Source organism: Indicator indicator, chromosome 2 (genome assembly GCF_027791375.1).
Source record: "Indicator indicator isolate 239-I01 chromosome 2, UM_Iind_1.1, whole genome shotgun sequence".
Classification (NCBI taxonomy): Eukaryota; Metazoa; Chordata; class Aves; order Piciformes; family Indicatoridae; genus Indicator; species Indicator indicator.
Window position 1 is genome coordinate 21105056 of NC_072011.1, and position 71676 is coordinate 21176731.

Here is a 71676-nt window from a genome sequence, read left to right on the forward strand (position 1 = left end):
TTAAAGTAGCAAGTCTATAGTTAAACTTCAGTCAGCACACACAAAAAAATGATGCACTGTTTACATCCTGCTTAAAGTTTCAGAGTATTTAATGGGATGTGTGCTATTGTGCTTCTTCTATTGATAAATGCCTTACAGGATGGCTTAAAATAGCCTTGAATCAATTCAGGATTGATGTACAGACTGAGAATAAGCTCACAAAATGAACACAATGCTGCAGAACACACACGATAGCACGATCAGCCTTGAAAACTGGTACACTAAGGAGCAGAGTACAGCTCCCTGCAGTGCAAATTGTGGTCCCAGGACCAGCACACTGTCTTCCCTGCTTGACTATTTATAAAGCTGCTGTTATATAATGCACGGATCTGATACTACTTTCATTGCCACCTAAAGAGGAGATCCTGCACTTACATGCACCTGTGTACTCCCAGTTGTGTATTCCTATTTTTCTGCTTCACTGGTTCCATTTTACTGCATGGCAAATCAGTTCAGTTCACTAATCTGGCAGAAAGCAAAATGAGCAATAATAAAAAAAATCGATTTCCAACAGATTAGTAACTTGAATTAACTCACTGTGTGATGGGCACCAAAGCATGATCTAGAAAGAGGTGACATGGAAGCTCTTTGCACAGAGGAGCAGAATCCCTCGTTTGAAGGCAAGGAACCTTAGCATTATTTCAGCTGTAACACATAAGCCCAACATAGTATTGCATCTACCGGAAAAGAATACATTCTGTTTACTTGGTGTCACACACAGTACTACATGTTTTGTTGTGACAGTTAATACTAAAAAATATTTGAACTCTTAATTACTTTATAACCCTCTAACTAATAACTACGTAGAATAAGCACACGCATCTCTCCGTAAGCATCATGCTCAAAAGCTGCGTGATCAGCCTCAGGAGGAGTTCTTTGTCAGAGGAGCTTGGTCCCGGGGGTGTGTTACCGAAAACTGTAACCAGGAAAATTCTCCAAACTTTTTTTCAGAAAGTCAGCATTGCTTTATTACAAAGTTGCGCAAGTTTGCGCGCAAGGGGCAATCCCCACAAAGCACGCACAGCAGTTGAACGTCGCGGCCGATATGTACACAGTTCAATCTACCAGCTAAGCCTTATGTCAACACCTACCGATTATCCATTGGTCAGTCTCTTACTCGCTTCCCGTTAAAGGTCCAGAGTCTCTTAAATTCACTACGCATGGTTGTAGGGTGTGGGGTTTAGCATTATAATGAGGCCAGATTAATCTAGGACGCTATTTTCGAGCCAAAAGTTGACTACGTTATTTAGTAGGACTTTTTACATATTTGTCTAGGATGCTTCAACTCTCGAGGACGTCCCGATTAAAAGTCCCTCTCTTCGTTGTTGCAGTATGTTGTCTAAAAGAACAGTTTAATCCTGAACATGCACGCTGCTTTGGTAACAGGGTGGCCGATCCTCCAGTTTTCCCTCATTTCCCCCCACCCCCTTCAGGAAGAAGCCTGTCCCGCTGCCTCCCGCCTTGTCCCCGCTGGCATGGAGAGATGTGTTGCTGCAGCCGCGCCCTATTTTCCAGTAGCCTGAGGGCTGGTGGGGAAAGGGGAAGCGGGAGCCCTTGCTGTGCTCGGTGTGCTTCACGCCGGCAAGAGTGCAGCATGGAGCGGGGCAGCTTTCGAGGGCTGGCTCGGCCGACTGGCCAGGCCGAAGCCCTTACGGGAGCACGCAACCCGAGAAAAGGCGGTGTTTGGAGCGGGAATGTCTCCCTGCACCTCCAGGGCGCGGACAAGAGTCCCTGAACAACCCTCTCTCCCTCCCCACAGCTCGCTGCCTGCCAGCGGCCGGTAGGGCCGAGCTGCCTCGGCGCCAGCTCCTCCTCCACGCCGGCAGAGGGCGGTGCAGCGACGTCAGGCCGCGCCGCCGTGCGGAGGAGGCTGTCCGCCATGGCCGTGCTGCTGGAGACTACGCTGGGCGACCTGGTGATCGACCTGTACACGGAGGAGCGGCCCCGCGGTAATTGCTGACGCGGGCGCGGCCGGTGGCAGGCGCGGTTTTGCCCCTGGCGCGGGCAGGTGGAAGCCCTGAATAAAGCAGCGGGTGGGCTGGTGGCTCTCGGGTGGCCGGATGGCGCCAGAGCGGTCGGAAAGTGCCGGTTTTGAGCCGCCCGGCCCTGCTCGTGGATGCTGCTGGGGCGCTAGGGGAGGAAACCTACGTCGCTTCCCTGCGGCTCTGGAAGCTGCGAAACTTTCCGAGGTTTTTCTGCCATTCGGGGTGGAAGTTGGGCTCTTCCTTGGCGCTTCCGCTGCCGCAGGCTTTCCTCAGAGCTGCCTGGCGGCACCCCGCCTGCGACCCTTGCAGCGAGCGGGAGCCTTTGCGGGGGCTGTCGCAGCTTAAGGTGTAGATTCCGTCACGGCCTTCTGAGGCAACGGGCTTCAAATGGTGGCTTCGGTCAACAGCTGCCTGCTCCCACCTTCTGCCTCCGTGCGTCACGTCGGGCCTCAGTTCCTGCCGCTAGATCCAGATGAGTGCCAGTCAGCCGACTCCCTGGGATCAGAATCATCGATTTTTGTTGAGAAGCTTTTTTTTTTTTTTTTAATGTGCTTGTATTATAAATGTAACAATTCATTTTAGAAACTGAGCAAATTAATATATTCCAAACGGGAAAGTAACCGGTATTCTTAGATATTTGGAAATTAACTGGTGAGGGGAAAAAAAGTGTATTTCTGTACAAATAGCTGTATTTAGGGCTCTTTGAATCACTAGAGGTGAGCTTTAGGAAGGGAGGGAGGCAATGTTGCCTTTCCTTATAGGTTGTACACTTGTAAGCTTGAGCAGAGTGTGCTACAAAACTGCTCTTCTTCATAGGAAGCTGCCTCCTCCCTGTTACGTCAATACTTACTATATCTGGGATTTTCTTTAGTAAATATTGATATCGTTTATTACAGCTTGTCTGAATTTTCTGAAGCTCTGCAAAGTCAAGTACTACAACTATTGTCTTATTTATAATGTACAGGTGAGTATTCTCAATTCCTTGGTTTCATTTGTTTGTTTTTTGTTTTTCTTTACAAATGTGAAAGCAATGTCTTTTGTGTTTTGGTTTGTGACAGAGAGATTTTATTATACAAACTGGTGACCCCATGGGAACTGGCCGTGGAGGGGAATCCATATTTTGGTGAGTGTTTGTGTTACTTAATTGAGAGAGTAATTGTACAGGATAATAGGGGTTCCAGTTAGATTGTCTTCATCTCTTTTGGGCAGAATTACTGATGGTAAGTAAAAATGTTGATGCATAATCTTCTTTGGCATACCTAAATACTTTTTTAACACCTATACTGCCTTTGGCCATTCTTGTTTGGTTTTGTTTTTGTTTTGTTTTGTTTTTTTCCTGTGGACAGTTTGAATAATGTTGCTAGACCACTGTTGACTTCTGAAAGTCTGCTTTGTATTTAAGCCTCTGAAATACAAAATGTTGAACACATGGTTCTAAGGATCATGCCTTTGCTGATCCTGGAAGCAGTATAGTTGTGCTGAGCAGATGAAGTCTTGCCAGACCCAAGATGTTTCTGCGTATGGGTAGATAATTGGTTTTTGAGGGTCATTGGTATGGCAGATAGTGTGATGGGGAGGGACTTTTCACAAGGGCTTGTGGTGGTAGGACAAGAGGGAATGGATTTAAGATGGATGAGGGTAGATTTAGACTGGATATTAGAAAGAAATTCTTTACAGTAAGGGTGGTGAGACACTGGGACTGGTTGCCTAGGGAAATTGTGGAAGTCTTCTCCCTGAAGGTATTCAAGGCCAGGTTGGAAAGGGTCTTGAGCAACATGGTCCAGTGGAAGGTGTCCCTGGTATGGTGGGGGTGGTGGAACTAAATGATCTTTAGGGTCCCTTCCAACCCAAACCATTCTATGAGAGAGTGGCAGATTCTGTTCTGCTACTAGCATAGGGAATGGCAGATTGGGTTTTTAACCTGTTTATTGCTGCTGAAGTCCATGAAATTGGAGTTTCCATTGTTTCAGGGAAAATACTGAGTTTTTACAGTGTGGGTTGACACTTTTTTGTCAAACATACTTAATAAAATTGTTATTCTCTTCCTTAGAAAAGTGTTATAGACTGCATTTAAAAACGTATGAATACACCTCACCCAAAAAAACCTCTCTGAAATGCCTCAGATTAAAATCTATTGTTCCCTGTAAAAGCAAGTCAGTTAGTTCTTTAAGAATACATGCATGGATGCAGCAGATACCCTGTTTTTATTTGAATGCCAATGTAAATTTTTTTTAACCATTTTAGAGCACTTTTAAGTTGTGATATATTTGTTACATGTATTTTCAGTCAGCTGTATGGCGATCAAGCTAGGTTTTTTGAGGCAGAAAAAGTACCAAGAATTAAGCACAAGAAGAAAGGAACTGTGTCAATGGTGAACAATGGGAATGATCAGCATGGATCACAGGTCAGCATACAATGTTGGAAAGCCTTGGTACATGTCTAAGTGATGAAAGTGGTTATGTACAAGTGTGCTTTAGTAATACAGTATAAATTTACAGGTTTTTTTCCCAGTGCTTTTACAAAACAATTTTTGAAAGTGGTGGTGTTGTGTTTACTGTTCCCTGTTCATGTTTTTGCTGTAGATATATTTAAAGTTCTAATCTCATAGAATTATTTCTAAATTATTATTTCAAATGCACTGTCACTTTTAAATATTAAAATGCCTCACTTGTAATATCAATATGCTTTAATTGTATATAAGTGGTGTTTTTAATAATCAAAACAATTTAAAGAAAGCTATGGTTTTATTCCAGCTAGAGCTTGTAATATGTGGAGTCAGTTTTGATGTTTCCCTGCATTGTATGTGTGAAATTGTATTTTTGAAATTGCCAAAATTTTGAAAATGCAGTTGCTGAATGCAGTTTGATGAGCAGGTGATTTGGCCTTAGCTCACAGCTCAGTGCTGCCCAGCCTTGTTGTTTCTGTCCTTTCCCCTTTATCAGTTGTGACATCTCCCACAACCTTTGCTGATCTTGCCTAAGAAACCTACCTAGCAGTTGACTGCCTGCTCGTCCTCTGCCAGTCTCCTTTTCTGCCAGATTGCTGAGTCAGACCAAGCTCAGGCAGAGGGGCAGTTGTGTGAGAAGCCTCTCTTCATGGCTGTGAGCTATAGGCTGGCTCACCATGTTCTGAGAGCTGATGGAAGAACACTAATGTTCTCCTGCAGAAGTCAAGAAGAGGCTCTTTTTTTTTTTTTTTTTTTTCCCCACTGATTCCAGTGAGAGTTTTATCTCTCCTATGGTAGAACTCAAGCCCTGGATTTTTTTTTTTGTTTACTGTTACTTGTTTTGTATCTTCTTCCATAGTTTCTTATTACTACTGGGGAAAACTTGGATTACCTTGATGGTGTGCATACAGTATTTGGAGAAGTGACAGAAGGCATGGATGTATTGAAGACAATTAATGAAGCCTTTGTAGATAAGGATTTTATCCCGTATCAAGATATCAGGTGTGACTTTTTAACTTCCCTTTTTAAGAAATCCATCATAATTAAACAAATTAATATTTTTTGGAAACTAGATTTAATATGGATATGTGAGGTGACCTGTGCATAGTATCTTAAACACTCTTTTATTCCAATATTGTTGTTAAAATAAGCAGGGAAAAAAAATCAACTGTGTAAGAAAATGTGCAACTACGCTGCCTTTGCAAAAGCATCCATACTAGTGTTTACATGCATACAGTATGTGGGGTTGCAGCTGAGAATCAGGACTGGTTTCTTGTTATGTGGGTAAAGAGAGTTTTATTTGCATGTGGCTTATGTTGGTTTTCATTTTGTTTTCTATAAGGATAAATCATACAGTAATTTTAGATGATCCCTTTGAAGATCCGCCTGGCTTGTCTGTCCCTGATCGCTCACCAGAGCCAACTAAGGAGCAGCTAGATGTGAGTGTTTGTGACAGCTTCTTGGGGAATCTTAAAGTGGGAAGAAGAGAACGAAAGCCCAGTTCTGTACAGATACAGTGCTTAAGCATTTTTCACATCGTGAGGGGAGAGGTCATCCAAGTTGTATTTGGAAAATGAAAAAGACTTTTTGACAATGGCTTGGTGATAAATAGCTTTTTTCTTCGTTTTTCAGAGTGGCAGAATAGGAGCAGATGAAGAAATTGATGACTTGAAAGGACGGTCTGCAGATGAAATAGAAGAAGTTCAGGCAGAAAAAGAAGCAAAAACTCGTGCCATTCTTCTGGAAATGGTGAACATCTCTTTGTATTTACATATTATATTCAGTCTAGGAGAATGAGCACTATTGATCTTGGAGCTGATTATCTGATGGTCTTGTCATGTCTCAGAATCTGTGCTATTGAATGTCTATGGTACAATGAAAGGATGGAGCATGAGCACTGGAGGCAATTTTCTGATGAAACTGGTGATTATTTAATTTTCAAAGTCAGGATTAAAAATGGACCAGTGGAGGCTTTATAAAAACTTACCAGAAATGCAATCAATTAAAAAGCATAACACACATAACATGCTGCTGCGTATCTGTAATCCTGGAAAAGGTGTAGCCTGTGTGGGAAAGAGCTGAGCTGATTTGTGATAACCTTTTCCCAAAAGTCAGGGTTAGCTAAAAAAGGCAAGTGGGGCATTGTGAGTCAGTGCAGTGAGTATTACTGGATAGTATGCAATAGAGACCTATGTTGTGTAAACTGAAGAGATGAAAATAAGTGTGCTTCTAATTTCACTGATGTGAGAAACTCCAGCTATTAGTTCCACTGTTGTTTTGTCAAAACAGTAAACTTCTCTGAGACTATCCTGCTTAAACTCTGTGTTCTCTTTTGTGGAATCTTCTTCTTTCTTTTGTTATTTTGCTTCTTTCTGCAGACAAACTAACGTCTGTTGCCTTTTTGTTAGCATAGTATTTAAAAAGATTAAGTCTTTTGTTCGGGTTTAAAAACAAGTGCTACAATTCAACAGGAGGCAGTGCTGGGGATTTTTGTGTTTTCCTCTGTAATTTAATTTGCTATCAAGTTATCTTAAATGTAAGCTTATGCTAGCTGTTGATAGATCTCAAGGAAAGGTGAGTTTATCTGGGATGCAGAGAAAGAGTGAGGATTGGATCCAGTCCTTTTTTCATTTTCATGAGGGTGTCTCTGAAAGTACACTTTTTGCATTTTAGACTTGTATATTTATGTTAGGTACATGGAAAGCAAGGTAGAAAGTGTTGTTTTGTTTTTTTTTTTCTTTAGTGAAGGCCCAGTGGTGAAATTGAGTAGGAAAATAGTCTATTAATTTTTGATTTTGTTATACGAATGCATCCAAAATTATTCATAAGCTGTGTTCTCAGTTTGCTTGTGGCAATAAAATGTAGAGAGCTTTAGGCAGAACTGATGAAAGTCTTTTACTGTATGCCACAGGTGGGGGACTTACCGGATGCAGAGATCAAGCCACCAGAAAATGTGCTGTTTGTTTGCAAACTGAATCCTGTGACCACAGATGAAGATCTAGAGATAATATTTTCACGATTTGGTCCCATTAAAAGGTAATTACTGTAAAATACAAAACAAAACCGTTGTTAATACTGAACTTGATTCTTGGTCTCTTTGAATTCAGCTGTTAATTAGTGCTCTAGCATCTCTGGAGATTTATGCTGTGCCTGCATGTGTTTGGATAGAGACCACAACAGTGGTCATAAAAAGTCAGATCTAGCTAGATGATTATCCTGTCCTAGCAGTGCTTTTAAGTGAAAGCCTAGGAACATGTGGGAAGAAGGAAAGCGTATAATACTCTCCCCAGCACCCATCCTGTCCCTTCTTTGAGTAGTTTTTATCTCAGGTGCTACATGAGCTAGGTACAGTCTCTGGGGTTTTTCTTTTCCATGGGAGTATGCATGGTTTGAGATAAAGGTGACAAACATTTCTGGTATCCAGTATAGTCCTTGCTAACAGGTGTTCTTCGTGACTGCTGTCTTTTTCGGGTTTGAACATGGCTTCTAGTCTTTTCAGTTAATTCCTCCTCCTACTGGTGTGCAAGGCATGATGGGCAGTAAAGCCTGCTTTTCTGTACCTCTCCGTCCTATATTCCAAAGTCATCCTTTTCTTGTTAAGAGTGCTAGCCCACATACTCAAGCTTTGTAGAGGAAAATTTCCCTACCTTGTTTCCATTTTCTCAGCCTTTTATTTTATTTTCATCTCAGTATAACAGAACAGGCTGCCTGGGAGGGGGGTTGTGGCATCTCCCTCTCTGGAGATACTCAAAACCTGTCTGGATGTGTTCCTGTGTGATCTGCTCTAGGTGATCCTTCTCTGGCAGGGGAGTTGGACTAGATGATCTTTCGAGGTCCCTTCCAACCCCTAACATTCTGTGATTTTGTGTGATTCTGTGATAACCAGAACTGCACATGGTATTAAAGAAATTACAGATCTGCAGTGGCACAGTGATATTCTCTGCTTGACTATCAAATCCTTTTTACAATGCACAGTTAGGGTTTTACACCCCCATGGTCTTCTTGTTGCGTTTATCTGTGTTGAACATCATTTGCTGTCTTCTTCTTCAGGTATCTAAAACCTTTCTACATTTTTTTTCAATCTTTTTGGGTTTTTTGGCCACTTCTAACAATCCGGTATCATCACCAAACTCAACTGGTGACCACTTTACTATCTCCATGAGAAATGACTCTTTGCTCCTGCCCGGTCTTTCACATGTTTATCATGCAAACATGTTTCTTATGCCATTGCAGCTTCATTTCCCCAAAACCCTTTTGTGCAGGATTTTGTTAGAATTTCCAGAGAGATTTCAAAAGACTTCATCAAACAGATCATCATCACACATATGCCTATTGACTTTCAGAGAACTTTGATTTGGTTTATTCAAGTGGTCCTGAGTAAGTCCTGTTTATTCAGATGCATGCTAACTCTGTTCTGTGGTGTGTTTTTACAAACACTATGTGCAGTGCCCTCATAGAGGCCTGCAGATTCCCACATCCTTCCTTAGACTGTTGTATGTGAGCGTAACTGCCATTGTTTGCCACTCTTACAACTCTAGCGTGATTTTTGGATGTCTTAGGAATTTCTTCTATGCATATATGTAGGGTTTTTTTAATGTTACTTTGCTCAGTACCTCTTTTACAGTCCTTCCACTTTCAGGTACATTCTGTGAATCATCTGTGAAGGGAGAGTTCTGGCACAAGACTCTCCTACCTCCTTCCTCTCTGATGGCTGCTGCCAGGAATTCGTACAGCTTGTCAGAACAGCTCCTCTTTTGGTTTTGTTCTGATGGAGGTTTTTTGTTGTATGGGGTTTTTTGGGTCTTGATCATGTTTTTGGATTGTGTACCCTAACTGTGATTTGTCACTTCCTCAGTGCACTTAGGAGAGGTCCCACCTTATCAAATTTCACCTTAATACCACATTTCCTGCCCTTGTGGCCTGTCTGACCTTCTTCAACATTGTGTAGTCAGGATTCTTGTGTTGTATACAAGAGTTTGGTAATACTGATGCACTGCTGTATTGTTGCTGTTTTGTACTGATTTGGTATTTTAGACTTCTTATTTTTGCCCAGTAAACTGCCTGAGAAGAAGATGGCTGATAAAGAGAAAAACAGCATGTGAAATTTGTGTTGCATTAGTGAAATACAAGAAATTGATAACAAATGACATTGGAAAATAGATTTTATTTCATTAATCAGAATTCATCCCTAGATCTGTAACTCGTGTTAACCACTTGTGAGTTGTGTAATAGTTACTCAAGTAATGTCATGTGAATTTTTTTTCTGTCAAGACACCCCCACATCAGTAGAAGTCTCAGAATCAAGTGTTGTAAATAACCTTTGTTGTTGTGGTTGGTTTTGGTTGGTTGGTTTGTTTGTTACTCTCCCTTTTTAAACAGTGCTTGCCTATCCTACTTTCTTTGCTACAGCCTCGTTGACATGTTAATTTTATATCAATTTTTTCAGCTGTGAAGTAATTCGAGACTGGAAGACTGGTGAATCACTTTGTTATGCTTTCATTGAGTTTGAAAAGGTATGGTTTTTAGGTACACTGTATGTAGATTTTTGCCTATTAAAGTTCATTTTTGGTATACGTCCATTAAGGAACAACACCAAGATCCCCAAGTGTGGGTTAGCTAACATTTTCTCTTACTGACTTAATTATGTAAGTTGTAGGTCCCATGTGAAGCAGGCTTAATTAAGTCTTTATCAAACCAAGCAATACAAAAACACATTTCTTAGGTTGTCTTGAAACCAGTGAGAGGGGAGCAGGTCCCTTTTTCCTTCCAGAGCATCTTAGGACTTGGAAGGGTTAAAGAAGGGAATACCAGGAGGAAAAGGAGGCTTGCTGCAGTAAGAAGAGGAGTGTGTGTGAGAGAAAGTAGATTGGTGTGTACAGTAGTGTCCTATGTTGTGCTTGTCAGTGATGCTTGCCTTACCGATATGCTGCTCTTACTGCGAGATTGATAGTAACAGTTTTCTTGATGGTGCATAGCTGCTTGTTTGTATCTACTTACCTCTAATCTGTGAAAAAAACCTGTAAGACACTGGAAAAGTGTTCTCATATACTTAATATGAAGCTTTTATGAGTTGTCCTTTTTTTCCTTGTTTTTCTGAATGTATTTTATGTGCCAAACATGTAGCTGGATTGTCACTTTTCTTAAATAGTAGAATGAAGGATTGTAATTTGGAATGCTGACATTTGGACAAAGCATCACTGCTTCTTTTGAAATGGCACCGTGCAAGAACTGCTGTGAACTAGGCTGTTTTAGAAAAAAAAATGTATGCCATTAAGCAGTTGAATTTGTTTGCTGTCTTCTGTGACTATTCCTATGAAATAATCATTGCTTAAAATTTTCTGGATACATAACATCAGGAGGAGGACTGTGAGAAGGCTTACTTCAAAATGGACAATGTGCTGATAGATGACAGACGGATACATGTGGATTTTAGCCAGTCTGTTGCAAAGATTAAGTGGAAGGGAAAAGGTAGGTATGCTATCCATTCTTTGACCCTTACAATGTAATAAGCCATGACTTCTAAACTGTAAATATTATATAAAGAGAAACAATTGTTATAAGTTTAAATCATCCCATCCTCAGGGATATAAATTTTCCCTGGCACTGTAATAAATAGAGCAATACGGTTGCTACCTCTGCTCTTTACTTGTTCCATAAGAAAGAGTAGAAGGGTTTATTACTGTTATATTAACATTACATTGCCATGAATTACCTTCTTATCAGATGTATTTTTGCTATGAAATCATTTGTTCCTCTCAAGCTTTATAAGTGATGTTTTTTTAGTGTTACTTACTAGTAAAGTAATAAGTTGGTACAGTGTTACTTTATAGTTTATTTTCTTCATCTACTGTGTGACAGCTGACTGTATACAAGAAAAAATCAGTATTCAGGCCAGGGATTTCCCCTCTTCAAATCCTGTAGGTCAAGCATATAGCACAGCAGGATGTATGCTATAAAAACTCCATTTCAGATGTTTGATGATGTGTTGGGAGGAAAAAACATGGGAGAGATGGATATAGTGATTATTTGGTTGCTAGCAAAAACACTGGAGAGGAGACTGTGCATTGCAGTGGTGATGTTCCTGTATGTCTTCACCTGGAAATGCAGTCAGCTCTCAACTGTTTGCATAGAACGTGGACTAGGTATGGACCCTATGTAACTGCAACTTGTTCTGCACAGAGCTGAGCTGGCTTTGGATCTATACCATGCTCTGCAGAGCATCCTGTAATAACTGATTAGATGGAAAACTTTTGTTTGAGTAATTTAGGTTTGAATTGTCCTAAATATCGGAAAGGTAACCATATTGTTATCTTGTTGTGCTTGTATGATACCCAAAAAATACCTAGGGGAGGTATTGTCCTTCCATCTTCATACCTGGCCTAGCCGGTTAATGCTGCAGTTTTAAGTATGACCATGAGATGGCAGCACGTTGCTGCAGAATAGTTTTAATCTCCGCACTGGTACTTTCGAGTCAGTGGATGGAAAATGCTCCTATTTAAATCAAGACATGACAATTTTTGTTGTAGTTTTCCATTTGAATTCTTAAGCTATATCTGTCTTCTAGGTTTCCCTTTGTGCAGCCCAGAGCAAAAGTCATTTAATAATGAGAACAGTCTGTGGGTTTTCACGGTTACAGAATTTTACATAGTGTGACATAGGACCTGTAATCAAAGTAGGACTAAACCAATTGGTGAATCATGCTTTGTGATGCTGTTCATGTGTTTTTGCCTCTGGACATGAGTGAGAAGTCCATATGTTGCTTAATGACAACTACAAGGAAGAAAAGGACAGAAAATCGCAACTTGTCCTACTCATTTTTACACTGATAACCAGATATCAGTGTTTTTTTTTCTGGAACTGTATCCTGCTGCACATCTCTGTATGGTTGTGAAAAGCCCTTAAATTCATAGGTGTGGGTTTTGGTTGTTTTTTGTTCTTTTTTTAGCTGGAGTGAATTAAATACATTTTTCTGTGAACAGGTGGGCGTTACAGCAAGGATGATTTCAAAGAATATGAAAAGGAGCGTGACAGACCTTCAAAACTTGCTTTGAAAGAGAAGGTAAAGCCAAAGCAAGAGTATCCTTTTCTGGTCAAAGGTATTTTTTTTAGCTAATTACATTTTTTGAAAGCAGCCTGGGAAAGAATTCTTACTCTTAAAACTTGCCAAACTTTGCTGCTTCGTTTAACCATTTGGTGTTTGAGATGAAATTAAACATTTTGCATTCTTCATCTGACTTAGATGAATCTTGTCACATCAGGATATGCTGTTTAACTTCATACCATGTGCAGGTAAATGATATTCCCAGTCTATAGCCTTGGAATGACATCTGGCATAACAAAGAGTTGTAAGTGGTTTTCAGAGGGGACCTGCTGCATCCAAAACAGGACCATAGCTGTAACTAAATCATGCTCTGTTTCTTTGTGGTGAGCATGAGAGAAAGAAGACCATGCCTTCTTCAGGTATCAACAGGTAGAAAAGAAAGGCTGTCCTGTCTAACAGGACAGAATTCGGTCATTTTAGCACAGCTGATGTTTTTTATCAATGTGTAAGATCCTCTTCTGACAGAAGTACATGGTAGACCCTGGTCTGATAAACAAGAATTTGTTTGCTTCGTGAGCTTGTATGTTCTAGTATGTTCTGCTAAGTAACAAATCTGTCCCTAACCAACGCCATCAGTGCCAAGTATGACCTTGTGCTGGATGAGGATGTAGAAAAGTCTCAAACAAGTCAGTCACACTCGGCTAAAAAGCAAAAGAAGAAAAAGCACCACCACTCTGAAGATGAAGAAGATGACAAGAGGACAAAAAAATCTAAGGTACACACCTCTTAATGCATTAAATTTATACCTGTGTGTTGCTATCCTAGTAAGGGAAACCAAGGAAGAAAGGTCAGGTATTGATCTGAGGACATGACATGCACAGTCCCAGAGAACACAGCAGTAGTTAACATACAGAAGGCTGATGTTAGTGCCTGATAATGAAAGGGGCTTTCCAAATCTTCCTTCATTTTTGAAGCTTGACACATCTGAAAGACTTTTTGCCAAAACATCCTGAAGAGGTGATGTAGCCTCTTACAAAGTAGTAGGAGGTCTTCAGCACTTTGAACCTGTTGTTCACATACTGCCTCTCATAAACTAGTAGTTGATCATATTTCATGAATGCAAACTATTTCTTGGTTTCTTGCCAGGCCAGCATGTGCTGGCTTTTCCCTGTACGGAATCAGAAACACAGGCTCTTTGCATTATCTTTTTTAAACTTTCCTTAATTGTTTTGGAAGTGGTTGTGTAAAATCTGTATGCAGGTTTGCTTGTATCTGTATTGTGTGAGCACAGTGCTGTAAAATTTGGGCTGTGGAGGAGATAATTTGAAGACAGTAGTTCTGTCATTCATCAGTTCCACTGCAGCCTGTCAAATCAACCTTTTCCTATTTCTATGAACTCGGGACAGTCAAAATATTGATGTTTCAGGGAAGCAGTGTCTGCATGAGTGGAAGGTCATGTGAGCATTAAGGAGAATTGAGCTGAGGTGAAGAATAAAAAATTACCAAACCCCAGTATTTTAACAAAGCAAGCATTCAATGAGAAGAAAGCTGTCTTACAGCAACTTTGCAGAAAGTAGTAAGGTCCTGGCCACAGTAATTAAAACCATGGTCCTGGCATGAGTTTTGCTGTCCATTGCATCACTTCTTGCTGTGAAGGTAGAAGAACTTTTCTTAGGCACATTAGCAATTAGATTTTTTCAGTGTCACCAGTAAGCCCTACTGCTCATTTGGGGTACAAGGCTTTTTGTCACTGTTCATATGCTACTTCAGTCAGGATCCTTACTGAAGGGACCTGCTCTTATAATTGAAGTTTCCATTGAAGAGGAAGAAGATGTCTGGACTAAGCTTGATTTAGACTTCTCTATCTCTTTGGCCAATTGATGCTGTTGTTTTAACATTCTTGAAATGGGTGTTTCTGGAAGTAATCTTCGATGGTTCAGAGATTACATGTGTGAAATGGGCTAGTCTGCACTGTCGAGACAGAACATTCTTAAATCATTGAGATGTCTCCACCCCTGCAGGTGGTGTACTGGCAGCGGTAGGCTGTTAACCTGTTACAGTTGTTACAAGGGGTCTGCGGGACACGTAAACATGAAGACAGAGGAATTCCTGGTGCCGTTGCCAGCTTCTGGAAAAGAGTGTTTTCTTGTGCTTGACTCTCTGATCTCTTCTGTGTCTCCGTGTATCTTTTTGTGATTTAGTAGCCTGTTCTGTTCCTGTAGTCTACTGCTGCTGTATTTGAGCATTTTCTTTCCTACTGCTTTCCTCTTTGCTCACCTTTACCCATTTTGGTAAATAGTTTAGCCTTCTCATGCCCAAAATCACAGATAGAATCATAGCATTGTTAGGGTTGGAAGGGACCTCAAGGATCATCTAGTTCCAATCCCCCTGCCATGAGCAAGGACACCTCATACTAGATCAGGCTGCTCAGAGCCACATCCAGCCTGGCCTTAAACACCTCCAGGGATGGGGCTTCTGCCACCTCCCTTGGCAACCTGCTCCAGTGTCTCACCACCCTCACATGGTGAAGAATTTCTTCCTAACATCGAATCTGAATCTACCCATTTCTATTTTTTTTTTCCGTTCCCCCTAGTCCTATCATTATCTGACACCCTAAAAAGTCCCTCCCCAGCTTTCTTGTAGGCACCCTTCAGATACTGGAAGGCCACAATAAGATCTCCTCAGAGCCTTCTCTTCTCCAGACTGAATAACCCCAACTCTCTCAGTCTGTCTTCATAGGACAGGTGGTGCTCCAGCCCTCTGATCATCCTCGTGGCCCTTCTCTGGACGCATTCCAGCATGTCCAGATCCTTCTTGTAATATGGATGCTTACTTCTATTCTCTGCTGGCAAGCAACACAGTTCCCCCTTGGAGCTATGAAAATGAATTTCTGGGAATAATTTTTCTCTGTGACTATACTTGAATATGCTCATAGTGTGTTCTGTATAGTATGTATCTCATTTAGAGAGTCTATAAATGTCTTGGGGACAGCCCTTTCCAGATGAAATCTGCAGGCATCTTAGCTGACAAATCCTGTTTAGCATATAAAAACTGTAATTAATTTTTTTTTTAATAAAGATTTAGGAATTGAGTATAATCTAGGGAATTTACAAAAGAATGGGGAAGGAAGTGTGTTCTTGAGCAGAGTATACTCAAAGTGAACACCAGGCTAGCATAACAGTATGGAAAGTTTTTTGATGAACAGTAGCATTTTTAGTATAGGGAAAAAAAAGGCATTTTCCTATTTTGGGAAATATTAGAATATATTTGAGGTAAGAATTTTAAAACAAGTCAGCAGCTTCTGCAGCTAATTGGCTGAAGACCACAATAGCCATGCTTCATACATAAACTTCCACCCTGAGCACCTAGTGTGACAGATATTTTACTTAATAGAGAACAGGGTCTTATAATGGGAAAACCTCACGAATGAAATTGCAGTTTGTGCTTACACCTCCAGCTATGACTGAAGGGTGTTTATTTTCTGAATAATTTCCATGATGTTGCATCACTTTTCTGTTCTCTTGCTGTTTTAGTTTTCTTTTGTTTTCTTTAGTATTTTTTGACTCATCCTTCTCTTAGTCTGACAGCCGTTTCTTGACTCTTTGGCCACTGTGTCGACGTTTTAAGAGTATATTTTTGAGTCTTATTCCTTTTGACTTGATTCCAGAGGGTCGAAGTGGTAGGGTGTTGTGGCTTTCTTTTAGTAGGTAGCACGATATGTGTCTGGCGTGGGAGGCTGGACTACCCATGTGGCTTTGTGAAAAGATTTGGTAGTATTTTTGAACACAGGTTGTGCTTCTGGTTCAGATCTATATTATGCGTTTCTTCCCTTTGCAATTTTCCCTGGTTTTTGGTTCCTTGGATTTTACTGGTTTATAGGTAACTGGATCTTTGGAGCAGTGTAGCCTGTCCAGTCAATTTTTGTGAGACATAGGGACTTCTTGACTTCCAGGTTTCTGTAGTGTGTGGTTTTGGCAGAGATACTGATTTTTTTTTTTTTTCTGGTTTTAATTTCCTGCTCTTACCCCTTATTGGACACTGTTCTCTTCTTGTTCAGGGTGAAGTTTGATAAAAATCTCACTTCTGAAAAGGCTGTGTCTGTTTGCTTCTTTTAATTAGTGTGCTTAAAGTATGTGGAGATGGCATATTCCACTCTGTGGTCGTGGTATCTCTAGCTGATTTACCTGCAAGTGCTGTGTGGCCAGCCATGAACTTCCAGAGAAGTGTCTTTCCCTCTTTTCATATATCGTTCCTCATGTGTGTTTACCTGCACAGTGCTGGATTAAGAATTGGGTAATTATCAGTTACCCATTGATGGATGAGGGGCTGTGATCCTGGTCTGAGCATCTGGACGTCATCAGTGAGACAGAGCCTGTTTTTAAGTAGGAATCTTTTTTTTTCTTCCTCTTGCAGTGGTAAAACAGTGTGTTTTTGACTTGGATAGGGCATCAAAGATTTTATTGCAAAATACCTTTATTTTTTGTAACTTAGAGTGCTTAAAAAATTGACTTTTTTTCTGTGCCAAATAATCAAAAAAGGTAAAATATTTTTTAAGGGGAATCATAACCCATTTTTTGGGAGAACTAAGATTCGGTTAATTCTAGAGCTAATTAGTTTATTCATAACACTGCATTTTTTTTCTTTACACTGTGTGTAGCTACTGTGTGACAGCGTTTTCATGGCACTTTCAGACTTACCCTGTACACCTGTACCTTACATGGTTCTGTGATGGTCACGCTGCTTAGCTGGCTCCATGCATACTGACTTTTTTTAATCCTTTCAGCAAGTTTCCATTTTCTACGACATCCAGCGTGGGCTGTTTGTCTTTACTTTCAAGGCTTCACCAACCATTTCCCTGCCTTGACTTGGCCCCTAGCCTGTCTCCAGTGTTGGCTTGGTAGATTTTTCAGCTGAGTGCTGATCTGCTTTTCTCCCGTTTCTCTCATGTGCTAGGAGGAATCTTCAGCAACAAGACAAGTGGAAGGGAGCAGTGCACCAAGCCTGCCGTTTGCTTTTCTGGCCAATGTTTTTTGTCTTGTTCCTCTCTACCACCATTGTCTGTCTTCTGACGCTTACTCAGGCCTTGCCACAAAGGGCTTGGAACCTATCCTCTTGCACAGATACATGATGACTGAGGCTTTTGGGTACAACAGTAATGTGGCTGTGTGTGCATCAGTCTGAAGTTGAATGGACAGAGCTCTTGCAAATAGCTGGAAGTGCCATTCCTTTTCGATGGATTCAGATTTTAAAACCTGTACAGAAATAAAGTGTGACAGTACAGAAGCAGAATAAGCATGTGGACACTAGTGAGATTACTGTACCCAGCAGTAGCAGAAATTTTTGATTAGGTAGATAAAAATCAAATTTGTGTTTGTTCATGTGTGTGATCCAGGGGGTTCGTGTTCCTTATTGTAACCCTCCCGTTTCATTACCTGTGTAATTGTGAAGGTGGTGTTTGCTCTGCCTTTATAGAGAAAAGCTCTGCTTGGAGTGCAGTTTTTTCAATATTCTTTTAAATAAATGAAATGTCTTTGTTTTTACATTCAGTTGACTGATTTTTTTCATTACTTCATTATTTCCATATGATTGTACACTTGAAAGGCTTGGATTCTCCATGCTGCCTTTTTGTGTGAACTTCTAGCTTCAAGGAAGCATTTTGTGCGTGGGTAGTTGTTCTCTGTAATTTAACCTAGAATTTAGACCATTAAAGATTATTACAGGCAGGTCTTAAAAAGTGTTGGGCCTCTTCATAGCACCAGAATGCCTGTGGGGCGTGAACCAAAACCTGTGATAGACATACTTGCATTGCTTAGATAGGAGGTCAAAAGTCTAGCTTAGAAGCTTGTGTGATGCTTATGAAGAGTTTGATAATATTCAAGTTGAATCCCTGATACAAGAAATTTTTGCTAAAGTTCCTTAAGAAATACAAGCAGCAGCATGCCTGGCAGTCATGCTTTTTTTTCCAGAAATGCTGATAAAACCTGTAAACTTACTTTCTTCATGTAGTTACAGTGGAGTTCTTTAGTGTGTTACCTTTTTCAAATCATCATGGATCCTGATGGATCCTGAATCTATTTCAGGTACTACCAGCTTTAGGTAAGGAGCCAATCCTGCTTGACTAGTTCTCTTCATGCCTTTGTATATTTTCCCCTTTTGTTTATAAATGCATTTCTGCCCAATTCTTCTGCCAGGATTCTGATCGAAGACATGAAGGAGAACGCTGCAGAGAGAGGGTAAAGAGCGAGAAGAAAGACAGGCATCGGAGTCGCAGCCGGTCTCACGAGAGAGACTACACTTACAGCAAACAAAAAGACAAATACGAAGATGACCTCCGAATAAGAGACTGGGATAGAAAAGCAAACAGAAGCAGAAGTCCTAAGAAATCAAAAGACAAAGAAAGGTCCAAGTACAGATGAAAGATGAGGAAAAGAGAACTAAATTATGTGGGTTTTCCAGTGTTTCCAGAGTTCTCTCAAATGGTTGTGCAGTTACTGGGTAAAAGCAGTTGCCTTTTGTTGACAGCTTGCCCTTAAAATTCTATGAATGCCCAGTTTGAGGAAGCCTTGATTCCAGAAGGGTGGTTTCAATAAAGTATTTCATGTAAGTGAAATGGTTTGAGTGCCTGATAAGGAATGTTGTCTAAAGCTTCTGGGAAGTACAAGGATGCAGTAACAATTGCATAGCCCCTCTCCACTGGGAAGAGATTTGCAGAACATGCCTCCTTTCTACAAGGAGGTAATGTTTACCTTTTAGCACTTCCCAATGCTGTTGTAATGAGGGTGATAGAAGATGTGAGGAGACAGAAATGTACGGTGCATGCTCCTTCCAGAAAGCAAGCAGATACCATTTGTATAGGAATACTTGTAACTCTTACATGCTTCCTCTAAAATCAAGTGCTTAGTCCTGTCAGCTGTTTGCTGGCATCACTGCAGCAGTGGTTAAAGGCACTGAAGTGCTGCAGTGCTACTTGCAAGGGCCACGGAAATGCTGCAGCATACTGAATCAGTTGTATGCACTTGCTTGCTTAATTACACAGATCACTTGGTTGTGTGGCATTGCTGGAGGAGGCCTCTTAAAATGGAGGCTCACTTGATACTTGGCCCATCTGTAGTCCCTGTTAAAGATCCGACCTCTACTGTCTGAGGGATCTGGCTCCTGTGGTGTCAGGGATGTTATGTTGGGTGGGTAAGAAAGAAAATAGTCATTGGCAGAATTGTAGAAAAGCAGAATTCATAAATTGCATTGTATTTGCCAAACCTAGATGGGATTAGTTTTCAGGTTTGTTGCAGAATTAGGTCAGTCAGCTCTTGATCTACAGAGGAATGCAGGTCAAATTATCAGAGGTTGGGTCTTACTGAAAGGCTGTAGGTTCTTGGACTTACTCCTCACCATTTAAACACTGTTAGCCAGTATGCATACAGTTTAAGAGCATGCATGCCCTGTTTCTTTACAGAGGGGACTAGCATTTTGTCCATGCATGTGTGATGGCTCAGAGGCAGACTGCTTTGATGAATAAATTTAACTTTTTTTTTTTTTTGTGGTCATTGTATTTTTTCTGTACTGCTTACTGTAGTGTCTGATTGTAGTATGTAATAAAATGGTATAGCTTGATAGCCCTCATTGGAATGTGATCGGCAGGACAAAGACTAAACCTAAAATTCAAGGCAGCCAAGAAGAGCTGCTGCAAACTACTCTGTCCTGGAGGGCCAGCAGCTGTGCTTCGATCAAGCATTTGGATGGACTGTGTGCAGAAAGTGAAGTTCTGATTAAGGTGCTTCTATCACAGAATCACAGAATGTCAGAGGCTGGAAGGGACCTCGAGAGATCATCTCATCCAACCCCCCTGCCAGAGCAGGATCACCTATACCAGATCACACTGGAACTCACCCAGCCGGGTCTTGAATATCTCCAGAGAGGGAGACTCCACAACCCCTCTGGGCAGCCTGCTCCAGTTTTCCATCACCCTCACAGTGAAATAATTCTTCCTCCTGTTTCCATGGAACTTCATGTGCCTCAACTTCCACCCATTGCCCCTTGTCCTGTCATTGGGCATCACCGAGAACAGCCTGGCACCATCCTCTTGGTACTCACCCTTTATGTATTTATAAACATTAATGAGGTCACCCCTGTTCTCCAAGCTAAAGAGCCCCAGCTCCCTCAGTCTGTCCTCATAAGGAAGACGTTCCACTCCCTTAATTGTTTGTGTGGCTCTGCACTGGAGTTTTTCAAGCAGTTCCCTGTTCTTGAACTGAGGTGCCCAGAACTGGACACAGTATTCCAGATGTGGCCTCACCATGGCAGAGTAGAGGGGAAGGAGAACCTCTCTCAACCCTCCTAATGCACCCTAGAATGTCATTGGCCTTGGCCACAAGAGCATATTGTTGGCTCATGGTCAGCCTTCCATCCACTAAGACCCCCAGGTCCTTTTCCCCTTCACTCCTCTCCCTAGGTCCCTGACCCATAGGTCAGTCCCTAACCTATGCTGATACATGGGGTTGTTCTTTCCCAGATGCAAGATTCTACACTTGCCCTTGTTGAACTTCATTATGTTTCTCCCTACCCAGCTCTCCAGCCTGTCCAACTCCTGCTGAATGGGGAGTCTGGTACTGAAGGAACAAAAGCAGATCTTGAAGCAGGCCAGGACAGGTGCTGAGAATATCCAGAGCCAAGGTGAGCAGAAATACAGAGGGTATTTCGTACAGGAGTGTGCTTTCTAGCAGCATCTACCCTGTCTTTGCTTTGTTAAAGGCTAAGTGTATTTGCCTAAGAAGCTGCCTTTTGCTGAATCTCTCATTTCTAACTTTTGTGTGTTTCAAAGCATGGAACTAGAAGTCCAGGGTTTCCAGAACTGTCTCCTGACAAAAGCTACTGGGCACTTGCAGGGGCCTGAGCCAATCCTTGTGGACTCTGAACAAGAGTGCAGGGCCTTCTGCCCCATAGGACTCTCTCAAGGGTTCTGGGTCTGAGGACTGCTCACTGTTCAGTCAAGAAAGTTTCTGCCTCCAGTCTTGGCATAAGAAGACTTGCCAAAGAGCTGTACTAGGCCATGGTACGATGCATTTGGGGTAGTGCTGCTGAGGTATTAGTTTTTCTCTAGCTCCTCCTCCTTCTAGCCTGTTCTGTTAACAAGGTTTTCAGTGTTGTGCTGTCCTCAGTTCTTTTCTACAGCATGTTTTTAACAAACGAACAAACAAAAAAACCACCCCAAAACAACAACAAAAAAACTCCACCCACAACTGAAAAAAGCCCAAACCACCGGCAAAAATTGAAAAGGACACGGAGATAATGTCTCTACTCACTGCAGGGTGGCTGGATAACATGACCTTCAAAGATCCCTTCCAAGCCAATGCATCCTGTGGTTCTATGATCGAGTTCTTGCTGCTTTTGGGAAATGATAGGCATAGAAAGAGGAAGGAGGCCTCCACTCTTGAGAAAAAGCTGGATTCTTGCTGAACACCAGAGATCCTCTTACAGAACAGAGTGTAGAAGTGACTTAGCATGAAGTTGCAGCAAAGGTTCCTAGGATTCAGCTACCCCCAGCCACCTCTGGGACATACAGAACTTTGTATAAGCAAACACCCTCTTTCAGGTGAGTGTGCAGCAGAAGTGGCTTTTTTCTCATAACGAGTAAATACTTTTAAAACCAGAAAGCGTGTGTGAGTACAGTAGGGAAGTAAGCAGTCAGTTCAAGTTGGCCAGTCTTCAGAATAAAGGGTTAAAAAATAAATACTTCCAGAGGGTTTCAAGTTTCTGATTTTCAGTATGTCTTAGTGCTTTAAAAAACATGCTCAGTATCTTCAGATTGACAAAATTACCTGTGTAAGATGAGACTTCCAAATGTGGATGTTCAAAAATTAGGTGATACTAAGAAAAGATTACATGATGGCATGAAAGCTCCCTACTTGGAAGCAAGTACTTAATTGTAGGTATCTCTAAAGAAGGCTGCATTTCTGGCTTACTCTGTTAGCACTGGAGGGATCACAGCTCATCTGGTACACACAAGGAATCAGAACAGTCGCTGTTGGAAGAGACCTTTGAGATCATCAAGTGCAACTATTCGCATAGAGTTCACAATCCCACCACTACTGCTAAGCTACTACAACTAAACTGCATCCCTCAGTACCACATCCACACATCTTTTAAACGCCTCCAGGGATGGTGTCTCTACCACCTCCCTCTGCAGCCTGTTCCAATGCCTGATAGCCCTTTCTGTGAAGAAATTCTTTATATCCCACTTGAACCTCCCTTGGCATGACTTGAGCCTGTTTCCTGTTGTCCTGTCACCTGTTGCATGTGAGAAGAGACCAACCCCGACGTCACTCCAGCCTCTTTTGTGGTAGTTGTAGAGGGTGACGAGATCTCTGCTCAGCCTCCTGAGGGGCTGGCGAGCGGTCTGGGTTAGTTGGGATTTATTGCTGCAGTCATCGGAAGTCATGGTTGCATACATATGGTTCTCCTGGAAATGGCATGAAAGAGCCGCACAGTCAGCGGAAACCACAAATATTTCCTGCTCTTCCTGTCCTGCCAGAGGGGTTGGAGTGGACAGGACCTTTTATTATCTGAAAGTTGGAGTTGACTTCTTTTGTTCTAATGAGAGTTCACACTTCTATCTCCAGCCTCAGCTTCAGTGTTGACCTCTGGCATTTGTGGTAGTTAAAAAACAAAACAGAAAACCACCCCCCATGTGCCTCTATAATGTTGAGAATAAAACTGAATATGTTGCAGCACAAACATCAGATCCTTCACTTTGACTTAGCTGAGCCCTGTTCTTTGTTCGGGGGTTAAAAGTGTAAAAGACAGCTCCTAAGAGTGTTCTATTGAATACCCTTACCTCAAGGGAAGGTACAAATTTAAAATATGATGTAAACTCTAAACTTAAGCTTCATGGCTAAGAGAAAGTTAGAGACCTGTTTTGTAGTCACACATTGCAGTTCCTGTAGTTCTCTAGCTCTCTGTAGCCTTGAGGACCATGTTATGAATGGGATTTGGTCTTAAATCACTAAAGGCAAATGAGAGGCTAGAGTTTTTCAGCAGAGATCCATGATGGATATCATGCAAGCCAGTAGAAGTAACCTAAGGATTGTATACAAGTAGATGGCATTCTAGTCTGGGTGATACAGTAAGCAAAGACCCAAAACGCTCATGATAACCCTGTATTCATCCTGGTGTGTGCTCTGCCTGATGGCTGTTGGCCTTCTCTGCTGTTGGCTTCCTGGTTCTTTTCTCAAAGATCATGACTGTGCTTATCAAACTCCTCAAGTATAAACCCAGGTTGTGCTCAGAGTGGATTAGAGAGCTGGCAAAATATAAGCGTTGCTTCATCAAAATCCTGTTTCAGCACAGTGACTTGGTGTTTGCTCCTCTGGCATTTGTGCTGAAAGAGTTGTTCTGCATAGTTCCATGCATGGATGGATGGAAGAGCATGCCATGCATCCTTGGTTCTGGGCTGATAAGAATCTTTATTCTGCAGATACAGTTCTACCTGCTTCCTTATGCTTGTTAAAAAACCAAAACATAACAAAGCACACCCCAAACTACTAGTTATTTGAACAAGCATTTTAATTGCACATTTAAGAAGCTGCATTCAGCATTTTCAAGAAGTTCAGAAGCATTTCTGAATCTTTTGTTGCTCTTACCCTTGTTCATCTTGCTCTTCTACAGCCTGATTTTTTCCATGTAAAACCTGCATATTACTGACAATAGGATGACAGCTCTAGCTTACAACCTTTTCAGAGCATGGATGATGTCTCTCCTATCAGTCACCTGTTGCATACTTAGGAGATAGCATAAGCAATTTGAAAAACATTTAACTGCACTAAGTTTTATGTGAACACTTGGTGCAGGGCAGTATTTTTATGTAAAACTCCTAATCTGATTACTGGCAACGTATTTTTTTTTTTCTCAGTAAGCAACCAGTATCATCTTGGTTAAATGCAGCAGCTGTGTTAAAAGGTATCAGTAAATCATGTTAAGGTTTAGGTCTTCCAAGCATATGATAAATCATTGAAGCTGAAAGATGGTTTCAAGAGCCTTCTATAATCTTAAGATGAACTTGAAACTTGTTTGGGACTTTCTGATTGCAAAAGGTACTTTTATTATAAGCCCAGTGGAAAACATTTGAGTCATGACAGTACCTTTTTATATTTAAAGGCAGAGGAAAAATAGATATTTTAGGGAAAGAAAAACAAGCTGGGATCCTGCTTCATCAGATCTTGAGATGGGATTGTAATTTTCCAAGAAGTAACAGAGGCTGCCATTAGCTGTACTATTGAAACCAGTTCTTTTCTGGCTTCTCTGTTCTGTGGTCAGATGGAGTGCTCACTACCACTGTGTAATTTTGGGGAGAGAAGAAAGGTAGGCAAGCATGTAAAAATACCTCTTCTAAAGATACTGGCTCTTTACCAGATATTGAATACAGGACTGCCCATCAATAACTGATCCAACACTCTAGCAGGCCCTGGTAAGTTAGTGATGTAAATTTTCATGGTGAACACCTGGCTCAAGTCACAATTTCCAGGGTCTCCAACAGGAAGAGAATTTCACTGGCAGAAAATGTCTAGACTTTACATAATAGTGTGTGAGATGTCATATTTTAAACTGGGAGTGTAACAATGACTTGTTCTTAGTGAATCAGGAGACTGAATTGAGAGACTATGGCTTTGAAGGTCTCGCTCAAGCCTTGTAAAGATGGTAGGGAGATATTCTTGCTTGAAGCAGAATGAAGAATGTATTAGTTCCAGAAACTATTTAAAATATTCCTGGCAATAGACCTGCATTTGTTCAGTCACTTGCTTTATCCTGATTGTCTTCTGCTGGTTAGGGGCTAAAAAATTTCCACAGTGATGCTATGGCCACTTAAACATTTTTGATTTTCCTAGCAGGTGAACTTTTTCAGAGGAGAAAGTCATTAATAATGCTTTTCTCTGGTGCTGATGCAGTAGATGGCTGTTCCCTTTAGCAAAGCAAAGAGCTCACTGGGGTGTGTAGACAAAAACACCTGTGATGGTCCACACTATCAGTTCCAAGGGAATGCTTTTTTTTCCATATAGAAGTCTAACACCACCAGGAAAGTGGTTTTGCACAGGGAGCCTTCTTGAAAGTCATGCTTGGTCTTCTCTGTAGCCTCTAAGAGCTACTACAACAAGGCTGTATTGCTTTAAGGTTGGTAATGATTCTTTCTGGTGCAGGTCTAGTTGTTTCACAACCCAGTAGATCCTCAGTCTGCAGCTGAACATAAGTGCAGCATTAGTGGGGGGATCATCTCCTCTAAAAACTTCTCCCACCGCAGCTCTTTCCCTCTTGACCTAACAATGCCATCGAGCAGCAGCAAGTCTTTGCATTGGGGAAACTTGGTGTGCTTGTCAGCTCAAGGGAGTGCAGCAGAGAAAGGAAATATCTACAAAACCACAGCCTTGGGCTGGGCTCAAATGTTTACCAGTGCTGGTGAACAAAAGAGTTTGAGATCATCTGAAAAATTAAACATGATCCTTTATTTCTCATGGTCCTCTGCTTCTCAATTAGCAATTGCCTAGGTAAAGGTGCATAACAGATTTCAGGAACTGGGGGTCTTCCTGGCTGGATAGAATTTTAATGACGTTGAAGTCTTTTGCTAATGGCTTTTTACAGTAGATGTGTTTAGTTATTTCAATACAAACAAAAGACAAGTGCAAAATTATCTGATTGTCTTCTCATTTCTTTTTATAAGCTCTGGTTTGTTCTTATTAATATAGTAAAAGAAAACCCCCTTTTTTTCTGAGAAGTGGGACTGAAAATAATATTATGCAATGATGTCAAATGCTTTGCTCTGTTGTTCTCCTTGCAGTAGCTTTGTCTTTCCACTAGTACTGCTCTGGGGTGGTCTTGTGATGAGGTATGTGGCATGCTGTAAGCTTAAATGGAACAAAGAAGATTCTTCTCCAGAAGTGTGGGTGTTCTGCTCTTACTCTTTCCTATTTCTGTAGTCCCTAACCTGCACAGCCAGACCTTTGTGGATCAGGGGAAATTTTGTGTAGGAGACAGTGTGCTGCCCTTCATCTGGTCACTGCCTGGGCACTGCTTTACACAGCAGCTAGACAGCCTGGGTCCCAAAGAGTTTCTGAGGGCCTGGGTGTGATGGAGGCATAACTATCAACTGAAACCTGCTTGCTTACCAGCAACCAGTCTTTGGAATAAACAGGATGTCACTACAAAGGGTTTGGCCACCAAGCTTCCTCCCACAAAGTAAGCAAGTAGGGAAGAATTTCTGTGCAAGAAAGGGCACAGATGTGCCCTGTTGTGTCACCTGGCAACAGTGCAAAGGTGCTCTCCTACCATAAAAGGGTACCCCTCCCTGCCCTCCTTGGCCCTGTGGACAAAGAATACGGTGCCTGAAGAGTTGCTCTGCAACGTCCAAAGGGTTCCAGATGTGAACTCCTCCTTGAGTCTCAAACACTTCCTACTGCCTAAAAGTGGATTTCAGGAATATTTGTTTGCAGCAAAATACGCAACAAGTAGAGGAAAACCTCAGGTTTCTACTGGGAAACGCCCTTCTGTCTTTGCTGTGAACAGGCTTTCAAATAAGGCATGAGTAGGTTAGGGGTGCTGGTTTGGGTTTTGATACTGTACTGCAGTCTTCCAGAGCAGGTGCCCTCAGATGTGAAGGTGTTTGAATGAGGCTTTGCAATATCAAATGCTAAGCAAAAATGTTGACTTTTGGATCCCCCCCATCCCACCCCACCTTTCCCCTGCCTGCCTCCCCCTCGCCCATGTGCCTGAAGGTCAGAAATCTGTGAGATGCAAGAGGAATGAGGCTGAAATAGTTTGGTGAAGTTTTCCTGGTGGAAAACTTTTCACTTGTCTCAGAATTCATGTGGCATTTTAGCACTGCCCAGTATTGTGGATCCCTGACAGACTGGGTTTAGCTAACCTTTGCCTCTGACTCAGAACTGAGATCTGTGTGGAACCTTTTTTTTTTTTTTTTTCCCTTTTTGAAAGATGAAGTGAAAGTTTGTCAACCTGCACAGTTAAATGAGAGTCTGGACAGCCAAATGAGGAAGTAAAATCTTCCTGTAGAATGAGCTCTAACCTGCTCACTGCACTTGTTTGCACTCAGTTGACACCAGCCTTGTCATTAAGTCTCTAAATACAGGCTGACAACTTCCTTGTGAGTCCAGTGCTGCTCTGAATCCAGCCTCTGGCTTGTGAATGGTGGGACAATATTGCTGGGACACAGAAAGAGCAGCTGTCAGGTAAGGTGCAGAGCAAGCAGGGCTATCTGTGAGTACAGATTGCTCTCTAGGGAGTTTGGTTATATTATTTTGGCAAATGCAGCGGGGAGGAAAAAGGCAAGTGCTTTCTTAGTCCTCAAGACAATATATGACTGGTCTTGTTATTTAAGAGTTTATGTACATCTCTGATTTGTGAAAGTAAAATTCCTGGTTTTCTGAAAGCAGAGCCACTCACCTGCTTTCAAAGACACAGCTGATGGAAGGGCTTGAATAGGCTGTCAGGCTGAGGTGATTTGCAAAATGATTCTCAAGGACAGTGGTAGGAGAGGTGGCCCAGACCTAAAGTATGAAGGGGAGCACTAGTGTGGCTGGGAGCTGTTACTGTGCTCTGGTGTTATTTGGCATGCATGCCTAGTTAAGAGAACACCCAAACTTGGTCTGACTTCACCCATATCAGGCTTGGCTGGGGCCGTGTCCACTCTGCCCCACACCCATGAGATTTTCATGGAGACTTTGAGGAGCCCTAGCTCTCTCCTAGCCAAGCTGCTCCTTGTTGTGGTTCTGTGCCCTGAGGCTACAGGAGGTGCTTCTTGAACACACACCTGTGGGTACTTGGTCCTGCTCTGGCTGTTTACAAGTGGAACAAACACCTGATGGAAAGACTAGGCAAACCCCACTCTTTAAAGTCATATGAGACAAGGAATTAGAACATAACCTGTGCTATTTTGGAAAGTTTTTTGTTTTGGTTTGGTTTGGTTTTAAATTAAATTATTATTTTCTAATTTTCCAAAGCTGTCAAAAAATTAAAAAGACAAAAGACCTTGACAGGTGTCTCAGTTTTTTGGTGAAAAAAGTATTTTTTTTTCAATAGCTAAAATGTTAAGATTAAAATAGTATTTTGGAAATATGACTAAAGTCATTCCCTCTGTGCATGTGTGTGTGTGTTAAGAGGCTGCACAACATTGCAGCTATAGAGGGGTCGTTTTTTTAAGCTAGAACACAGAGTGGGAACAAGATTACCTGTGGATAAAGTTTGCCTGGAAATGAGAAGACTTTGGGTCTCAGTGGAGGAAGAACCAAAGCGGCTTCCCAGCAGGGTTTGCTGAAGTGAGGGGGTGGAAAATGGCAGGAGGAAATCTAAGAAGTTTGAAAACAAAGGTCACAAAGTTTATAAATGGGATTTCACAACCTGTTTATGATAGCAAGAGCTGGACTCTGTGATGCAGGATTTCTCCTCCTGACATTTGTTTTTGTGCTTGTTATAAGCAACCAACTGACTTGGACTTAGGCATGGTACTGATTCTTTACTAAGGTGTAAGTTAGTGATTTAATTATTCTTTTTTCTCTTATTTCTTTTTTTTTATTATTCTTCTTTCCTGGACCTTAATGTTGTCTGTGACCAAGCAGAAATCCAGTAGTTAACTTTGCAGAACTATCATGTTGCTGCTGGTGGCTGATACTGCATTGCAGGCAGCAACCCAGAGCTCCCATACATTGCCCCAGCTCAACAAGCCAAAGGTTGCACAGAGGGGGCAAGCCCTTCAAATGCTGTCTCTATGTGCCAGCATGCAAAGTGTGCAGGTGTGAACCATGGGCTCAGGACTTCCTAGGATGAGACTGGAAAAGTGGCATGGTGAGCAGTCTTCACCCAGTGCATCCTCATGTGTGCTGCTGGGGCTGAGGCTGTGAGGTGCAGGCTGCAAGATGGACATGGTCTCTGCACCCTCTGCAGATGGAAGGCTATGTGGTAAAATTCTAAATTTGATCTGCTTTCCAAAGAAACCTAGGACAAACATGCATACAATACAATGTGATGCTGATGTGGGAAATTGTTCTGATATTAAAAAAAAAAAGGATCAGAATAGATAGATGTACAGGTTTTAAAAAATAATAGTGATGTCTGTTAAAATATGTAATTAAATATTTTCAGCATGAGAACAGATAGCAACTAAAGTTGCTCATTTACAATATTTTATTAAAATAATCTAGACATGAAATAAAAAACAAGCGGAACATGTTAGGTGTTTGGAGCCTTGGACCACACATCTGGAAGTAGGGTTTTCCAAACTGCTTGCCCAGCTGTGGCCAGCTTCAGCTATGGTTGGGTACAAAGATATAATAATAGATTTCAGAGCTGAGAAACTATTCCAGTAGTGAATAAGGAGGCAAAATACTTTTTCATCTTCAGTTCCCGAATTAAAAACAAGGAATAGATGTAAAAACTGTTATACTTGAGGGCTGTACTGTGAAGAAAACCAGTCAAGTCTGCTGGCTAAAATAAGCAACACTTTGCTTCAGATGGAAAAATACACATGGTAACTGCTTTCCCCTTATGTATATGCCATACATAAGATATTTTTTATTCTACTGATGCTATTTGTCACTTTGTTAACAGAGCGCTAGATTTCTTGCAGAAGAATAACTGAAAGTTATAAGGCCACACAGAAAAGTAAAGGTAAAAGTTGTATGAGGTGGGAATATAACTAATGATCAGGTTTTCCTGCTGAAAAAAACCAGTTTAAAACTAACTGAATCCAGTGCAGACTTCTTTCTCACAGCCTTGGGGGGTGGGGGTGGGGCCTCTTGGTGCCTTGGGGAGAGCATTCAGGCTCTTCTCGTGTCTCTCTGTCTACAATACCTCCAATAACCCCATGCATTCCTCCAGATGGTTTCAGCTTCTGACCTTGTGGAGGTGGCCCACTTCTGAGCAGGGGGTTGTCAGGAGGCCTGCAGCATGCAGGGCAGACTGGCAAGGGGAGCTGGTGGGCACTGTGTGGTTGTGGCTCTGGGCTTGTCATATAGGTAGTTGTTGGTCACTTAATTAATACAATTAGTGAGCAGATGAAACAGGCACAGCTTTTAGCCAGGTAGCAGCAATAACTGCGGAGATGTGGCAAAAGAAGCTTTGGTGCAAGCATCCCAACAGTGACTGAAAACATTTGGCTTCGTGGATAAGAGGTCACCACGTGTGTCCTGTGTGTACCTGTGCTTTGCTTGTCAGGCTGAAGCAGCTCTGGGTATGCCTGCGTATGCTGATGTGGTAGTTTTAGGCTGATCCCTAGGAAATTTTCCACAGATCTTGAGTAGAAAGTGATAGGATGTAAATAAATTACCATTGGATGTAAAACAAAAATAATGATAAGGTCTAAATAATCCCATTGGCCTGATAACTAACATCAAGTTGTATAAACTAGCTCTCTCTTTTTGGCTCTTGGCTGTAACTGATACTAGCTGGTTGCTTCTGCTGGCTTGCTGACCTTGGCTGCGTTTCTTTGTTGTGGCTAAGTACTAACAAGCTACTCTCCACTTTTCTTCTCTTTCTCTTTCCCTTGTCTGGGGGAAGGTGGAGGGAGAAGCTATTGATAGCCCCTGTTTTTGTCCAGAGGTGTTCTTGTGTTGTTTATAAATTGTAAATACATGTAAATATTGTATATTTTGCACATATTCATTGCATTTCATATTTCTAGATTTTGTAAATATAGCTTCACTTGCTTCCAACTGAGGTGGTCTGGGAATTTTATTTTGGGGGTAATTCTCCAAATTTGTGTGTGTGTGTGTGTAATTTCAACCCACCACAGCTGCTTATAGCCTTCATTTACTGGGTAGAGCAGAAATGTAACTAGTGCAGTACTGCAGAAGCTTGAAGTAGCTTTCTGCTACTTCTGCACACTCATTTCTGAAATACCAGTTTCTTGTGGCAATAAATATAAGTAAAATTGAAACCACTTTTCAGATTGCCTGCTTCCAGCCACTGCCCGAATAGCTTTCAAAAACCAAGCTGCTTCTCTGAATAGAAAAGTTCTCAATCAAATAGCAAATAACATGAAAAGAGTCAAAGTCAGGCATCATCGGAACTGACGCGTGACAGAATTTCGTAAGGTCTGTCTGTGTGAGCACAGGCAAAACAAACACTAGGAAAGACAAAACTACAAAAACAAGTTCAGAGTTCCCAGCCACTTCGCAAGCATTTCCTTAATCACTTGATGAAATTTGCTATACTTGTTGCTATGGCCTCTGAGCTCATTCAACAACATTCAATAGATTTTTATCTGGGGCTCACAAACCACACTGAGCAAACTGAAAATCCCCTCTTACACCGTCTCTAGTATCATTTCCTGTGAGATAAGGCTGAAGAGCAAACTTACGTAGACAGCGTGCCTGTGTACAGACATGCTTGCATGGTTCATGAAGTAGGATGACACCTGTCTGACATAATGCCTGGAGAGTGACAAACATGGCATGGGACACGCCAGTGCTTTTATAAACAAGAGTGGACCAGAAAAACGCTTTAATACCAGGAGAAGACTGGACAGTCCCTTCAGAGAGAAGACAGTTGGTCAGATAGCCTCTTTGCTGTGCACTAGGCAAATAGGTGAGATTGCACGCTCTTCCTTAACACTTGTATGTTCTTGTTTCTAATCTTTCTCCCCCCTGAAGCTGATGTCTATTGGACAAGGCTGGGAAGACAGGCGCACTGGATTTAGAGAAAAGTAAATCCCTGCTAAGATGGCACTGGCCACTTCACTGTCCGGCAAACCAGTACCACCACATTCCAGAGACGTTTCTACGGCAGAGGTGGAAGTGCACAAGAGCAAGCTGGATTTTTTCTGCAAACTGGGCTATGGTAAGGAGGACATCTGCAAGGTGCTGGAGAACTTAGGCCAAGAGGCCCTGGAGGATGATGTGCTGAAAGAGCTGATTCGGATGGGAAGCAAACCTCAAGCTGTGGAGAGCCAGGCTCAGCCTTCCTCATTAAAACTTGTTGCCCGTGGATCATGTAGCACTGCACCAGGGTCAAAGTGGTTTAGAGAAGATGAAAGTGATTCTTCCAATTATTTGAGACCCATTGTGATTGATGGCAGCAATGTTGCAATGAGGTAAGCTCTATTTTCTAAAAGGAATCTCTCTTCCTCCAAGGCTTTTATGTTTTAAAGCTGATACTTGAAGCATCCTTTTTCTTCAGGTGAGAGGTGCCCTGACACATCTGATATGTCATGTTTGAACTTAATTCTCTTCTTTGGCTGAGGCACAGTTTCTAGGGACTGCTGCCTCTATGTCCATAAATATGGACACCAAATGCAATCACTGCCTCACTCTGCATTGTGACCTTTTATAAGCCATCAGCTAGCTAACCACCACTGTTTATGGCAGCATGATTCAGCAGCTCACTCTCCCATTGATATTTCAGCAGCTCACCATTGATGTTTCCCTGCTTTTCACAGGGGCACCTAGCATTGCTGAACCTAGATGCTGAGTGATACAAAAAAGTGATAGACAGAACAGCCCAACTAACCTAAGTAGGAGAGGGAAAGTAAAGACAGGTGACTGTAGTTCCTAACAACATCACAGTTGTACTGTTTTGACTTGCAAGTAAACCCCAGCATTGCTTCCAGCTTGTTTGTGTTTGTTAGTTTTCAGTTTGGCTTAATTTTTGTGGAAGTATCAGGGAACTGACAGCTGACTTGTACTGAACTGTCTCATTTTCTCTTTAATTAATTCTGGGAAATAGCCAGCCATCCCAGCCACTTATCTCTCCTAAGCAGTGCCCAGACACTGTGAAAGCACTTGTACAGGTGGGGAGCCTGGCATGTCCGTGTTGATGGGAAGTCCAAAGGAAGCAGTGAATTGGCCTCTGTTTACCCAAGCAATGTGAACAGCCAGAGGCCCAGGGAGCTGGGATTCCAGGACATGCAGGTTATCCACCGGATTTCCCCGCTATCTTCACTGTCCACTCAAGCAGGGCCAAACCCAGCCCTGCAGGTGGAGACAGGGTTGAGGAGATCTTCCTCCTTTGATTAGCTCTGGTGTGAGGGAAGGGATGCCATCCAGAGGGACCTTGACAGGCTGGAGAGGTGAGTGCAAGCCAGCCTCATGAGGTTCAACAAGACCAAGTGCAAGGTCCTGCATCTAGGTCAGGGCAATCCCAAGCACAGAGATAGGCTGGGCAGGGACTGGTTTGAGAGCAGCCCTGAAGAAAAGGACTTGGGGGTGCTGGTGGATGTGAAACACTAAACATGAGCCACCAGTGTGCACTTGCAGCCCAGAAAGCCAATCACATCCTGGGCTGCATCAACAGAACTGTGGCCAGCAGATTGAGAAAGGTGATTCTCCCCATCTACACCACCCTTGTGAGCACTGTCCCCAGTTCTGGAGCCCCTGCTACAGGAAAGAGCTGGACGTGCTGGAATGCGTCCAGAGAAGGGCCATGAGCATGATCAGAGGGCTGGAGCACCTCTCCTATGAAGACAGACTGAGACAGTTGGGGTTATTCAGTCTGGAGAAGAGAAGGCTCTGAGGAGACCTTATTGTGGCCTTCCAGTATCTGAAGGGGGCCTACAAGAAAGCTGGGGAGGGACATTTTAAGATATCAGGTAGTGATAGGACTAGAGGAAATGGAGCAAAACTGGAAGTGGGGAGATTCAGATTGGATGATAGGAAGAAGTTCTTTACCATGAGGGTGGTGAGACACTGGAGCAAGTTTCCCAGGGAGGTGGTAAAAGCCCCGTCCTTGGAAGTTTTTAAGGCAGCCAGGATGGATGGGATTCTGAGCAACCTGATCTACTGGAGGGTGTCCCATGCCTGTCCCACGTCCCCTGTCCCATGGCGGGGGTGGGGGGTGGGGGTGTGTGTGAAACTAGATGATCTTCGAGGTCCTTTCCAACCCTGACAGTTCTGTGATTCTGTGAGGTGGGATGAGACCACCTCCCCTCTGATTAGAGGGCAAAGTGGACAAGAACAGCCACAGAGCAATCGGAGACTAAGCAAATTATGCCATCTTCTGGATGAAGGGAGAAATCCCATCCAAAAATGGTCAGGGCAGCTTGTGAGGGTTAAAAAGTACACAACAGAGCAAAATTGCTTATCTTTGGCTGGACCATGAGCTTCTCCTGCCTCATCTGCACCTTCATCCTACACCCTTCTTAGGATGTCAGTTTTGCCGCTCTGCAAAAGAAACGATCACTCAGCCTGTTCCAGTACTCTGCCACCCTCAAAAGTGAAGAACTTTTTTACTTATGTGTATGTGGAACCCTACAGTGCTCCAGTTTGTGTCCATTGCCCCTTGTTCTGAGCTCCATCCCCTCACTCTTCCAAGCCAAACAGACCCAGCCTTTCCTTTTATCTAGTACTAAACAACCAAGTTTCTTCCTCCGAATGTTTCATTTGTGGTCTCCATATCAGCACTGAAAATTTTATCAGGTGTAAAAATGGAGCTTTGGTTATGAGGCTGCTGTAGGCAGAACCTAGAGATGAATTCCAGCAAATGGCAGTGGGGAGAAGTATTTAAGACTGTGGCATAATCCTCACTTTTTTTTTACAGGTCAATTACAGGTAGGTGCAGTAATTAAGAGTCATGTTTTGCAGAGGTGAAAGCCTGAGTGTGAGAGTGTGGTAGTCTGACAATGGACTGTGATCATACTTGCAGCAGCTTCAGACACTGAAATCCCTAAAATCAGTTATCAGAGAAGAAAATTCCCACATTTTGTTTCTCACAAGAGGACCCTGTGGGTTTCTGTTTGTGCTGCAAGAAACTCCCATTCCTCAAACCATTATCACACAAGGCATGTGAAGGGCCTGACCCAGCCTAAGATTTTACTGAGACTTTAGGACCCAAGTCCATCCAGATACAGATGGAAGGAACAAGCTTAGGCAGCAGGCAGTACATAGATATGGGGGATACGGCAACTCTGCTTTTAAGTATTCAAACTCAAAAACTTATCCAAACTTCAGATATCTAGTTTCTTATTCTGCTGGAGGAAGTGTTTGGATCTGTCCAACTAGGACACCCTACCAGGCTGTTTTCTTGGGAACTGGTGAACAACACAAAAGCTGTTTATTTTGCTTTTTCATTACTGGCTCAGTTAAAGAGAACTCTAAACTTCTTGAAAGCTTTACCTCACCCTCCTCCTCTTTTTTTATAGTCATGGAAACAAAGAAGTATTCTCCTGCTGGGGGATCCAGCTGGCAGTGGATTGGTTTCGAGAGAGGGGGCACACATACATCAAGGTTTTTGTACCACTCTGGAGAAAGGAGGCCCCTCGACAAGACAGTCCCATTGCAGGTAGGTGTGAAAAGTCCACTACAGTCTTGCCCTGTCAAGACAAGAACAGCACAAGTTGTGTATCAAGTTTCCATCACTTAATGACTAATTTATTCCTGCATGCTCCTGGCTAGCAGCTAAAACTGCTTATGAGGCTTTATTGCACTGCTTTGAGCCTTCTGCTTCACAAGCAGATGTTGCTGCCAGCTGAGTCAAAGGAGTTTGTCAGCTCACAATGAGTCTGCTGAGCTTTTAAGGCCAGCCAGGAGATGACAACATTATTGCACACATTATGCAAATCAGCAGTATCCAACACATTCGCTACTGCAGGATTATTATCTGTAAGCCTGACACAGGAGCTACATGGGATCCTCTTCTAGGAGAAGGAAATGCATCAGCTGGTCTGTGGAGGATGACGAGATTCAGTTTTGTATGGAAATAGATCTGCCAGATTTGTACCAGCAGCTTGTTGTCTGCATGTGAGGTGGTTGAGGATCTGTCTTTTGGTGTAGCAGGAATGACAAGAAGTCAGTGTCCTCTATAGCAACAAAATAAATTTTTTGTTTTGTTTTGTTTGTTTTTAATCAGGCTGGCATATTTTATCTCCAAGTAAAGCTCCTATCAGGTTGGTTAAGAGCTTTCTAGCAGCTAGCAGGTTAAAAAGAGCATTGAAGGCACTTCAGTACGCCTGTGGTGCAGAGCTCAAGCCAGCATTTTATGAACAACACTTTAAAAAGGGTGCATCACGTTTTACAAGTACTTGCTTTTGTAAAAGGCCTAATGTTCAAGCTGCCAAATACCCACCAGCTATTTATGCATCTGAAAAACACCCCACTGCAAGCTGCTTGGAGTTCTGAAACATCTTTAGATTCCTGTAAGTTTCTAGCACATAGTTGAGACTTGGTCACTATTAATTAATCAGTTTATCTTTTTAATTCCTCTCCCCCCCCTCCCCCCCTGTTTCTGTCACCAGATCAGCACATTCTTGAAGACCTTGAAAAGCAGTCCATCCTTGTGTACACCCCATCCCGGAAGGTGAAAGGCAAGAGGGTGGTGTGCTATGATGACCGCTATATAGTGAAAGTTGCTTATGAGAGGGACGGTGTCATTGTTTCCAATGACCACTACCGGGATCTCCAGAATGAAAACCCTGAGTGGAAATGGTTTATTGAGCAGCGACTACTCATGTACTCATTTGTCAGCAACAGGTAAGAGACAGTTGTTAAACAATGTAGAATTTAAACATTGTGGGTCAAGTCAGGTCCAACACCAGTGCACCTCTTGTCAGCAACGGAGTAGGTGAGCCTTTTTCTGAAATGAATTTACTGCACGTTTTCTTCCCTCATTCCCTTCATTCCCTCATTCCCTCACCTTTGGTCTTAAATCCCCCATGTCACTCTTCAATGAACTTCTCTATTTGATTGGCAATACTAGAGACCAGCTTTGCTTCTTTCCAGTCCAAACTGGGATGATAAACCAAGGCTTTGTATCTTTTAATTTCTATTTCCTATAAGAAACAATTATCTGTGAGAGGAGATTGGCTATCTGGTAGCATTATTGATTCCCCTATGAGGCAGAGCCACACTTTCCCCTACACTTTTGTAATCATAACTTTCTAGAAGAGAGATGAGAACTGGCCTCTCTGGCCCCTATGCATCCCCACTGGGGAAGGTACTTGCCTTAGTCTGTAGGTACTGACCTTGTCTGAGTTTCCTAGTAGCAAAGCTGCACATTAGCCCACAGTTGGGCTGGGGACATGCACTTGGGAGACGTCCAGCATGCACGGATGAGTGTAAGCAGAGAAGCTGCCTCACAACAGCATCACTCTCAATGGGTCGGGATAGAGACTTGGCTCTCCCACCACAAGACTGGATGGGAACACTTGTCACTGGTTTTAAGCTTTTTTGTAACACTGCTCACAGAAATGCAGTCACTGAACATCAGCACACTGTGTTCCAGCCCATTATCTCCAAGTTACTAATGGGTTACAAATATGTGTATGATTTTTTTTCACCCTGTTTCACAGGGATTGCCAGATGTTTTCAGAACCCTTCCCTCAGAAAGTCTAGCTGCTACTGTGAAGCCCATTTGAATACTTTCAAGCAGGACCTTCTTGCATAGCTTTGGGACCTTCTCTAAAACCACAGCCTAAAGTCAGAGGCTTCAGTCCCATTACGTGGATAGCCAAATTTCCTGGATGCCTCCCTTCCTCTCCTAGCAGTAACTCCCTTTATCTGACAGAGAGTTGTTCCATGGCTGAGTGCAGCACAGATTTATTTGCAAGCAAGTCCAAAGATGCTAATGAATTTTCTTTCTGAAGCATCACATGCAGGTAGTGGCACAGAATTAACAGTTTTGTCTGAGCATTTTGCAGGCCTTGTAGCAGGAAGGCTTTACTGAATCCTGTTTATCACACCACACACAAGGCCAGCTGTAGCTTTGAATTAACCACTGGCTTTTTAATCTTCATTCTCCTACAAATATTAACTAAGAGAAGAGTTTGGTGTGGTGGTGGAGCTGATGATGAGGATTGCAGTGCTGGCACCACAGAAGAGTTTGCTGCTAGTACAGAGAAAAAGGAAGCAACACTGCGACCACTGGGGCTGCTGGCCAGCCAGAGCTACTCCAAGCCACTGTGCCTTTCCCCTTTTGTATTGTTAGGAAAAAAACAACAACTCTGAAGCTGAAGCATTATTGTCCTGGCAGGCAGGGGGGCATTGTGTCTAGTAACACAGCCTGACTTCCGAAAACCAGAAGGCCTTCAGGCCACAGAAGGATCAGAAGGATATACTACCCTAAGCTTGTGTCACACGTTGCGATGGCACTTTAGCTCCAAAGGCTTGAGGTATTTTTGTTTCCCTGTGACTTTTTCCTTTTCTAGGTTTATGCCTCCCGATGATCCATTAGGCCGGCATGGACCCACTCTTAGTATGTTCCTCAGCAAAAAGCCAGTGCTTCCTGAACCAAAATGGCAGCCTTGCCCCTATGGTGGGTTTCTCCCTGTGCTGTGAACTGCCAGCCCTCTTCCTCCTGCCCCTTGCTGTCCAGAGGTACTTTCTTTTGGCTGAGGGCAAGTGCTGGTGCACTTGCTGTCCTGCTTTGCATGGTGGAATCAGGGCCACTCAAACATGTGATGCTGCTTAAGTGGCTTCACTCTCAGCAGAGGGAGCAGCTGCTTCTGGCATCTCCCTCCTTGCCTGCACACAGCACCTGAACCAGGGCACCGTGGCCATGCTGACCTCCCAGCCTGCACACACTTCTCACTTTGCAGTGGATGTGCATTGTAGCGCTTGGGAAAGGCCACCTAAACGTTTCTCCTCCCTCCCCTCCCAACAGATTTCCAATACAGTGCAGGTTTCTCAGAGACAAAGCCCTCTACCAGTTTTTAAAGCAACCCGTCACAGCAGCAGGTCTTCCAGCCCACTGAATACAGCAATCAGAACATAAATCAATTTCAGACACTTCCAAAATGGCAGGAACTTGCTTTTGCTGCTGCTTCATCCTGAAATATTAGCTCAGCAGTATTTAAATGTGAGGTCAGAAATACTGAACTGGAAAATAGAACTTCCCATCTTTGCTCTTGGTACTAACCACACCCTGCAAATGCTCAGTGCGATGGATGCATTGATCTGGGTGCTACTCATAACCTCCTGCTTGATTTTGTTACTCTTTCAGGTAAAAAATGCACCTATGGGAATAAATGCAAGTTTTACCACCCAGAGAGACCACACCAGGCTCAGCTCTCAGTTGCTGATGAGCTCAGGGGCAATACAAAGGTCTCGTTAAACCTGGTGAAAGAGGGGAAGTGTAACCACTCGCCTTATGGGACTGGAGGAGAGCCTGCACCTCGTGGCAGCTGCACAGAAATGCTGCAAGATGCTGGTGGCAGTGCAGAGGCTTCTTACTATCTAGGGTGGTCCTGTGGGAGCTGTTCTGAGCAGCTGTCCAGTGCCTGGGCCAATGGCCCTGGTTCTGTCCTGGGACTGGACCAGCATTTGCTACAGCCAAAGCCACTGCCAGATCAGCCTCTCCTGGAGAAGATGGCAGTTCTGTCAGTCAGTGATGACACCTATGGCTACAACTGGCCTGCAGATACCTTTCATGACAGGGAGGTGACAGACAGCCCTCACCATTGTGGCAACCTCAGGCACAACCCATACTTGCTTCATCACCTCCACAGCTTGGACCATGCCTGCTTAGGGGGATGCCTTTCTCAGCAAACAGTGCTCCCACCCGTGTGGGGCAGGATGTGCCCAGACCACGGCTGGCCTCAGGGGTGCTGCAGCATGCATAGGACAGGTCAGAGGAGCTGCTACATCCCTGATGGTGCTCAGCACAAACAGACCCTGGAGACTCAGCACCATGTTTTGCCACGGTCTGCAACTCTTACCCCTGATGCACTTAAGTTTCACAGTGAGCATCAGCCTCAGCAGCACTGTTTCCCTGGGCAGCCTCCACAGCAGCCCATTCTGTTAGACTCCAGCAATGAATTTGGCTTCTTTCAGAAAGCCCATGATTACCTTGATGCCTCCTGCAGTGACTACTGCCCCACCTCAGCTGCAAGGCCACCTCCTGCTCAGCAAACAAACATACATAGGGAGCTGTGCTCCCTTTTCCCTTACAGTGAGGTGAACCACATCATGGCTTTGTACCCTGATATCAAGGATATTGCTAGTTTGACTTTACTCATTCAAAGACACAGAAACTTGTGAGGCCTCCAGATCAAACCTTTCCCAACAAGCACAAGTCCTGCACCAAAAAGATGCTGCTCTGAGGCTTAACTAAGTGTTAATAAAGGGCTTTATGGCAAGGGTTATAGCTGCTCCAGGAGCACAAATCTAAGCAACAACCAGCAATGTAGCATGGGGCATTGAGTCAGGGCAAAGGCTGCCATTCACTGCAGTGGGATCTCATTCACCTCCCATGGAGAGAATGTTAAGGCTCAGGGTAACTGGGGTATCAGCATTTGAACCTAACTGGTGACTGGGTTCAGGGTGGGATAGATCTTCATTAGTACCTTGAGACACCAAACATGTTTTTCAAGTACCAGCCTATTGCTCAGATACTGTAGAAGAGTCATGCTCCATTGTCCCCAGTAAAGGGCTCTCCATAGATGCCCCCATGACTACTTGCTCAGCTGGAATAAAAAGTAATCTGGCCTATTTATTTCCCTAACACAGAGCTGGCATCTTTGAGTCTGTGCTATTGCCTGATACAGGACTGTATCACTGAGCTTTCAAAGATACATCTCATGGTTATAAACCAGAGTCACAAGCAGATGTGGTGGATGTACACCAGAGCACTTGAAGCTAGCTGCAGGTGCACTTCTCAGGGATCACACACAATGTAAGTGAAATCAGGGAAGTCCTCTTCAATGTAACTCCTGATGTGGACTGTGGGCTCAGGGGTGTAAATTCAAACAAAGGAAAAACCAAGATGATGCCAAGGTGGGGGGGAAGGGGAGCCTTAAAGTATTGCTGTTGTTGAAGACAAATTATTGTTAACCCTTAACTACCAAACACGGTCTCATAATGCTTTTGTATTGCTGATTTATGATTACAAATATTTAAACTGTGTTCTGTTAGGACATGTTTGGTTTTCAGTAAGCTGTAAAGCTGCTAATCTCTGCATTACTCCATTGAATTAAAATGTTCAGGTTGATCTTGAAGGTTTTTGGCATTACACCAAAGTCTAAGTATGTCAGTATGACATGTTGTAAAAAATGCTTTAACACATTATAAAATGGTCATCTAGAACACTTTGGTCTGAATAAAGTTGTCTTTTCTTATTTTATTTACTTTTTCCCCCCCTTAGCACTTTTCCTCTTAGCACTGATGCTTCATTAAATCCAACACTCATGGTGGGATTTACAAACTGTCTGACCCTGCAGTATCTCTGTTAGGTTCTGTGCTGGAGTGCAATCGGTGCAGTTGGTCCCAGACAGAAATTAAACATGGCCCTGGACTGACCAACTCTGAAATCTGTCTGTGAAAAGGTGTCTAAGGAGTAGCAATTTACCTTTAGTGACATTATCTCATGATGCATTTTTTGGAAAGTGGTGACAGTTTGACCTGTTCCCCTTTGGAAACTACCAGCAGCTTTTTTTTTTTTTTTTTTTTTTTTGGTGGTGGTATTTAAAGAATCTTCAGGAAACAAGTATGCCGTGTCAGTTGAGTCTCTTACAGCCCTGTGCTTGACTCCAAGAAATTCTCATTTGGATTTTGGAGGTATGATATATGCACAGCAATGGAGTGGGATATAACTGGACAAGTCAACATTTATTTTTGTATCTGGAATGTACATTACATATTTCAATACAAAAAGCATTTAAAATCTATAGGAAAATTGGCACACTGCCTTTTTATAGTGCCCTCAGCTTACTGGAGACATGCATAAGCTTTTCTCCTTTTCCTTTGAGGATGTACAGGAATTTGGTGGTTGTTCAAAACCTTCTCTTGATGTTTAATAACTCATTTTTCTTTCATTTGTCTTATTTACAGAGGAATCTATCAGCAAAGTACATAGAATGTGCATTCTGCTGAGAAAGTTTCTGACAAACTAACTCAGACTTTGGTGCTAAACAGATCTTGATTTATCTTGGCTTTCTACTCACCAGAGGGTTTTTTCTCATGGAGCTCTTATTCAAAGGGCAGCTCAGCAGCAGTGCTGTGTCACTGCCTGCTTGAGAGGGACTCTGCTGCTGGCAAAGAGCCCATGGAAAGTACAGCCTGTTTCATTATTTCATCACAGCGCAAGCATCTGTGACTTGGGAGTTTCTGCTGCAGAGCCTTTTACACTTTCCAAGGCAGGAGGATTTCTTTTTGGCTTTGTCAGCTCCCAAGGTAAAGGAAGGGGCTCCTAGAAGAAAGGAGGTGGCAGCTTTTGCACAGGCAGGGTGGGAGGCTATTACTATTTGGTATCTCTGCTGAGATGCATTCAAATCCAGTTCTTGCTGCCAAATTGAAAATGAATCCATAAATCCCAACAGGCTCAGAAAGCCCTTGATGTTCTTTGACTTTTGGCTGTCAAGACTCTCTTAAAAGAAGTTGGAAGCAGTGGAGCAATCCTTCAGGAGACAGGCTGCTTTCCTAAGGGACATTTACAGTGTTGCCAAGTTAGTTTAAAAAAAAAAATTATAAAAAAGAATCTTCTTTTTTTCTCTTCTGTCAGGCTTTCCCAAAACGTTAAGAGGGCATACATAACCTCCTTTATTAGGGGCTAGGAAAATTAGATACAAATGTTTCACTGCAAAGTCAGGGGTGGAAGTCACCCCTGCAACAGGGGGAAAGAGGATGGTCCCTGCACCTGACACAGTCCTGGGCAGCTGTACTCAGTATCTCCCTAGAACTTCTGCTTAAATACAGAAATTTCTCCCTTGCAGAACACTGACAACAACTCAACTAATTTGGTGATCTTAGATACCATAAAAATTAATGCCATTAGATGGTTTATGAAGTAGGCAATAATCTTGTTTTGAATCAAACACTTGTATTTCCCCATTGTTCTCAGAAGTTTTCCTAATATTTTAACACACTTTCTGTAAGACTTGGAACAGCTTACAAGTGAATATTTGAAATAATCACAGACTAAATAGACCAAGATAGGTTTCATGGCTTTTCTCCTCCTTAAAAAAGTTGGATTGTTAGGGAAGAAGTAGCAAAATCTTCCCCAAGCCAGGAGTTGAAACATATCAGTTTTACTCCTGGAATCATGTCTTTTACTCTGCCACTGTAAGCCCTTTCCTTCTCTGTCTCAGGGTACATCTGCTCTGCATGCACTCACACATATACAACATTGCTGAATTATTTACCTCCTATGCACTGGTGGGACTGGGGTGCTTTGAACTCTTGAGAACAGCTTAATATTACAACCCCACTGTTCATTAGCATTACTAAGAAAGCTCTATGACTTGTAATCGACAGTGAAGGGATTTTTGTAGCTTTTTAGCCAAGTCTCTGCACTGAGTTGGTCTCACAGCCCTGAAGTCTTGCAGCAGGCTCAGAGGCAGTCTTTAGCAAGATGCAGTGATGTGCTGACTTGACAAATGCAATCATAATGGAAATACAGAGAAAGCTGTGAACACAGGGGTGATTTGTGGGGACAGCACACACAAGGCAGCAAGCCAGAAAATCAGGGCTGGCAGGCCTCTGAACACAGTTAGGACATTAGATGATGTGCCTCTGCTGATGAATGGCAGCATCAGAACTGCATCACCAGCTATTTCTCTTTGGCTTTCCCCTGTGGCACACAATTTCTTCAGCTTCCCTGATTTTTATTCATGCTTTCTTTCTCCCATTTTTACTGAGTTCAGCATTTCCATGGTGCTCTTTATGGACTGGGTCACACGCTTCCCTACCCCAACCCCTCTCCTACCAGCTCCATAAAACCACACACAGACACCCACTGCTACTCAAACTCTTGTTTCGTGCTCCCTTTGCTTTCCTGCTCCCTCCCTGCCTCTTCTGTTGCTGCACCATGTACTCCCTTCCACTCAAGCCTGGAGAGCTCCTACATCTCTTCTTACCCTTGCCCTCCTGTTGAAGTCTTTGTGTGTGTGTGTGTTTTGGGGTTTTTTAATCTTGTTTGGGTTTTTTGTTTGTTGTTGTTAAAATGATGACATAGACCTCTTTCGCCTGGGCAGAAATCCACCATGCTCAAGCTGTTTTCCCATTACACCTTTTCTTCCTAGCAAAAGCTCTTTGAGGAAGGAAACAAAGGCAAAACTTACATTCCCAGGTGCTTGTGCTCCTCTAAAGATCAAATGGGATGCTAGCAGAAACTCAGCTATCATATACTCCTAACCACCTTAAACCCTACTGTGAAAGCAAGGTTCATCCTTCACCTACCATCACCAAGACTGCACATTTGAGAGAGTTATTAACACTACTGGTTTCATACAGAAGACAAATGGGTATTAGGACACTAAATAGCAAACAGAACAAACCCATAAACTAGAAACAGGCAGTAAAATATGGATGACAAAAGCCAGTCAAACTGGAGAAATGGAAATAAGTTTTCTCATAGAAGACTAAAAAAGTATTAAAGAAAGAAATGTAGAGTTCATATAAAGAAGTGTTGTACTTTACAAATGATACGATAAACCTTGGAACGGTACTGTTCTGCAAGGCAAGATTAAAGAGGGTGGCTGCCACCCATCTGCACACTTACAGCACTGGACAAAGTGGGGTCCAGCCCTCCAGTGACAGCTTGCTGAATTTAGTATCTGCAGAGACCTCAAACAACAGAGGAAACTGTGAAATAGGAAGTGGTTATCAACTACAGTAACTGAATGAACTACAATGCCAAACACAAAGACAAGACAAAGATACCATCACCATCGGCCAGTTTGGTTTCCAGATTAGACCTAGTGATGTCCTACAGGAATAATGTTCTCACATCATCAGAAGAGCTGCTGAGAGATGAGAACTAACAGAACTAAAGAGCAACCAATGCTGGCTAAGGAGGGTAGCAGATGAAGTGCAGAGGAACGTGATGGCCTTTAACACTTGGAATGGTAAACAACACTTCCTAAATAAACCCACAGTCCACAGCTCCAGGGAAACTGAAAGCATAAATGCCACAACAGCCTGGCAAAGGCTGCAGTCCATCTGATTACTGCTCCAAAAGCAATGCTAAAGGAATTTTTAGCAGGGAAACAAACTTGACTCTGATTTGTTCTTGCCAAAAAATACATAGCCATTGGCAGACAATTATAAAAGTTACTCAAAACTATCATCGGACTGAGAAATACTGAGTTCTCCCCACAGGAGGTCCTGTTAGGAAGAGACTGCAGGGAATACAGAAGCTTGTAAAAATGTTATTTCCAGCAGGGAAACATTCTCAGAGAAGAGCTTCAGCATCTGAATATCCTTTTGCACATAACATGACATGTGGTGAACTTGGAGCCCTGGTTTCATTTAAAGAAGCAGATGGAAGATCTTGGAACTTTTAGAGCATCTTTCTTAGGTTATCTGGGTCATACTTAAGCCCTGCAGAAAAGGGAAAAAAGTGAGTATCACTTTATGCTGAAGCTAAATAACAATATTATGGAAAAAAGGGGCAGAGAATCCAAGTTCTAAATGAGTAGAAAAGCAGAAAAACTACTGTCTAGTTATTTCTATCCATCTGTTATGATACTGATATACAACTGGAGATGTTATTCATAGAACCACAGAATTGCTGCAGTTAGGAAAGACCTTTAATATCATCAAGTCCAATCATCTACTTCTGCCAAGTCTGGTGCTAAACCACCACATCTGCATGCCTTTCAAACAGCTCCAGGGATGGAGATCTAAGCACCTCCCTGGGGAGCCTATATGAGTGTTTGATAACCCTCTCAGTGAAGAATTTTCTTCTAATATCCATCTAAACCTCCCCTGCTGCAATGTGAGATACCATTTCCTCTTGTCCTATTACTTGTTACTACAGAGAAGAAACTAAAAATCACCTTGCTGCAACCCCCTTCCAGGTAGTTGTAGAGAGCAGTAAAAGTCTCCCCTCAGACTCCTCCAGACTAAATAGCCACAGTTCCCTTAGCTACTCCTTGTAAGACCCATTCCCCAGACCCTTCACCAGCTTCATTACTCTTCCCTGTACCTAGAAGACACCAGTTTAGGTCAGCCTCTGGACTTTGCTCTTCGATGTTCTAACAGTTGTATCTGTTGGAAGGAGCTTAAGTAGAGTTGTTGAAGGAAGAAGTACAAAGAGTCAAGTGGAATGCATCTAGGAAATGAAATGTCTAGCAATTAACGTCTCTAAGATATATACCAACCATGTATTTTAAAAGAGCATAATGGCTAAGTTCACCACAAGGTGTCAATACAGTAGCACTAGAAACAGGATTTGCTGCTCCAAGGCTTTCACAAGCTTGTCCCATCCACCTGCACAAATCCCATCAGCAGGGTTTTGTGCACTTCATCTGTATGTCAAACAGATCCAGCTTGACACTATGCCTTGGAGGGCTGTGTGGTGGAGTTTTGGCTCTGCTTGGCACAAAGACAGCTCTGTCTGGGGTCTCATGGCTAGAGAGGCTCCTGTAGGCTGAAAGAAGTTCATGCATCTGCAAGATTTGGGTACTTGAACACATGAGCTGAATGATTCTGCCACCTGCTAGCTGCTGCTTTGCACATGGAGCTGAAGCATGCTGCGTGGTGCAGCGCTTGCTCTGCACCTCAGCTCCAGTTCTACATTTAAGCGGCCTTAGAAGTGCATGTGGCAGCTCACTCTTGGAGGCTGCAGCACTGTGTCAGATCATGCAGCAGTAAAAGCCAAACACAGGCTTCAGAATGGGGACATTTCATAAAATCCACCCTTTATTTTTTCCCCCTCACCTGTGGTTGAAAGCTAGGGCTGCCCTGGCATTGGTGGCTCAGGATTTATCTTGGCTGGGGCCCAGGCACTGCTGCCAGGCTTCCCTTTGAGGGCAGCAGCCTTGGGAAAGTCACTCAGGGTTAAAAGTTTAGAGTTCCAGGTTGGCACATTCTTAATGCAAGCCAAAAATAAGTGTGAATGGGGATCAATTTTATGAATTTGCTGAGCTGCCAATTATATTTTAAAGCTGAAACCTGAAACTAGGTTCGCCAGTTGAGTATCACAGCAAGCCCCGAGCCAGGAATTAATTGGAAAAACACTTTCTCTTCAAGTCCAATAGCATTGCCTTACAAAAGTGATCTCTAAATATTTTCCAGGTGTACTTTGGACATGATTGGTCAGTCTGAACACAGGGGATTTTTAACTAATTTAAGGTTATCATCATGTATGTGTGTCACTCAAGATTTAAGCAGATACATAACTAGTATTCCAGGCACGCAACTGTAAGGCAGCATTAAGTAGGGGTGGGAAAAAGCTTCTTCTGGAGCAATTAAAAATTACACAATTTCCCACTGCATTCCTTTCCTTTCTTTACTTCCAATTTTGGGGAGCAGCATCACCACAGCTGTACAACTGCCCAAGGCCAGGTAACTGGGATGGGCACCCACCTCTCCATAAAACTGGAAATAAAATTCTCTGTTAGTCAGGTGGAAGCTGGATGTGCAACACAGAACTTGCAGGGTTGAGTTTACAGTTATCTGAATCCTGCTTGCAGCCTTGTTTCTAAGCTCTTTCTAGAAGCACAAATAACCCCCTTGGGTTCATCTGTCACATTACCAACACAGCAGCAATGCTGGCTTGAAAGCAGGACCCTCTGAGACTCCTGATGGAGCCTGTAGTTGCTCACAGGCTAGCAGGTGATTCCCAGTGCTGTGCCACCCTTAACTTATTCAGGTCTGATTTAAATACTGCATCTGTGATGCCCAGCTCTTGGCTTTGGGGCTCAAAATGTAGGTTTATTAATGTTCTGGAGAACAGAGTTTGTTCTGTATCATTGCAGAATTGCATCATAGCCATTAGGAATAACATTCCAAAAGTCACACATGCTTTCTAGACTCTAGTTTATGTACAAGACTCTAAAAACAAACCACATCATCCCCATCCCTCTTGCACAACTTCCAAAGCAAATCATCCAGAAGACACAGAGAGTATTACAAAGTATGTATGGTACACCGTGCTGATGCAGTGCTGAGACACAAAAGGACCCATAAGCCATGCTGCACACAAGATTTTGCTGGAACATCCTCAGAAGTGCTGTGCTGGACTTGCCTGGAAATGCTGCTCTTCAGTAGATAGCATTAAAAGTGCTGGGTAATCTGTGCTGAAAGCTGCACACAGCTGAAAGAAGAGGTTCCCCCCAGTGGATCGTGACATGATGGTGAACAAAGCAGGAAATACCAGCTCATCTCCTGCCTGCTGAGGGACTACACAGGGCTATCAGCACAATGAAGGATTGCCAGCTCAGGGTTGACCCAGCAGCTCGTGTGCATTTTATCAAGCTCTGCCCCATCAAATTCACTAGCAGGAAAGTCATGAGAGAATGAAAAAAAAAATAGTTTGGGAGCTCCCTGTGTCCATACTGTGGTATAACTCATGGCACTGAGGTAGGCATACCTGCTGCAGACTGGAAAGGGCTAAATGGAAGGCAAAGCAAACTCTAAGTCCACGTATCAGAGGCTGATGGAAAAACATCTGGGATAGGTCAAGCTGCACATTGGCTTGCATTACTGCTCGAGGACATGCAGAGAGAACTAACTGTGCCTGTGTCCCAATAAGTAGCAGCCACCATCTCAAATCACCAAATGAAACACCCAGAAGTAGCCACCAGGAACTAGAGGTATGGAGCTGCTTTTGTAGCTACATGTAGTACAGCAGGGCTTCAGGGTGGAGAATACACCAGAAAACAAGCTCTTCCAAACATGAACAACGGCTCTCACTTCAGGGCATCACACCAGAGGTGCTAACCCACGACTACGAGCAGACAAAACAAGCCTCACAGCAACTCAGCTTATGACTCTTAGCCGAGGCCCTTATCCACAGATTCTTCACTGATGTGTTTTACTCGTTGGTAGTTTTGTAACTTTGGATGTAAATGCTTTTATTTCTAAAAATGAAAACAATTAGGTTACAGCAGTACCATCAGATTCCAATTGTGCTGTGAAATGCCACCTTTCAGAGATCTGGCTAGAGTCATACAATTAAAACTCGGGGGTGGGGGAACAACCAACCAACCAACCAAACTCAATCAACACTTGATAGCATCTTTATTTCCACCCCAGAAGCAAAAGCCCTTCCACACTAGTCAGAAAATGGCAGCTGTGACCAACTGATAGGCAATGCCAAGATGAGCCACTCCCCTGGCACTCCTAGGGAGGGTGTGCCCTTCTAATGGCACAATACAGGGTTCATAGCTCATTAATAGCTCCACAGAAAATGGGAGTATCATGGAGCACAACCCTGTGAACTAGCAATAAGGACACTTCCAGCTGGGTGTGGGAGGGGTGATGCAATTCCTGCTCCTAAGCATTACTAACGCATTGTCTTAAAGTCTCACAAGAAATCACTACAGAGCAGCCTACCACCTTCTGGGGCAGCACTAGAACCTCTACTTGTTTTGAAATTGAAGAGAAAAGTATGATTGCCATGGGGTGACTGATGTTCATGTGAGATCTAGATGCTGATTCAAATCTTGAACTAAAACATTATCTGCAGTAAAAAAAAAACAAACAGTAGGTTCAATCCTGACATGAGGATACAGGTATTCATCCAAGAAAAGGATTAAAAGATAGGAGAGTTTCAAGTAAGTGAAGGAAAATGAGAACCAACGTGAAGCAATAGAGGAGCAGATGCATGATACACTTTTCAATAGAATTATGTAAGGCATACCATTGCCTGTTACTTACCTCCACTTTGACCATGGCTGGGCTCTTGAAGTGGGAAGGAAGTTTCCAAGCACAGCATCACATGGCTCAGCAATATGTGACAGTTGTTCTGGGTGCACCTGTAAACCATGTGATTAATAAAGTATTTGTCTCCACCACCAAACTCTATAGTTGCTTCAGGATGTACTGAGAATTGGGATGCATCACAGTTGCCTTGAAAAATTATGAAGTCTGCTTTTCAGAAAACAGCAACAACAAAACACTGGTAAGTCTGGAGAGTGGAGCTTGGTGACCACAGTTGTGGGGCTAGCAGAAAAGCACTCCCTAGTGAGATCCATTGGGGCGGCTGCAGGGTCCATTGGGAAGAGAACATTTACCTTCAGCCCTTGCTAGCTGGCTCTTCTGTTTCATGCAGTTGAGAGTCATGGGGCCAGAAGTGAAGCTCATAGGGGCAGAGTATTGCCCAGGCAGCACAGCACTTTGTTTCCTCAGGAGTTTCTCAATTTAATTTAGACATATCAACCTCAGCAGAAAAAAACCCACATTACTAATCATTATTAAAGAAGGAAAGTTTCTGTCATGTCCTTCAGCTCAAAAACCACTACCACGACGTTTTCTTTCTCATGTACAGGGCAGCTGTGCCAAGGATTAGGAAGGGTTTCTAAAGCCAAGAGTTACACAGCCTTTCAATTTTTTGTTTTAAAAGTACAGCAGCAGCCAAGCTGCACTGGTGTGGTGTGAACACAGCCCCACCTCCTGAAAATCCTAACATATGGGAAAATGGGAAGACAACTTGCAAGGAGGTCCGCACCTTCAAATGCTTTCACAATTGCATGGGAATTAACAGGAAACACCACAAAAATGAGAAAAGTCATACTGCTAGCATGGAATAGACAGACAAGGACCCAGGCAGTTTTCTCCAAACCACATTCAGCCTTCTAGCTGGATGCCAAATAACAGCATCCAACATCCTCCCATTTCAGTAACTTTATCTATCAGAAAGTGATTCTTGCAGACAGAAAAGATACCTTATGATACACATAACCATACTCCTGGGCAACAGAAGAGCTCTGTTGATTGGAAAGCGCAGATGACAAATGTTTCTAATTTATCTAGCAAGCCAGCAATGTGAATTGAGGTCAGCTCCCCAGAGCTGACATGACACAACAGCCCTGTTACCAACTCTTTATCTAGGTTTCACTGCCTGTATTTCTGAAGTTATCCCAATTCTGAAGCTTGACCAGGTGATGAATATTTCACATATTCATGCAACAAACTCTAAAAGCCAAGAAGTGCACTTCACCCTTCCTGCTACAGAATAAAATAATATCTTTGCTTTGTTGGGTTGGTTAGTTGGTTATGTTTGTTTTGTTGATAACAGAAATCCCTGACAAAGACAGTATGGAAATGTAAAGTCACAAACCATCATCCAAGATCACAGAATGTTTTGGTTTGGAAGGACCTCCGGCTATCATCTAGTCCAACACCCCTCTGCTAAAGTAGGTTTGCCTAGACCAGGCTGCATAGGAATGCATCCAGGTGGGTGAACTACTGATGTTCACAATACAAAGCTCAGCCTTACTGCAAGTTTTCCTATTTATCCTCTATAACGAAACAACTCAGCAGTGAAAGCTACATCTACTTCATGCTTCAATATTTCAACCCTCAAAGCCCTACCCTTTAAAAACACACAATAGTGACATGACAACATACTGGTATTGACTTGAAGGAAGAGATAATGATATAGATGACCTGAAATATGGGAAGAACGCAAAATCCCTGAAGGTGAAGATCTGTGGAACAGATGATACTGGAGATGTCATATCTCTTGTCCCACTATTCCAGGATCAGTCACTGAAATACTGCCTGATACACTCTCATACTGATGTGTTGATGGCTCTGCAGAGCTAGCTGTAGCTAGGATGTAAACATGTTTTTTTTCCTTTAGAAAATAAATGCTCAAATGTGAGGAACAGCTCAATTATAGATTTGATAGAAGGAGCAAAATTCCATTTTACCTATTTCCCTACACATGTTGTTTCCACCCCATGGTTGATTGGAGTTTACTTGCTTTTCAATTACAGCAGCCCTCCTCACATACAGTAGATTAAGGCACTCCAGTTGCTCAGCCTGTGTTAAGGAATGTATTTTTGCTGGAGCTGTAGTTCACCTGTTTATAGATGCCTTCCCAAGGGCTTCAACATGGCATCAGTATGCCTCAAAAAAGCCCCAGCCCATACAGCAAATGTCTGCCTTGACAGGGTCCAAGAGAGAAAGATATGTCCAGGAACACGCCACAACTCATAGTACTACAATATACATAGCCCCAAAATACACTTTAACCATAATAATCCTTAAACTATGCTTATATTAACAGTACACAAAGTATAGCATCTATTACCTTGAACAAAGTGGCCACTCATTTTTAATTACAAAAATATTGTTAAGATCATAAACCCTTATAGCACAAAGTTGAAAGGTCCTGTGTGTAGCTTATTACTTTATGAGTAAGTGAATGGTTCTTTGGTCAGAACACAATCTTGTCCGTGCCACTTCGTGGAATACTCAATTAGAATTAAATAGAATAATGCATGGGAAGACAGACAAGCTTCAACAAAACAAAGGCTTAAATAAAATCTCTGGTCATAAGAATCAGCCTACTTTTAATATTGTTAATGCTAATTGTTGACTATCTTGTTGCTCTACAGATTGGAAAAAGCAAACAAATCACAAAACCAAACATGAGAATATTTTTTTTTAATTTTTATAAATAACTTATCTGTTACAAAGGCAGTTTACCCAGCTAAATCACAAAACCATCAACTCAAGATATCCAAATTAGGTTTTATTAATAAACAGGTAAAAACTGATTTGTCAATCTTCACATAGAACTGCAGATGAAGCTAAAAAATAAGGCCTCATTTTATAAACAAAATGCATTGAATGCAAGTGCTTTGGGTCTACTGCCTAATTACCTGGGATTGGCATTTTCTTCCCACATTAAAAAAAATGCAAAGCCTTCAAAACAAAGGCCTCTGTGCATTCACATAGATCACTTGTAAAACTCCTAATAAAAAAAGTGTCCACTGGCAAATGTTTACAGTGGGTGACAGTCGACTTTGTCTCTTGCTACATTGTTAGCACTCCCTTCAGCCTCACACTAAGTGCTGCTACATAATTCTTTGCGTGCCATCTTTCATGTATACTGTACTGGAATTCCATTTTCTTGATCTTGGTTACGTACATCCCCGATCGTGTAAGTATTTTCCTTAAAAAAATTAGATCATCAAAATAAAGAGATGCTTGAGGTTGCTTCAGTGTTCAAGTCTGTTTGATTTCTCTTTTCCAGCCTTTATTTCAGTTGTCCTAAATGCTGCTATCCTTTTTTCCTATAAATACGAGACTTCATCACAAAGTCAGGTTTAGAAACTGGCTGCCAAAACAGGAAAGCATTTAAAGTCCTTGAACAAAGCTGTACGATGCTGCTGCTGTTGATTTTGGCACTGTATGTACTTCCCCAATGAATCTCTTTTCAGGAGTCTGCAAGATACCCAGCAGATGAAGCAAGCTTAAATCGGATGCTGATCTGTTGGTGGGTTGAAAGTTTCTCAGTATAAAGTTTCCTCACGCCAGACAAAATGCTACTTTGTGTCACCCACCGTAAAACTCAGTGTACAGAGTGAACTATATGCGTAACTCTTTCAACTTTTCCTGCATTTTTACCACGCTGCATCTGCAGGTCTTCACAGATCATCAGCATTTACAAGAGCAATGTACAGAATGAACAGAGGAAAGCTATTTTGTGCATAGTTTCTTATTAATGCTCTTATTTTAAGGCATTGCTTTTTTTCAGATAAAAGCTTAAAAAAAGGGACATGATCGTGCTTAATCACTTAAAAGGGAAAAAAAAAGAAAGTTAACAAAAAGACTATTACTCTATACATACAGAAGTACAAGAAAATAATAAAGGTGAAGAAAAGAAATCACTTAAAGCAGGCTCTAGAGCTATGTACAGTAGGAAAAGCTTTGGGGTATTTCACTGTGTGTACTGTACAGACAACGCATGCAGTTTTTCCTTTCCATCTTTAGATGTGATTGTACTGATTTCTGGCTTCACAGAGATGTTTTTAGGGAAGACAAGACAAAAAGTACCACTGACTTGTAAAGTTCTTCCCTTTATAGAAGGCACTACGTGGCAGCAAACAGTTTAAACAGTTCAACCTTTTTCCTTTTAGATCTCCTATGTGTATGTAGTGTTTCACTGAAAGCTCTGAAAACAAACGCTAGCACTCTATTCCTTTCCCCTGTCAAAATTCAGTAGTGACACCGGGGCAGAGAAGATGGGCAACACCCAAGCACTGAACATGGTGTGTGTTACCGGGATACTGGTAATACTGTACATGGTTTAGGCAGGTAGCAACTGAGTCTTTCAGCAGATTACCTTTCAGCCGACCAATTTCAACTGCCTGTGACACAACACTGAGGTATTACTAGCTCTGTGGGCTGACATTTAACATTAGAAAAATACCATCTTGTCACAAAATCCTAAGCATAAATGCTTTTTTTTTTTGCCCCCCCAATGACTGGATAGTTCCTGGTACATTTACTATGGTTTAACAAAAGGAAATGGGCCTGTTGGCTCAGAAATGCCTGGGCATTTCACACTGTTCACAGCGATTTAAGGCTGGATGATTTAAAAAAGTACAGGCAGTACAACTCCACTGAGCTCCCTCATCTTCATCTGTGTCTGGAACAGTCTTTGGTGCTTTCACAATGGACCTCTGATCTGTGACATGAAAGAGAAGATTAACAGTTACTAATCAAGAACAGCATGGAAAGAATTTTGAGATGACTTTTTTCAGTAACTGAGAACTATATCTTGCTTGTTTGAGAGCAGCACAGTTATTACAAGTGACAGAGGCAGCTTTTTACCATCCCCTTGACTACAGCTTGATTGTAAGTCAACCAAATGGCACAAGGTGAAACTATAAAAAGCAAGTTTCCCATCCCTTCCTTCTACTTTCTTCCCTTTTGGTCTCGGTTCAAAGTTGTTGCATGAAAAGGAGATAAAATTTAGAAATTGATCAGCACAGGAAATATGTACAAGATTTATAAATCTGAGGTTATGGAGAAGTCAAAAACTCATTACGACAATAAATAAGTGCTCTGTAATCTTTTGACATATTTAGTATTTTGACTCTAAAATGAGTATCAGCATGGATTTACCTTTGCACAGTATTTTCACTAACAGCTTGCATAATTAAGGAGAAAACCCAACCCAACCAAACAAAAAACAGTACAGTACCTTTGGGTTTTGGTGGCACCGGACCAAGAAATCCAATATTATCATAAAAATTGTGGATAGCGCTGGGATTAAAATGTGGTCCTAAAAATAAAATTAAAAAAATGCAGCAGTTTAAAAAAAACTACCCGGGTAGGAAAACATCTCAGGTTTTTTTGGCAGTAATTCTGAAACAGTACCATTATTGTCTAGTCTATTAAGGTGTCAATAGAGACCTAAGTGAGATATTAGTTATGTCAACAATATACTTTAAGAAACTTAAGTGTCCAAAATGTGTATAAAGTAAATTCAGGAACAGAATCCAACAGAACCAACTTCTCACATTTTTTCTGCCACTCTTAAATACTTACAGCATATTATTAGTAAATTTTACCTGAGTTTTTTTTCCTAAACTGTAACCTTACTGAAAAATGTGCTATCTACTATGCAGTAGACTTAATACTTAGAGGAACTCTTAACGCCAATTTACTATAACAAACAGATGGAAAAATCACAGGCAATTTGAATATTCAAGGTCAAAGTTGTAGCATTAATTTGGTGCACTTGTCTCCTTTTCTCCTTAACTGCAAGTACATTGCCTGAATGAGACCTCCCATGGCTCAGGACTGCTCTAACTGCTCTTTGCTGCTTGAATTGGAAAGCATTAGTCCCTTCTCTCTCACTACTTCCTTTCGCCCTTCCCATGCCTCTCCCTCACATCAGCTGTACAAGCTTTTCCAGGAACACAACATTTTTTACTTGGCTAGTGAGCAGGATCATCTCTGCAAGGGTCTAAAAAGCTAATACAGAGCCAGAGCACAGTTAAGTCGCAAGGACAGGGAAGCAGGCAAAGAAATGGACCTCTTGTTGGCAGCACTTGAATTAGCTCAGCTGTCTCATACTTTCACCCTCATTACCAAAGGCTGTGCCTCTGCAGACAAGGAAAGTGGAAAGAGGAGAGCACATTTTAAATTACAACCGTACTTTATATTTGCTAACTTGAGAGGCTGAACATAAGACAGAAGTGGAAGACAAGAGAGAGATGGACATATATGCATGGCTTTATCATTCAGAAAAATTATTTTCTTCCTTCTTTGATACTCAACCAGATTTTCCCCCATTAGCATTTATTAAATAAATGGCATCACAACTTTCTCTTTTCTGAGCCAAGTATGAGACAGGAATAACTGGGGTATTAGGAAAACCCAAACCAACAGGCTTAGAAGACAATTGCTTCCATGGTTTCGTCCAAAGTAATGTGATGATTTTGCAAATTGTGTGTATACCCATAATTTATAACACAGATGTTTTTGATACATGCAATGGAAAAAAATCAACGTTTAAAGTGGTTAATGTACTAAGACATACTGTACCTCTTGCTTGAAAAAGGTCAATCTCTTTGGTTAGGCAATCTATGTCTATCTGCAGCTGTCTGTTACAACTTCTTAACTGTTGCATTTCTTCCAGCTGAAAAAATAAATCTGCCTGTTAGACTAAATTTTACCATTTTATTATCAGTTACCATTCACACATAGGTAGACAGCATTTAATTATTTCAGATGTGAAGATAAAATAATTTTCCCTTTCCGTTAATCTAAACGTAATCTTACAAAAGGATTAGACCTACTGAATTATTCTCTCTCTCCTTAGACTTCAGAGCTGAGTGAACAACTCCAGATTGTGGCCAGGACACAGCCAACGGCCCACCAGATCAATGGTTGATCTGGCACTGGCAACTGATGCATTACTCCGTTTTTTAATCAAGGACATAGACTGCAAAAATACTTTGTGTGGAAGGTGGTATAAATTGTAATCTGAAATGTAGGTCATTACGCCTTTAATCATCTTGGAGGAATACCAGGTCAAACCTTTTGCAACTGCCTTTAAAAGCAACACTTCACAAAGCAACTAGTGAACTGAAAGGTCATGGCTAAACAATGTGTATTTGGTTTTTACTCTAATCTACACTGTTTATCAGTTTAATTGGAGCTCTACTGCCTGTCACTAATGTATTGTCAATACATAAGCAACTGTTCCCTGAATTCATTGTGACAGACCACACTTGCAGTTTAGATTTATAACCCAGACGTTTCAACTTACTGATGGAATTTGGGAAACAGAATTCGATCTTTTCAGGCGCCTTCGTGTTAGATTATTCTCCATTTCATTGACCTCTGATTTTAGTTTATCCAACTTTTTCTTTTGAATCTCAAGTTCTCGCTGAAGTCGCTCCATCCTGGCCTTCTGGTGTATCAGCAAAGCTGCAATATATAAAGTCCCATTTTACCTATTCTTATTATCCTTCACATGGCAGTATCAGATAAAGATGAAAGTTTGTATTCTTTTGGGAAAATACAGATGAAAACATTGTTACAGATTGCTTTTCCATTCTCAAGAAAATTCCTGCCATAAACCAGAAAAGTGGTAGGTTTTTGAAAATAGCACAAATTAATTACAGACAACAACAAAACACAATGTGGAAGTCATACAATGCAACAGACAACCGTGCAAAATTTAGTTGTCATTTGCAAAAAACTATTTTTTTTTTTTTTCAAGAACCCAACCAATCTACAAGAATTACTACCAGAAACCAACAACAAATGTTTCCTTGCACTGCATTCAGCCCAACCATTGTAGGACAGGTAGTACAAAGAGGATTTCAGAGATGGCTGCAATACAAAGCACTATACATGCTAGACAGACATCATAATGTTTACTTTCATTGCTGCTTGGATTGGAATATAATCCTGTGTTCTTGTCATAGAAGATGACACCAGATGGAGCCAATACAGAAAATACTACAGGCAATACCACTGGCAAACACCAGTTTTATATAGTATACATAAATATGTGTGTGTGTGTGTGTGTATATATATATATGAATTCTGTATCTTTATCATAGAGGCTGGACTGTGCACCATTTTATCCCTAAACTATAGCACAGAACAATTAACTCAGCTTCTTATTTCTAACAATGATCACTATTAGGTACAGAAAATGGCATGAGACCTCATTTAGAAATGATGGTTAATTGTTACAAATAAGAAGCTTTTTAAAGCTATAAAGAATGTAAGTAGCAGAATACACAATCAGATTCATACAACTCAAAGAGTGCATGCCATTAAAGGTAGGTATACTATTAAATATCACCACAAGTAGGTAACACTGCTCAAAGTAATAATCACCTTCTACAAAAATGAAAAGCATTTTGTTAAATAAACAAAATAATTTCAACTACTGTACAGACATTCATCCATCCATTAAATTACTAATTCACATCAACTGGGACCAGTTTCACAGACTATAGACACTTCTCTAGCACTGTGGAAATGATAAAAAAAAAGTAGCAGTAACAAGGTATTTTTAAAAGATTGAATTTGCCTCACAAACTGTTTGAGCAAAACTCGGGCTGGAAAGTGATATTTAATTCACCACAATTTCTTCAGGTACCAAAAAATTAGAAGCATTTAAATTTGTTTGGTTAGGTTGCCCAAGTAGTAGTAGAGGAAAAAACATGACATCAAAAATACGCAACTTTCTAGATCTCTGGCAAGCAGAACTGCCCTCTGCTGCAATTTTTGCCTGTTCATTTATTCACACATCCTATTTTGTCTTCCAGAGGTTCTCCAAAAGAAGGAACAACACTAAACTATTTTTCTACAGTGTTACAGTGGCAAGGCCTCGCTGAGAATAAAACCCCAGACCAACAAGCCTAAGGCTTGTGAGTCATGTGTTCGAAAGACACTGAGATGATGAAGTTGCTTGAGCTTTTGCTTGTTTTTCTTCAATTTAGACATATTTGCATAATGCAGCACCTTTATTTGGAGTAGCCACTAGTCAGACTACAGCTAAAGTTGCAGCATTTATGACCTCTAGGAGCACCCAGTGTAACTGCAACTATAAAGAAAGGAAATCAAAGACTACTTTGCCTCTGATCTTGCAGGGAGAGTACAAGCTCTTTTCCCTTCTACACTTTATCTCTGGTTTTGGATAGCCTTTTCATTGCCTTGGTATCACCACTGAGACAAGTCACCGGAGCCCAGCTGCAGCAACACAATGTGCTTTACTGATCAGATTCTGAACTCTTCAGACCTGGATGCAAGATGCGAGTGAGCAGCCAGTGTGCTGGACATGGTAAGTGAAGAAGAGCATCTCCAGGAGACATAATAGGGCATATACTCCAGAGTGAGACTGCATTTCTAGAGGACCCTGCCCTGTCCTCTCTCTTTTTTTGAGCTACTCTTGTAATGGGAAATAACCCAAACTTCTAATTTCAGTGTTCTCCTACCTCTGTGGTTTAGATATTAAGCTGTCATTACAGTATCATACAAGGAGCGTAAGGCATTGATGAAAGCCCATAGCACTATTACATGCTCTTCATTTTCACATCATTTACCAGACACAATCCAATTTATTCTCCTAGTAGCTTTGTGAATATCATTATAAAACTTCAAATCCCAATTGATTTCAAATGTTACAAAATCATAACTATGATTAAAGAAGACTCACTTCATATTGCTATGCTAAACTATTGTTAACTTGGATAAAGAACTGGCAAAACACTGATTTAAGTGACAAATTTCACACATAATTTGGTAATTTTGCTTAAATATCGATGTGGCAGCTGTATTAAGAAGTGGGCTGGCATAGACAAAATCTCATGTCCTACTGCATTATTTATTAATAGAAACCAGCAATTAAGTATTCATCTCCCTCTAGTGTCAATCAGAGCAACTGAAAACAAAGCATCTCTGATTCTAATGCTACTAGATCCAGTTTACACTGTCCCTAAGAAGGTATTTAATGGTCTTTTTTATATTCCTGTGTTTCCTGCAGAAAGAGAATTCCTCCTATGCAGGCAACACTGGCAGACCCAACTTCACTCTCCACAGACTAACCTGGAGTATAAACCAGAAAGCTTCAGACGTCCACTTACTTATTCAGACATCCTTAAAAAGAAGTTATTTACTGTTATCATCCTGGCAAAAGAAGTACAAAGACTGCCTCCTTGACTCATCATTACTGTACAACAAACAGAAGAGATTTCATGTTCAGCATCTCAATTATGTGCAAACTGTACCACGCTTATTCCATTTTTTCCAGCTTCGCGTGTTCTTATTCTGCAGATTGGCAGGAACAGAACACTTCAATGACCAGCAAAAGACAATGTTTTCTCTGACAAAGTGCATATTTTCCACAGAAACACTGCAAATCACTAGAATTACAAGGAGCATGAAAATTCATTTTTCTCTTCCTAGAGATCTACTCAAACAGGTACTGAATACACTTGTAAATTTGAAAATGCATGCGTAATTGTTTTCTCAAAGCCTCTGTGAATCTGAAATTTAAACAATTATTGCTTCAGAGCATTTTTATTATATTTTGTAAGTAAAAAGCTAATCTAAGAGTATAATAACTTTACCCTATTCTACAGGCCTATGGATTTCTGAAATGTATGTTTGCAAAATACAGAAGAAAGGGGAATAATGGCAATGCAATTGCTTTGTGGTAGTAGGTTTGTGAAATGCTCTTATGTTTGTGCACAATTAAAAAAAAATCTGTATTTGAAGCTGCAAAAAAGTCAATCATTTAAAATGTATTTAATATGCAATTTTAACAGCTTACATTGATTGTTTCTGTTGTTGTCATCCCTTACACTTCTCATTTGAGTTTTTAAAAAGAGTGTCACTCAACTGGGACCTGATACACAGAGCCAAATATAATCAAAGCAAGAACTGTGCAAAATGTCAAGATCCTAAATTAGCTCATCAATTAACATATTTATAGTAAAAACACAGTATAAGAATTGCTAAATAAATGTACATCCACACACACATCTACAGTTGGCACCAATGATTAACTCTTAATTAGGTATACCATCCTCTCCCCAAGCTAAAGAAAACAATATGAAATATGATAGTCAGTCAAAATCCAAGTAGTACTGAACTAAGGAACTTAAGAATCTCTAATACAAAAGCATCAACCTAAAGATTTTACTATAAAATTATGCATTTTCTTCATAGGATGCCTGCCCATTATACAGATGGAAAGCTATATACAGAATGAGCAACTATTAAATAGTTTAGCCTCACTATTGCAACATGACTGCGTGCATCATGAGTGTACGTCACAAAAACATTTGAGTACAGAATTTTCAGTTTCTAATAGGACTCTACTGTTTTTCATCCATAAGATACTTTATACTAACGTAAATTATGTATTTAAATCTCAAGTAATTATTTCCTATTAATAAAACTAATTATAAACTGAAATTGCTTAAGTAATAGAAACTGATACTCCTGCACACAACCAGTTTTGCCTGTTCTCTTGGGCATGCACCTAGCATTACTTTTCTCCTCACAGTACTATTAATTCTTAGTGACTTCAGCAGTAGATGAGTGTTCTCACTACTTCCACAAGTTAAGTCCAGAGTATCTCAAACTGGAATCGCAGAAAACACCAAATATCAATTAGGAACCACTTCTAAAAAGTTTAGTGACAGTGAATTTCTTAGCATCATCTTAGCATTACAAAGTCAGTGGTGGAGATAAAAACCTAACATTCCTGAGGAACTGCACTGATTTTCATCTGAGTGGTACCCTGCTCCTTTTCACATCATATAACTTCCAGTTCTGACAGCAAACAAGACAGGCCCGTGGTAGCCTACTACTACCCACTGCAACTTACTTGCACGGAAAAATAGAAATCTAATCATGGGAAAAGACAGGAGTGCCTGCACAGACTGTAACTGAAGCCAGTCTCCTCAGGTGGCCAGCAGCAGCAGTTGCAGATAGGTCCAACACACCATCTATTCTCGTGGGTTAGACCATGCACACAAATGTATTTCAACTGGAACAAAGTAAAGGAAATCTCCTTTGACACCAAGGCAACTCCACCTTCCACATTCCTTCTACCCCGAGCCAGTTTCAGTTTTTCCTGCCAAGATGAGTATTCTGGGCAGAAATGGAAAAAGCTGATTAAAATACATTCTACTCTAATCATGGCCAGAGAAACTACTCATCTGTCCTGGCTAAGATGAAAATGTAGTACCTTAGCATGGAAGGCTTTTCTGCACAGACTGGGTAAGTTATAAGCAGCTTAGAACATGGTCTCCCAACGGAAAGCATCGACTAACTCAAGTATGTTTTAGAAATGTGTTTTTTTTTTCCATTGCACACTAAGATTCAAGTTTAGAAGCAACAATTAGGACTTCCAGATATAACGATCATACACATTTATTTAACAATTTTAAAATGCTGCACTTTTTGCAGCAGAAAGAGAGGAACACATGCCAGAAAACCCGAACACTTCTGTATGTGAAGAACTCCAGAGGCATGAGTGTGTTTTATATAAACTAGTGAAGGATAAAAAAGTGTGTTATTCTACATCCTAAGGACCCTAGGGATACTAGGGTCCCTAAAGCTGCATCAACCCACATTACGTATCTACACTGCATCTAAAAACTGCATCTATGTCTTGGCTTCAGGAATAACTGAGATTCACAGCCAGTCGACACTTTTGAGCTCCAGGCTGAATAGCAGGAATGGGAGGCTAGAGCTTGCCTCAACTTGATAAAACTAAGTGCTGATACCTGCAGACTATAAAGACTGTGCAGGAAGGCAGGTTATGGTAGACATCACTACTAGTGGTTCAGATGAAGAACTACACCTGGTAGAAGAGAGTCCCATCAGAAAGGCAGAACAGGAGAAAGGGAAACCCCTAACCAACAAATACCAACACAAAGTGCAGGGTGCTTGGGAAGCAATTTAATTATCTACAAGAGTATCTAGAACCTGCAGACAAGATTTTGATCACTTAGTTTCTAGGTATCTAGCCTTGAGGACTAAACGGTTAGCCAAGTCTCCCTTCAGAGTAAGGAAAGGAAATACCACTTCTGGTGGGCAATTTGTTTTGATTATCTACAGATGAATCACTTTCTGGAGTTCTTTATTCTTTGCTAATTGTGGAAGACAGTCTAAGATGATTAGGTTTTTGGCTTTGACACCTAGCCTTTAGACACTTGAGTTAGGGTGAATTACCCCTTCACCAAATCTAATTGCAAGCTGAAAGAGTGTACAAGCTAGAATCAGGTTTTTTATTTACTTTGTTAATATAGTACTCCAGACACAGACCAGGCTTCAAGTCCTGAAATCCAAGTCATGGAAGAAGACAGTTTTTAAACATTCAACTATTTGCTAAGTCCAAAGAGGAACAATAAGATCAAATAGAGATTGTTTTGACAACCTATCCTGAATACTGCTTAAATATCCTAAGACTCATTCAGCACCTTTATACAAAAAGTCCACAAGAGGGTTAAGAAACCACTGAGCTGATAATAAAGGCATACAAAACCAGGAAAACAGAAGAAAAAGATTAACAGGTTGGGTTGCTGTATCACGTATTACATTTTATCCTCCCATTACAACTGATACTAAAATAGCTTTTTTCAGTGTGGGGTGTTCCTTCTCACATTTTACAACACAAGTGAATATCAACACTTTAAGCATTTTTTGGTCAGGCACACATTAGGAAACACGGAGGCCAACGCTTCATTCCACTGCTTGTTTTTGAAGTCTGCTTTTCTTCCTTCTTAAAGTTTTGCAAGAAACAAAGAAAAAAGGGAGCATTATCCAATGAAAACAGTATGTAACCTGATTCAAAAACCTGTCAGTAGACTTGCAACTTCAAATTGTTAGGACAAATTGAACAAGCTTATATATTTTTTTTCAGAGTAACACAAAAATTACTCCACTTCATGAAACAGATAACATATCTACTTAAGACAAACAGAAGAATTATCTCCAAGTATTCCATTAAATGTTATCACCATAAAAAGAAATCTATGATTTCCTTATAAAGCTTTTTTATTTATTTAGGAAATTCTCATGAATGAAGTTGAGGATACTGTATTAACATCACATAGGTTATCAATTGTTTCCTGTTCTGTAATGTAAAAATGAATTGACAACCTGGCTGAAATCTCTACTACTTATATTAAGAATATTACCTTGCGTGTAGGCAGCATCATCAGATCCCATACTCAATTTCCGTGCATCACTGATCCTATCCACATGTGCTAAAACAGGGTCAGTAAGATGCTGGATACCCTCTGGTTCAACATAGTGATCAGGAAGGTTTAGGAGGTTTGTAGGTTCAAATGTTGGGGATACTACCCCTGGGGAAACTGCAGGGGGCTTATTTGGAGAAACTGTAATTTTAAAAGTATATTTTGTGTTAGGCTGCGTAACCACCACTCGAGGAGAGGTTGCAGTGGTGCTGTTGCCCACCGCTCGACTCTTGGGTGGATGGTGATGAATAAATGCAGGACCCATGCTTACTTGACCAGACATATTCCTAGAAGTGGTAGATACTCCAGGATTTGTCGATATGAAAAGCGTGGGCTGGTTCCGCACAACTTGGTCATCTCCTGTTGTGGCATTTGCTGAAATGTAGACCTTCGGCTGACCACGTGTGATCACTTCATCAGTATTTGGAGGACTGGCCGATATGTAAACAGTGGGTTGACTTCTACTTAATGTCTGGCTGTTGAGGGAAGAGGGAGTAGTGGAGGTACGAGGGCCAGATGAACGCAACTTAGAAGAACTGTTTCTTTGTGGTGGTTCAAGTTTGATTTCAATTTGGTTTTTGCGAGGTCCTGTGGATATATTCTGAATGTTGTATTGGCTATGAGCAGAGGATTGTGAGCTACCAGATGAATGAATCATAGGAGCTTGTGGAGTAGTAGGAGAACTGATAGGCATATAGACATGAGAAGTCTGGTGGCCTTGCTGATTTGACTGTGTTGAGTGTTGTGATGAGGTATGTGGCGTAGTACTGGATGCTGGAAGAGTAGTCCAGGGACTTGGCTGCGATGGCTGGTAGACTTGCTGAGGATGCACGGGATTAAACTGAGATGCCCAGCCTGGCTGCTGCTGTGTCTGTCGAACAGGACCACTAGGAGTTGTGATGTAAGGTCTAATATAGATAGAATTTCCCTGTGGGCTGTTAAGCACAGGAGGAGGTACACCATGTATGTGCAAAGATGTAGGGGTATTGCGACCAGGCTGAATATTTGGGGCTAAAGTTACCATAATGGGGTTGAATCTGGGCGTTTGCTGAGACAAGTTAGATACTCCTTTGCTGCCTAGGTGAAATCCAAGATGCTGCCCTGGATTAGAAGTACTAACTGCATTAGCCATCCCAAAGACATTAAATCCTTGTGGAACCTGTGCAGGTGCTGTCTGTGGTTCTTGTTGAAACAGTTCATTGTTGGACTGACTGGTTTGAAGGTGTCCATCACTAACGCTGTGAGCTAGAGTCCTACTTCCATTCATTCTACTTCCATCTCTTCCATGGTGATACACATTCTGTGATTGCAAATCCAAGTTAAGAGATGTCATGTGATTTCGTAGTCCAGGTATCCCAGAATCATCCGAAAAACTTAGGTCTCCTTCACCGTAGAGATACTTCGTGCTCTCCTGAGAGAGAACTGCACAACAGGCATCCAAATTATTGTTATTCTATAAAAGACAGATGAAAATGTAACATTACTGATACAATACCATCACAGTTAAGATATAGATGTATCTAATTATCATTGAAAAATTAACAATTTAGCATCAAAACAAAGCATTAGGTGACTGAGATAGTTGGCTAGCACAGCTGCTACGCATGCACAAGGCGTGTGTGTGAAGCTTACTGTTTTGAGAACAGCAACTCAGTCACTGGCACTAAGAGCAGGGGGGTCTGCATTGCTGCTGAAGCAATGATAGGGAGATCCTGGACCTTGACAAAATAACACCATACAGTATAATACACACTAAGTGAATATTTTTGCTATTAATTCGCAATTTCAGAACCATCTTTAGCAATGACCAAGTCTCTGGTTTGAGGGGAAAGTGACAGAAATAATGAATTCACAGCACCTGAATATCACTGGTTAATAATTTAAAAACAGAAATCAAAACATGTTTATTTCATATGTTTTCCCAAACACTTCAACACTCATTATGCATTACCTCCTGCTGAAAACAAAAGTGAATCTTAACATAGAGAACAAACATGCCAGCTGACGGAGTTGTATGTGACTTCAGAAGAAATATAAAAATTCAGTTTATACAAATTACTCTTTTGCAAGATGAAACTATTAATGGAAACCCCAGAAGATATTTGTATTTTCATTTTAAACCACTGCTTGCAAAGCTTTTAAATACTTACATCTGTACTAAGTTACTTTATAAAACCTGTAACAGGATGACTTCAAACAAAAAACGAAACCTAGCTGATTTTAAGAACATTTTGGAAGCAAACTGCTAATCCCTCTTCTTTTTCTACATGTTTAGTAGTACTGTACTCTGATCTTCCCAATTTAGTTTCTGGTGTAAGGATTTTTAGAAAAGAATGAACATGCATCAGTGACTCAGTTTCTTAATACTGTGCTCTGTCCATATCACTTTTCTTACAAAACACCCACAACCCTCCTACCCCTCTGGAAAAAAAAAAAATAGAAGGAGCATCTGTTGAAGGTCCAGATGTTATTAAAACTCATCTATCACACAGTAACTAGTAAGTAGGCACACGATCAAAAACTGTGTGCCAAGAAGTAACACCATTGTTTAGTTAAAGAACAATGTAAGCAAGAAAGCAAGATAAATTGATCCATGCTACATGCTTTGTATCATGCTATTTTTGTTAAACTAGCAGATAGTAGTTCTTATCCTTCAATCAAACAAGGTCATAGAGCATTATGCAGACAGCAAGACTGTCCCTACCATACAGAAAAAACCAAACCAAACCAAAAAACCCCTAAAAGATGGAAGGAGAGACAACAATAGGAGACTGAGACTTGGCTAAATTCCACCCACAAAACTAAAATTGCATGTTCATACGGGCCAGATGCAGTTCTAAATTTTTAACAACAAAATCCCACAATAAAACCCAGCCAGAAAACCTTCTAAAATAACAGATTCCCTAAAGACTACCTGACATCTCTATATGAGAGTCGTGGCAGAAAAATCTTGAGAGATATGAGTATGGGTCAAATTGATGGTAAACATATCGGCTCTAGTTTGGAATAACAGCCAGAGGACAAAGTAATCAAATTATGTCAGTAGTGCAGGAACCACACACAGACAAAACACTGGGTGAGACAAAACAATAGCCTTGTATTTGTTACAAAGGAGAAAAGGGAGACAGGAAAAAGGCAAATAGATGGGGTACCACATAAAAGCAAGCTAGAAAAATCTGAAACACAGATTTTGCATGAACTACAGCAAATTAAAATTATTAACAGAAAGGTCAAAAATCCCAAACCAAAAAGGAATAGGGCAAGCTTCCAAGGCTCTTAAATTCAGTGTGAATGCATTTCTTTTGGATTTTTTGTTTGTTGTGGGCTTGGGGTTTTTTTTTTTAGGACTGCACCAAATCAATTCCCAAAATTCAGAGATGTCAATGAGCAAGCTGGAGAACTCAAAGAGGAAACGGGGGCACATGGAATGCCTGGCATCTTCTGCCTGGCAGAGTTTCAACCGCTTCTAGCTTTTTATAGATCACAGAACCGGTTGATAGCAGAACTGAACATATTCCAGCAAAACAATACCCCTCATCTTAGCTCTGCCCATGTCCCACTTGAGTTTAAAATGTTGGCACTCTGAAAGAGAAGGGTAGGAGGGGAAGGAGAAATAAAAACGTTGGAGGGAAATGAGGGAAAAGCAAGAAGCAAGCAAGAAGACCTGAGGAGCAGGTAGTTAAAAGAATGCTCTAGACAAGGAGGGTAATGTCCAGAATGGGGATGCTGCAGTGACCCCTTTAAATAAGAAGAGCTGAATGCAGGAGGCTTGTTGGGAAGAATGAAGGGATGTAAAACTTTTCAGGAGAGCTCAGTGCTGTCAGCCCAACAAGGCAATAAAACTTTTTACTCCCTAGATTACACAGATTTAAATTTCATCCTACTGGATGTTTCATGGTCCTCTGTTTTTAGTACACTAGAAATTGTTTAGACATTCCAACAATGGGCTATTCACCTCAAGACATTCATACTCTGTTTAAGTTATTCATTATAAACATATAATGCTACAGAACTTCCTTCAAAAAAGAAGCTGAAAGTGTCTGGCTAAAATAGTCTTAAGAAGAGGACTGAATTATCTGTATAGTTTTCCTGCACAATTTGCAGTGATCTTAAGAAACCTTTCTTGTTATAAAAACCTCTTGTCAATATAATTGTAAACTACACAATTTTTGAACTCTTCCAGGTTCTCTCCTGGGATCTCTTATACTTCCTGGTTTAAGAACAACTTCACCCCGACACATGATGCTCATACATCAAGTATTGTACGGGCAAGGTGAATGTACTGTTTCTTGTAACACCCTTATCTTTGACCCAGACAATAGTTACTGCATTTATTGGAAATTCCTGCCACTATGCTCAACTGCAAGAAGGCAGAACTCAGGATTCAGATGCTGTTCCAGCAGTATTACAAACACATGCAGAAGTATTCTCAAATGCTGTTTTCCAAACTTTACCACCAATCCAAGTAAATTTGTTGGTTTAAAGAACAATCAAAATAACTAACCCAAACCCCTCACTATCTGAGTAGCAATCTTAGAATTTAACTGAATCAGAGAAACCAAATCTCATGAAATTTCAAAAAACCACCAACATGGCAGGATTTTGTTGGTGACTTGTAGAAGCGCTGAGTTAACAACAAAACAGGCAGCTTTCTAGTGTAGTAAATTAGTGTAATATTGCACATATGGAACATTAATTACACTACAGGTTTTTTTAAAAAGTCTTTTAAGAAAACTGACCAAAACACCTCCCTCAAAATCTAAAGCCTTTTCCCATATCTCTGAGTATGAGATGTACAGTAGGGTCTTTTCTTCAGTTCTGAAGACTGCTGGTTCTCTCCAGCCAAGGACTAGCTTTTAAATTTACCAAGAATTACATTCAAGAGGTGATTACCGATGCATGCACTTTGTCAAGTTTATTGACCTAGCTAAGCAAGCAGTTCTCATCTGTGAAGAACAAAACTGTACAAGAATTAAATTACACCTACAGAGAGCTAATTAAAAAAATGGCAGTGTACACACCTGAGAACAACTACATGCAATCTATAGTCTGGTTTGGTTTACTCTTCAGCTAAGTAAAGGACTGGGGAAAGCTTGTAGCCTCAAAAGATCCAAGCAGAACTTTGCCCTCTTGCAAATCAAAACCAGTCCTCCCAACAAACTGCACTTTACGCAGCTTCTTACTCTACTAAGAGAGTCATGATAAAGTCTTGAAAACATGAACATTGACAGTCACACTTCTATTCCCAACAGTACAAGCATGTGCATGTGACTAGATACACATATTTAAGTATGTATCTGTTAGAAATAAAAATACATACAACAATCAACACAAACCATTATGACACAAGAATGTTGAATTTAACCACAGATATGCTAGCCATAATCCAGGGACAGCCAGCTTCTGGGAACTAATGACCCATCTTTTTTTCCAACGAAACTGTGTTTACTGATGACCACTATGAATATTCACACCACGCTCTAAAATTATCCAGAGTACTCAAAGGTTGAGTACATTAGATAATGAAAAAACCCAATCACTATGGATGCTTTGAGACCACTAGAAAATGCAAAGTAAGCATATTTAAGCCTCATAGTCTATCAGCATTTGTTTACTCTAGGCATTTAGATGTCCCTATGTGACACTTTGGATGGGCATATTAATTTATCTGCTGAAGTAACTAATGTGATGTTACAGAGCAAAAGTTGACATGCAATAAAGTCAAGTAAGTATTCTGATAGTGGCAGCACAGAATACAGATAGGTGGAGGTAGAAATTGGTGATATGGCAGTCCATAGGCTTAGCACTAGCTGCAATTCCCATCAAAAATACTTCTAAACCCAACAGAAATCCACAGATTAGCAGCATGGACTCCAAAGCTACAAAAGCCTCCAAGTTAAGCCTGTGTGGTAGCCAAAGCCTTGGGAAGTACTGAGCAGAAACACACACACTCAGTTCTAACATGGTAGATGCCAGGCTACAAGATTTAGGCTCAGTGAGCGTAGGTGTGACCCTATTACACTCTCAGGCTCTCTGCTGCAGAAGGTAAGCAGCACCACCAACACTGGCTCTGCAGGCCAAGGGAGCTGGGAGTTAAAAGTAGTGAGGCCAACCACTAATTATCTTGAAATGTGATGCAGATCAGGTAGCAAAGCTGCTTCAGGACATAGCCTAGCACTCAAAGTACAACACTCGTCACCCCTACCTCCCCAGCCAACAACAAACCACACTAAAAACGTAAATAAAACCCCCATACCATAGCAGCTTTTTAAAGTACGGATTTATAGCACAGCTTTAAAATGTCACTATTGGACTCAAGCTGGCTTTGCATCTCTCCTTTTGCCACAGTTAGTTTTGGCTCTTGAGATGGTCAAGAGGCATGAGCATATTGATTATAGAGTTGGTAGCTTCCAGACACACACTGATTTATAAGCTAATTTACCTTGGGCCACCCCTGATTAGGCATGGAAAAAGAGAGGCCAATTTAACACTTAGCTTGCTGTGCAATACAAAGCAATTGGCTGTATTTGTCTCAGGAAAAGAAAAAGAAAAAAATCTGCTTTCAAAGGTGACACCCATACATAACACTTAAGCAACACTGCTTACTTGTATGTCATTAACAGAACACTAACCTGTAACATGCATCTGGATACAACACCTTCAGGTACCTCAGGAAACTTCTGTCGCAGGTCATGTAAAACCTGAATATCAATTTGCTGGCTTCCTTGGGCCATTCGTATATTGCCTGGTCAGGATTGTTTTTCAACAGGCAGTTTTAGGCCTTAGTAAAGGGAGTACTCATCTCTTCTGTCCCAGCATTTTCTGGAAGAGGAAGGAAAGCCTTAAGAGACTGAAGCAGGCACTTTTGATGTTAACAAAAAGCAAGGAAAAACAACCCCAAAAAACACCACACAAACCCCTTCTCCAGTTATAAGTCTGTATTTTATGTCAGTGTTTTCCCATGTGACATCTCTGGCTACCTAATTTTCCTTCACACACCTAATCTTGAAAACCGACCATTTACAGACACACCTTTATCTATTATGGTTTAAGAATGGCATTTGTACTTATTTAAAATGCAAATAAACACAAAGAAGTCCACAACAAAAATAGGAACACAGCCTTCGTTCCACTTTTGACTGCACCTACCTCATTACTATCATTGCTATTGAAGATATTGTAGCTAGAATTCAGTGTTTCTAAGTGTCAGGATTTACAAGCAATAGTCTATTATTTATTTAACAACTGTACCTCAGAAATATACTGAAATTGTGACTAGAAGGAAATAATTCTGTTAACTCGACTTTCTTCAATTAATTCT

At 41.4% G+C, this 71676-nt stretch overlaps 3 protein-coding genes across 4 annotated transcripts; 2 read left to right on the forward strand and 1 right to left on the reverse strand.

Annotated features, from left to right (window-relative positions):
- Positions 1-1918: 1918 nt before the first annotated feature.
- Positions 1919-20004, forward strand: PPIL4 (peptidylprolyl isomerase like 4). The gene is made up of 13 exons (XM_054394144.1): positions 1919-1988; positions 2921-2988; positions 3083-3147; positions 4311-4428; positions 5330-5472; positions 5813-5909; positions 6103-6219; positions 7382-7506; positions 9917-9983; positions 10827-10938; positions 12450-12546; positions 13148-13286; positions 18703-20004. Exons 1-13 carry the CDS (start codon positions 1919-1921, stop codon positions 18925-18927), a joined length of 1443 nt encoding a protein of 480 aa, XP_054250119.1. The 3' UTR covers positions 18928-20004.
- A 12210-nt stretch (positions 20005-32214) lies between these two features.
- On the forward strand, positions 32215-40467 carry ZC3H12D (zinc finger CCCH-type containing 12D; the record flags this gene model as incomplete). Its single annotated transcript, XM_054394075.1, has 5 exons — positions 32215-32594; positions 35637-35776; positions 36729-36963; positions 38637-38743; positions 39431-40467. Coding segments are annotated over 5 exons (1899 nt in total), but the record flags the coding sequence as incomplete, so codon positions are not given.
- A 14120-nt stretch (positions 40468-54587) lies between these two features.
- On the reverse strand, positions 54588-71089 carry TAB2 (TGF-beta activated kinase 1 (MAP3K7) binding protein 2). 2 transcript variants are annotated; one of them, XM_054398373.1, is made up of 6 exons: positions 70988-71089; positions 64296-65808; positions 57389-57549; positions 56662-56755; positions 55313-55393; positions 54588-54793 (listed from the first exon to the last, which is right to left on the reverse strand). In XM_054398373.1, exons 1-6 carry the CDS (start codon positions 71087-71089, stop codon positions 54648-54650), a joined length of 2097 nt encoding a protein of 698 aa, XP_054254348.1. In that variant the 3' UTR covers positions 54588-54647. The 2 variants fall into 2 exon arrangements, with proteins under 2 accessions (XP_054254348.1, XP_054254340.1); XM_054398365.1 differs by lacking the exon at positions 70988-71089 and adding an exon at positions 67630-67779.
- Positions 71090-71676: the final 587 nt, after the last annotated feature.

Bases quoted from the DNA above. Each gene is read 5' to 3' on its own strand.
- PPIL4 (XM_054394144.1), top strand. From the start codon at position 1,919: ATGGCCGTGCTGCTGGAGACTACGCTGGGCGACCTGGTGATCGACCTG. The intron at 4,429-5,329 runs GTCAGCATACAA...CTTCTTCCATAG, and splicing joins ATGATCAGCATGGATCACAG to TTTCTTATTACTACTGGGGA. The intron at 5,473-5,812 runs GTGTGACTTTTT...GTTTTCTATAAG, and splicing joins ATCCCGTATCAAGATATCAG to GATAAATCATACAGTAATTT.
- TAB2 (XM_054398365.1), bottom strand. From the start codon at position 67,779: ATGTGCCCCCGTTTCCTCTTTGAGTTCTCCAGCTTGCTCATTGACATC. The intron at 57,550-64,295 runs GTAATATTCTTA...TATATATTGCAG, and splicing joins TGATGCTGCCTACACGCAAG to CTTTGCTGATACACCAGAAG. The intron at 54,794-55,312 runs GTACTGTACTGT...TTCATGTCACAG, and splicing joins GGTGCCACCAAAACCCAAAG to ATCAGAGGTCCATTGTGAAA.